Source organism: Artemia franciscana, chromosome 2 (assembly GCF_032884065.1).
Source record: "Artemia franciscana chromosome 2, ASM3288406v1, whole genome shotgun sequence".
NCBI lineage: Eukaryota > Metazoa > Arthropoda > Branchiopoda > Anostraca > Artemiidae > Artemia > Artemia franciscana.
Genome location: NC_088864.1, coordinates 32,370,082 through 32,442,170, shown reverse-complemented (window position 1 = coordinate 32,442,170; position 72,089 = coordinate 32,370,082). Strand labels below are relative to the sequence as shown.

The 72,089-nt window shown below is 35.9% G+C and overlaps 2 protein-coding genes across 4 annotated transcripts in view; both read left to right on the top strand.

Moving 5' to 3' along the window:
* The window catches only part of LOC136040253 (monocarboxylate transporter 2-like), a 375,363-nt gene extending 374,284 nt beyond the window's left edge, over positions 1-1,079 (top strand). For all 3 annotated transcript variants that reach the window (XM_065724486.1, XM_065724471.1, XM_065724480.1), the window contains one exon: positions 323-1,079. In XM_065724486.1, the coding sequence (XP_065580558.1) occupies positions 323-978 (656 nt within the window). In that variant the 3' untranslated portion in view covers positions 979-1,079. The remainder of the gene's footprint in view (positions 1-322) is intronic.
* A 20,038-nt stretch (positions 1,080-21,117) lies between these two features.
* Positions 21,118-59,359, top strand: LOC136040236 (phospholipid phosphatase 5-like). The gene is made up of 7 exons (XM_065724441.1): positions 21,118-21,288; positions 27,584-27,719; positions 30,486-30,591; positions 40,821-40,968; positions 51,637-51,765; positions 55,981-56,160; positions 58,700-59,359. Exons 2-7 carry the CDS (start codon positions 27,634-27,636, stop codon positions 58,840-58,842), a joined length of 792 nt encoding a protein of 263 aa, XP_065580513.1. The 5' UTR covers positions 21,118-21,288; positions 27,584-27,633; the 3' UTR covers positions 58,843-59,359.
* Positions 59,360-72,089: the final 12,730 nt, after the last annotated feature.

Below are 72,089 nucleotides of genomic sequence, written 5' to 3'. Positions count from 1 at the left end.
TTTAGCGTTTGTAAGCTGCACTCGGCAGCATAGGCTTTTGGCCCTAGCATGACTATTAGCTTGATGTCATCTAAATCATTTTGAAGGATAGATGGACTGATAAATAAAAAGAGACACATGTTAACACTCTCAAAATTTAGGCAATTCGTTAGGAGCTCAGCCCTCATGATCGAGTTGCGTCATATATAGCAAACGGATTGTGCTGCTTTCATTGGAATTTCGAGTTTTCTTAAATGACTGAGAGCTAAAGTTTCTCTGCATATGACATGTGTCTGACTTGAGTTTTTTTTTTCATTTTACTTATTCTTTTCCCTTTTTTCAGGTTATATCAGTCAGTCTAGTCAGAGATCTGGATACTATTTTAGTTCTATATTTAGCGCCATTGGTTCCCTTCTATTTTTTATGATTGGTACTGGAAAACGAGAACAGGAAGATGTGCCCGGTAATTTGCAGTTTACTTGTAGTCAACACCGAGCATCTCTACCTGGCTCTACTTCAGGGATTTATCACTGTGATTCTCCACAGCCTGAATGCACTTGTAAGGATCCAAAAGGTGTTTTTCATACTGATGAAATTAACGAGAACCATGCAATGTGTATAACTAAAGAACAAAATCTAAATAAATTTGACGTGTTCGAAGAACATTACTTGGATGAAAAGTTTTATTATAAGGAAAAACCATTGCGAAGAATTTTTTCACTTCCGAAAATTTCAAATGTTCCTCCCCCTCCCAGCCCACCAAAAGTTCGAAGGACAGAGATCATGACAGTTAGTGACCCAGATTTATTTACAACATTGAATCATGCTAACAGAAACTTAGTAGCAAGTGTTTCTTCAATAGAAGAAATTATAAAGAAAGACAAAGAACGTCCTATGTTGAGGCGACAACATACTTGGCATAATGATCTGTATTATCCAAATAGCAGAACTAGGGATTCTAGTGTCCAATTGATTGAACAAATAACTACTTCTGTTTGAAATATTGCATATTCAACAAACACGTTAATTTATTCTTATGAAAATTTAATGTCCGCTGTGTCATAGTTTTCCATGCCTTGTAAATAAAACGTTACAGACTTCTTCCAAATGAAACCTCACAAATTAAGGAAAAAGGAGGTAGGCTAGCCAGCGTAAACAATCAGCATACAAACTGAATGTTTTATCAAGTCTTTTGCCCCTATAAGGACAAGTAAACTTTTTGGGGCAGTGAGTACATCGTCTTTAGGTTTGGTTTTGTTTTTTACTGCTAGTGGTGAAAAGACATGGGTGTAAGTACTGACAAATATGCTCGTATCACCGTAAAAATTCAAGCGTGCCTTTGCATTTTAGTACCCTTGTTAAAAGTCAGAAGTGATCAAAGAGCAACCAGCCCCTCCCCTATGTTTTTTCCTAAATGCATCAGATTAAAATTTTAGATAGCCATTTTGTTCAAAAAAGTTCTAAGGTCAAATAATAATGCCTCCTGGGTTGACCCACCTCCACCCAGTGTCTGGGCAAGGGCCATATATAACGCAATCTGCCCATTGTTAACATATAAGGATTTTTGTTGGAAAAGGGGACATGTTGAATCTTAGGTCTCCAAAAAACAATAAGGTATTAAGACAAAGCTTTAAGAAAATGCCGAGCGTAATTCCAAACACAATCAAAGGGGTATGTTAAAGTAAGTCAAAAGATATTTTGTGAATCTGATTTATCAAAAGTGTAGCTGTAATATCTCAATAGCGGCTGAGTTTATTAATTTTAAATTTTCAGATCTTGTGGAGGGGGATGAAAGAAAGTTGTAGGAGGGTATAAAATGTGTGATTGAGAAAGGGGCAGACCTTCAGATACAGGTAACTTTCTCTTCGCCTTAAGTTTTGATGTTGCTCTTTACATTCGTTTTGAAAAATTGTTTTTTTTTTATTTAATTCCATTTAAAGTATCAACAGTGAAACATTTTAAGACTAGTAGTCATATATTTATTTTATTTTGTGCAGCAACAGCATATAGTGTTGCCAACTTGTAATAAGTCATTCCATTTGGCTTTGACCCAAAGTATATTTAGTGAGCAATACGGCAATATGTGAAATATCGAGATTTATGGCCGATTCATAGCACAACATGGAGCCAGACTGTCTCAACAGCAAAATCCGTAGCTTAAGCGTATCATTTTCCCTTTTATATGCAACACTACTTGAAGGCTTGTATGGTAAAGCTCTATTGTTTATAGTATAAAGTGTCTTTATATTCTGCTTTATACAAGATATATCTTTACAAGTCTTTGCAAACGCATCTACAAAATTCCAAAATTTGTAATTTCATCCCCAATATCTTTAGAACGACTGCTCTAGAAAAATGGTGATTGGAATGCAATGGGAAGTATTTTTCATAATCTATATATATAAAAATAAGTTGTCTGTCTGTCTGTCTGTCTGTCGAGTGACGTCATGTTTATCCGCATATGACATCTGAATTATTTCATCATATACTAATTCAAAAATGAAAGTATTCAAGCCGATGTAGCTGAGCTGGTAACGCGTTATGTTCAAGGTTCTAGATTCGAGAGGTTCCAGGTTCGAACCTTGACTTTAGTATTAATACAAAAGAAGAAAAAAACTAAAAATAAGGTAAAAACTACACAAAAAAACTAAAAAGAAAAAAACTAAAAAAACTAAAAAAGCTAAAAAAAAGGTAAAAAACTAAAAACTAAAAAAGAAAAAGAACTTAAAAAAACTAAAAAAAAGGTAAAAACTACAAAAAAAAACTAAAAAGAAAAGAAAAAACTAAAAACTAATAAAAAAAACTAAAAAAGGCTAAAAAACTAAAAACTAAAAAAAAAACTATAAAAGGAAAAAAATTGAAAAATAAAGGAGAAAAAGAAAACTAAAAAAAATAAAAATAAAAATAAAAAAACTAAAAAAAGGTAAAAACTACAAAAAAAAACTAAAAAGAAAAAAGAAAAAAAATTAAAAAAGCTAAAAAAAGGTAAAAACCAAAAAAAAATAAAAAGAAAAAAGGAAAAAAACATAAAATTTATTTCAAAACTAAAAAAGAAAAAAAAACTAAAAAAGGAAAAAAAATTGAAAAATAAAGGAGAAAAATAAAACTAAAAAAAATAAAAATAAAAACAAAAATACTAAAAAAAGGTAAAAACTACAAAAAAAAGAAAAAGAAAAAAGGAAAAAGAACTAAAACAGCTAAAAAAGTAAAAACCAAAAAAAAAATTAAAAAGAAAAAACGAAAAAAAAAACTAAAAAATTATTTCATCATATACCAATTCAAAAACAAATGTATATACAGACCGGGACACCGGGACGCAAATCACGACCGGGACACAGGGAATATAAATGACAACCGGGACACTCAAAGAGAAACTACAGACTGGGACACCGGGACACAAATAACGACCGGGACACAGGGAATATAAATGACCGGGACACAACACTACAACGGGGACGCCGAGGGGCACAGGGGGATATATAAATGACGACGGGGACACAGAGAATGTTCGATTAGCAATCACCATCAACAAAGCTCAAGGGCAATCATTAGAATCATGAGTTATAGATCTGAATACGGATTGTTTTTCCCATGGACAATTATATTTTGCATGTTCAAGAGTCGGTAAACCTGACAATCTATTTATATGCACAGACAATGGGACAGCGAAGAATGTTGTATATTCGCAAGTTTTACGTAGTTAACAACATAATGGGACACAGGGACACAACTACAATGGCGCGTAACGACTTACGCGCTCGGGGGGGCTTGGGGGGTGGTGGTGCGAAGCGCCCCCACCAACTAGGTGTTGGGGTTGCGCGTTAGTTAAAAACATATGTATATATACTAGCTGTTGGGGTGGCGCTTCGCGCCACCCCAACACCTAGTTGGAGGGGCGCTTCGCGCCCCCAAAGCCCCCCCGCGCGCGTAAGTCGTTACGCGCCATTGTAGTTGTGTCCCTGTGTCCCACCTGTGAATATAGATAGATTTATATATGTGTTTCAAAATGCGTAAAAATTGCGAATATACAACATTTTTGGCTTTCCCACTACTGGGAGCTTTCCGTTTCCAATTGCCAGCAATTGATCTGAAAATGTTTGACCAGAGTCATCGTTTTGCAATCGGACACGCATATTTGTAGTTAATTTTAATATTTTTACGTGTGCCCATAAATTAGAATTTTTCAGGCAAGCATTCATTTCGTCTGCAGGAGTTAAACTACGTAAAAATTGCGAATATACAACATTCTTGGCTTTCCCATTGTCTGTGCATATACAAAGCCGTATGTACTAATAATGACTCTATTAGGTTTTCCATTGTTTTTTTTACGGCAAGTCGCGTGCCATTGCAAAGCTTTGGTGGGTTGATATTTCTTAAAAGTATTATTGGTACGCCTATTTTTAGTTGTAGCACGTGTGGTGGAAACCCTGAAAGATCTATGGAATTTAAAAATTCAGATGGATAATTAACCGCTTCATTTGGTTCCAAAACTGTATCGACTAACTTGTAAAGGACTGCCTGGTCTCGAATCTTGGTCAAAACAATATTGTTGATTTCGTGGACGTCTATATTTTTGGGTGCGAGAATCGCTCTTTCACTTAGCCATTTATTATTTTTATAATTTTTTAGAATATTCGGAAATACTTTTTCAATCAATTCATTTTTGGACGTCTCTAAATTACAGAAATCAGCAGGTAGTTGTATACGTCCTGAAATTGAGTCTATCGTATCATAAATGTCTTTTTGTTCCGACGTTAACTTGGAAATGTTATTTTGTACATACGACAATAGATCACTCGTACTGTAACTTTGTTCACGATCCAATTCTACACATGTCGTAACAGCAGCGATACGGTTAGGTGAAGGCATTCCCAAATCCTGAAGAGGTTTGTTTGCCATACGTACGCACAAATCTTCTATAATAACTAGAGTGTAGTTATAAATTTCTAATGTAAAATCAAAAGTCATATCTGACGTCTCTAACTGTTTTCGATGGAGTATATCTTCGGACATTTTTGACTTATATTTTTCCCATAACTCTGTAGGAGCTGATGGAGAGCAAGTAGTTAAAATGATGCCAAACAATGCACGAATTTGACTTGGGGTTGACGTTTCGCACGCGTCATTGATGCAGTTGGTACCGTTGCCATTGTAGGTTCTTCAGTCATTTTACAATTAGAAATTTCTCTTTCAACGGTCTTCTTACAATTAAAAATTTGTCTTTGAACGATATTCTTAAATACCTGTGTCCTGGTCGTCATTTATATTCCCTGTGTCCCGGTCGTCATTTGTGTCCCGGTATCCCAGTCTGTAATTTCTCTTTGAGTGTCCCGGTCGTTATTTATATTCCCTCTGTCCCGGTCGTCATTTGTGTCCCGGTCTGTAATTTCTCTTTGAGTGTTTTTTCTTTTTAGTATTTTTTAGTTTTTTACATTTTTTCTTTTTTCAGTTTTCTTTTTCTTCTTTATTTTTCAGCTTCACTATGAAATACATATCGCCGAACCTTTGTTTTTTTAACTAAAATCTGGTAGGCATTGATGACCTTATCCAAGTCAAAATCCCAAACCCAATCATCATCGCTATCATTTTCAGTTTTGATATGTTTTGACTCTCGCTGTCCTGGTGGATCTTCATCTAACTGCGCGGTTTTGCGTTCTTTAGCCTCAAGCCTGTTTCCTTGCTGTTCTTTTGATTCCTCGGCACGCTTTCTTTTCTGACTTTCTCTATCAGCAGCAAGTTTTTTGGCATAGACTCTTTGAGCATCTTCATCGGCTTTTGCCATGGTAAATTCATCAGTCATTGTAAACTTAAACATTAATAGATTTCTACGTGAACATATGTCTTAAATATCTTGAATGACGTCACCGTCAAAGCAAAAATGACGACAACTAATTTCATGACGTCAGTCGATACAGAAACATGACGTCACCTGACACACAGACAGACAGACAACTTATTTTTATATAATTTCATGACGTCAGTCAACACAGAAACATGACGTCACCTGATCCACAGACAGACAGACAGACAACTTATTTATATATATATATATATATATATATATATATATATATATATATATATATATATATATATATATATATATATATATATATATATATATATATATATATATCTATATTCACAGGTGGGACACAGGGACACAACTACAATGGCGTGTAACTAATATGGCGCGTAACGACTTACGCGCGGGGGGGGGGGGGAGGCGCGAAGTGCCCCCACCAACTAGGTGTTGGGGTGGCGGGAAGCGCCACCCCAACAGCTAGTATTTCATAAATGGAAGAGCTTATTGATTTACATATGCTTTAGACATTACTCTTTTGAGTTAAATTAGTCAAAAGCTAGTCGGTTGGATATTTATTCCACTCATAAGTGCTTTAAGTACAGTACTATAAAAATGTTGGATACGAATTATGGGGCTGATTAACGGGCAGCCCCTCTCATATAGGAAATATTTTCTGTTTATTTTAAGCTTTGATATTGCTGCTTTACTTCCATTAAATAAAAATACTAGTTTTTTCAAAGGAAAGAAAAAACCGACATTAAAACTTGAAACGAAGTAAAATTATACCATACATGAAGGGAACTGCCCCCTTGTCAACCCCTGCTATTTAAACTAAAATTTTGTAATATCTTAAAACTAAGTGTAATTCCGAATAAACAGTCATTATGTTTGAGAAGTTTATTATAAAGGATTAGGGCAGAGAGTTAAACCCCTCCGTAAAGAGGAAGGGGCAGTCTGTCTCACATGCGGCATTATATCGGTTCATTACAAGTTCTAATGTTGCTCTTTATTTTTACTGCATCTTTTTTAATCTTATATCTGTTAGTTTTTAATAGCATATCCAAGGTCATCGTATAGAACCTCTCAAACCCGATTTTTAAATCAATATTTAACTTTTTAATAGAAATGTTTTGAGAATTCCAGTGCCCAGCTAGCTGAGGAAAAAAACGGAAAAAAGATGCATTCGATGCAGAATATCGTAGTTCAAGCCAGTTTTCTTGTTTTCAAGCCAAGATATTTTCTTTGCTGTTCAAGCCAAGAGACTATATGTTTCCTGCTTAAGAGTTTTGGACAATGCTGTTCAAATATGGTACTTTGTTTTCTTTAATGTAATTCAATCTTTACAATAATAATATAATTGTTTCGATCCGACTCTATTTTTCGGAGTTATAGGTTATTGTAGTTTTTACTAAAGGACATGATCGTCTCTTACTAGGTTGCTAGCTACCACTAAAACCTGGATTGCTGGTTACCACTTCAACCCGGATTTTACTGGATACTTGAAATTAATTGGAATAGTAAGAGATGACTTGGCTACAACATACGATTATGACGTAATTGATCAATCTTGTACCTACAAAATACAGTTTTTTTGTAAAAAATTTATTTTATTTTTACAATTACAGAACCTATTTAACCACATCAGTTTCCTTTAACTCTCTCTCTCTCTCTCTCTCTCTCTCTCTCTCTCTCTCTCTCTCTCTCTCTCTCTCTCTCTCTCACACATGAGCCATTAAAAACTCTACGATGTTTCAGTGCCAAGCTATCCGAGAAGGAAATCAAGAAAGAAAGAAAAAAATACCGTACATGCAGAATATCGTGGTTTCAGCCGCTTTTCTTGATTTTCAAGCTAATATATCTTCGTTGTTGCTCAAGCCAAGAGACGGTAAGCCTCTATAGGGGTTTCAGACAAGGCGACTCTAGTAGTGTACTTCTTGTTTTGATCTGACTCTATTTTAGGAAGTTTTTATGGATTATTTTAATATTGATTACAGTTTTTCTTAAAGGACGTGATCGTTTCTTACTAGGTTGATAGCTACCGCTGCAACCCGGAAAGAGCTCATCTAGTGCATTTCCTCTCCAAAACAAAATATAATATGCCAAGAAGCTATCGTTTCCTCAATATAACAGAAAGTTATATATATATGACCATTACTTACTTGACAAGCATTAACAAAAATTTTCTGTTTGGATAGTATCAATTCTGTTGGATTTGTTGATAGAGTTTATCTATGGACAAATAAATGTTGATGCACATGACCAATATACATCCATATAAGTGGAATTAATTTGGTTATGTTTATGGAAAGCAACGATTTTTTTCCTCCAGCTGTTTTAATACATCTTCACAAATTTCTGCTGATAACTTAGAAGTAATGCAGTTGCATCCATATAAAAGTTGTTGCATCTATATAATGACTGTTGAGTAGTGCGGATAATTCTTTTCCGAATTGAACATGATTATAGAGTTTTTATTTATTTGTTGCATGTGTTGAGATAGAAAGATTACCGCATAGTCCACAGTTATAAATTGTTTGCCAATTAACATCCATGAAGGAATTCAGGATTATATCAAAATTAATCGTGCTGTTTGTTTCATTGAAGAAGAAATCATCAAAGATGCGAAAGCCAAATTCTGGGAAATTCCCTCGCCAGGAAATTCTTTTCTAAGGCGTCAGCTATTCTCTCAAAATAATACAAAGCAGATTCTTCACGTTTTCCGTCCGTGTGATAAAGGCGATGTTGCAGTGCCAACTTTTGTAACCCTGTCTTCAACTCAGGTCATAGTTCGAGATAACTGAGGTAATCTGGTGATAGCATAGTCAAGGTTAGCCTGAAAATTATCTTCAATGAATCGATCTCTTAATGTGATCAAGGAGAAAATACTCACATTTAATCAGAACTTTTCTCCTCTCCCATATGGTCCAAAAGCAGCCGATAAGCGTAAGGCAACGTTTGCTATTGGTTGCTTACCCCCTGGGCTGAACAATTCCGAAAATGAAAAGAAGCCATTTATACGGTTAGTAACTACGAAGTGACATGCAATGTCAAGCCTGTCGGTGATAATGTGGTGGCTCGGATTGACCAAAGCTCAGCCAAAGACTCCGGTGACAAGATCTCCAATCTTTTGATTCTTATAGACCAACAACGAAGGGTTCTATAATTGATAAGCGTTTTTAAATTGTGTATAAAGGATCTTTTTGGATATTTTAATGTTGGCCTTAATCAAGAAGGCTTCAAAAAGGAGTGGGCTGTGACCATGCCCATACAATATTTGATGCAATAATTAATGAGTCAAGGTCTTTAGGCTCGCCACTTTATATACTTTAAAATTGATATAAAAGGATTTTGCTTTCAGCTCTGAATAGTGGTCGGATGTCCCTTTTTATAGTTACAGTTCTCAGATCCTTGTATTTGTGGCTTATAATAAAAATTGCTGCATCTACTTCAGATTACTTTTCTAATCCGATTTCTATTGGTCAGTGAATTAGACAATGTAGTTTTTTTATCTTCTTATAAATTTTAATTTATGGTTTGCAGAATAACCTTTATCGGTACTTATCAGTTATTGGAAACGCATTCAAGAATTACGATTAGGTTACATGTCAGAAAACCGGTTTCATCGCTACAAAAACAGTTGACAGATGATATAATGTATTGGACGTAGACAGAATACATTAAACTTGTATCATTTGGGCTATGTAGTTGCACATTAGGGGGGGGGGATATATACTAGCTGTTGGGGTGGCGCTTCACGCCCCCCCCCCAAGCCCCCCCGTGCGCGCAAGTCGTTACGCGCCATATTAGTTACGCGCCATTGCAGTTGTGTCCCTGTGTCCCACCTGTGAATATATATATATATATATCTATATATATAAAAATAAGTTGTCTGTGGATGGATGGATGTGTCAGGTGACGTCACCTGAAAAAACTGGATCAGGTGACGTCAAAACTGAAAAAACTAAAAAAAGGCAAAAACTACAAAAAAAACTAAAAACTAATAAAAAAAATAAAAAAGCTAAAAAACTAAAAAAACTAAAAAAAGGCAAAAACTACAAAAAAAACTAAAAACTAATAAAAAAGCTAAAAAACTAAAAAAACTAAAAAAAGGCAAAAACTACAAAAAAACTAAAAACTAATAAAAAAAAATAAAAAAGCTAAAAAACTAAAAAAACTAAAAAAACTAAAAAAAGGTAAAAAACTAAAAAAACTAAAAACTAAAAAAAACTAAAAAAAAAGGAAAAAACTGAAAAATAAGCTAAAATAAAGGTAAAAACCAATAAAAAACTAAAAAAAACTGAAAAAACTAAAAAAAGGCAAAAACTACAAAAAAAACTAAAAACTAATAAAAAAGTAAAAAAGCTAAAAAACTAAAAAAACTAAAAAAACTAAAAAAAGGTAAAAAACTAAAAACAATAAAAAATAAAAAAAAACTAAAAAAAAGGAAAAAACTGAAAAATAAGCTAAAATAAATGACGACACTCAAAGAGAGAGCGACCAGGACAAAAGGAATGTTCGATTAGCAATCAACAAAGCACTGGGACACAGGGAGTATAAATGACGACCAGGACATAAGTAAAAAAAAAAATTAACAAAACTAAAAAGAAGGTAAAAACTACAAAAAAACTAAAAAGAAAAAAAAACTAAAAACTAATAAAAAAAACTAAAAAATCTAAAAATCTAAATAAACTAAAAAAGAAAAAAAAAGGAAAAAAAAAGGAGAAAAACAAAACTAAAAAACGAATGTATATACAGACCGGTACACCGGGATACAAATGACGACCATGACGACCGGGACACAGGGAATATAAATGACGACCGGGACACAGGGACACAACTACAACGGGGACACCGGGGGAAACAGGGGGATATAAATGACAACCGGGACAAAAAACTAAAAAGAAAAAAAAACTAAAAACTAATAAAAAAACTAAAAAATCTAAGAATCTAAATAAGCTAAAAAAGAAAAAAAAGGAAAAAAATAAAGGAGAAAAACAAAACTAAAAAACGAATGTATATACAGACCGGGACACCGGGATACAAATGACGACCGGGACACAGGGAATATAAATGACGACCGGGACACAGGGACACAACTACAACGGGGACAACGGGGGAAACAGGGGGATGTAAATGACGACCGGGACACCGGGACAGGGAATGGTCGATTAGCAATCACCATCAACAAAGCTCAAGGGCAATCATTAGAATCATGAGGTATAGATCTGAATACAGATTGTTTTCCCATGGACCATTATATGTTGCATGTTCAAGAGTCGGTAAACCTGACAATCTATTTATATGCAAAGACAATGGGACAGCAAAGAATGTTGTATATTCGCAAGTTTTACGTAGTTAAAACCATATATATATATATATATATATATATATATATATATATATATATATATATATATATATATATATATATATATATATATATCTATATTCACAGGTGGGACATAGGGACACAACTACAATGGCGCGTAACTATTATGGCGCGTAACGACTTACGCGCGCGGGGGGGCTTGGGGGGGGCGCGAAGCGCCCCCACCAACTAGGTGTTGGGGTGGCGCGAAGCGCCACCCCAACAGCTAGTATATATATATATATATATATATATATATATATATATATATATATATATATATATATATATATATATATATATATATATATTTAACTACGTAAAACTTGCGAATGTACAACATTCTTGACTGTCCCATTGTCTGTGCATATAAATAGATTGTCAGGTTTACCGACTCTTGAACATGCAACATATAATTGTCCATGGGAAAAACAATCTGTATTCAGATCTATGCCTCATTATTCTAATAATTGCCATTGAGCTTTGTTGATGGTGATTGCTAATCGAACATTCCCTGTGTCCCTGTCGTCATTTATATATCCCCCTGTGCCCCCCGGCGTCCCTGTTGATGTTGTTTCCCTGTGTCCCGGTCGACATTTGTGTCCCGGTCGTCATTTGTATCCCGGTGTCCCAGTCTTTAATTTCTCTTTGAGTGTCGCGGTCGTCATTTATATTCCCTGTGTCCCGGTGTCCCGGTCGTCATTTTTGTCCCGGTCATCATTTGTGTTCCGGTGTCCCGGTCTGTAATTTTTCTTTGAGTGTCCTGGTCGTCATTTATATTCCCTTTGTCCCGGTCGTCATTTGTGTCCCGGTGCTTTGTTGATGGTGATTGCTAATCGAACATTCCTTGTGTCCCGGTCGCTTTGTTGATGGTGATTGCTAATCGAACATTCCCTGTGTCCCTGTCGTCATTTATATATCCCCCTGTGCCCCCCGGCGTCCCTGTTGATGTTGTTTCCTTGTGTCCCGGTCGACATTTGTGTCCCGGTCGTCATTTGTATCCCGGTGTCCCAGTCTTTAATTTCTCTTTGAGTGTCGCGGTCGTCATTTATATTCCCTGTGTCCCGGTGTCCCGGTCGTCATTTTTGTCCCGGTCGTCATTTGTGTTCCGGTGTCCCGGTCTGTAATTTTTCTTTGAGTGTCCTGGTCGTCATTTATATTCCCTGTGTCCCGGTCTTCATTTGTGTCCCGGTGCTTTGTTGATGGTGATTGCTAATCGAACATTCCTTGTGTCCCGGTCGCTTTCTCTTTGAGTGTCCCGGTCGTCATTTATATTCCCTACTAGCTGTTGGGGTGGCGCTTCGCGCCACCCCAACACCTAGTTGGTGGGGGCGCTTTGCGCTCCCCCCCAAGCCCCGCAGCGCGCGTAAGTCGTTACGCGCCATACTAGTTACGCGCCATTGTAGTTGTGTCCCTGTGTACCACCTATGAATATAGATAGATTTATATATGTGTTTTGAACTACGTAAAACTTGCGAATATACAATATTCTTGGCTTTCCCATTGTCTGTGCATATACAAAGCCTTATGTACTTATAATGGCGTCATATGCAAACGCTCTTTTTACAAACAAACAAACATGCATACGCACAACTCGTTTTTATATAGATAGATAGATAAATAGATACAATACAAATTAACTGCATAAAACCTGCGAATATACAACATTCTTCGCTGTCCAATTGTCGCTGCATATAAATAGATTGTCAGGTTTACCGACTCTCGAACATGCAACGTACAATTGTCCATGGGAAAAACAATCAGTATTAAGATCTATACCACATTTTTCTAATGATTGACCTTGAGCTTTATTGATGGTGATTGCAAATGCTAATCGAATTGGGAATTGAAATCTTTTAAATTGAAAAGGCATATCCGTTGGAATCATGGGAATGCGAGGAATAAGAACAGCCTCACCCTCAAAAGGCCCTGTCAATATTGTGGCCTCTATTACGTTTTCCATTGTTTTTTTACGGCAAGTCGCGTGCCATTGCAAAGCTTTGGTGGGTTATTTCTTAACAGTATTATTGGTACGCCTATTTTTAGTTGCAGCACGTGTGGTGGAAACCCTGAAAGATCCACGGAAATTAAAAATTCAGATGGATAATTAACCACCTCATTTGGTTCCAAAACTGTGTCGACTGACATGTAAAGGACTGCCTGGTCTCGAATCTTGGTCAAAACAATTTTGTTGATTTCGTGGACGTCTATATTTTTGGGTGCAAGAATCGCTCTTTCACTTAGCCATTTATTATTTTTTTAACTGTTTAGAATATTCGGAAATACTTTTTCAATCAATTCATTTTTGGACGTCACTAAATTACAGAATTCAGCAGGTAGTTGTATACGTCCTGAAATTGAGTCTACTGGGAGCTTTCCGTTTCCAATTGCCAGCAATTGATCTGAAAATGATTGACCAGAGTCATCGTTTTGCAATCGGACACGCATATTTGTAGTTAATTTTAATGTTTTTACGGGTGCCCATAAATTAGAATTTTTCAGGCAAGCATTCATTTCGTCTGCAGGGGTTGATCTAGGTGTTATAGGTAATGTTTGCCTGAAATCTCCCAAAAGCAATATTATTGTGCTGCCAAAGGGTTTCAAATTCCCTCGCCAATCTTTCAAACATTGATCCAGAGCCTCGAGCGATTTTTTGTGTGCCATCGTGCACTCGTCCCAAATAATAAGTTTGCATTGCTGCAATACTTTACCCATCCCAGATGATTTGGAAATATTGCACGTGGGAGTTTCTGTAGAATCCAAATTCAGAGGCAATTTCAAAGCGGAATGAGCAGTTCTTCCACCAGGCAGCAACGTTGCGGCTATTCCGGACGACGCAATTGCCAACGCTATATCATTTTTTGATCGAATTGATACCAGAATCAGTTTTACCACAAACGTTTTTCCAGTACCTCCTGGCGCATCCAAAAAGAAAATTTCTCCAACGTTGTTATCGACACAATACATCGTATCATAAATGTGTTTTTGTTCCGACGTTACCTTGGAAATGTTATTTTGTACATACGACAATAGATCAGTCGTACTGTAACTTTGTTCACGATCCAATTCTACACATGTCGAAACAGCAGCGGTACGATTAGATGAAGGCATTCCCATATCCTGAAGAGGTTTGCTTGCCATACATACGCACAAATCTTCTATAATAACTAAAGTGTAGTTATAAATTTCTTATGTAAAATCAAAAGTCATATCTGACGTCTCTAACCGTTTTCGATGGAGTATATCTTCGGACATTTTTGATTTATATTTTTCCCATAACTCTGTAGGAGCTGATGGAGAGCAAGTTGTTAGTATGATGCCAAACAATGCACGAATTTGACTTGGAGTTGATGTTTCCCACGCGTCATTGATGCAGTCATCCCAGTGTTGGTCATTCTCCAAGAAATTCAGAGCTTGGCATGCACTACAGTAAGTGTCATGTATAGTACCGTTTACAGTTCTCAAATGCTCAAAGGACGTCGGACCGGGTACATTCACCAAAAGCAGGTGTAGAAAGAAGCATTCATGTTGATTGGGGTGAACGTTGTAGAGTCTTCCTATCGTGGTATCTTTGAAGAGAGTAGGTTGGACGTCGACTGACTTACCCTGTTTTCGACGTTCAAATACTTTATTTTTAGTATTCCACGTGTAATACGAAGGCACTTCAGTATACAGCAGTTTTTCTGCAAAAGAATCATTTTTGCACAGCGAAAAGAAAGCAGTTAACTTTGTATCCGGTGGATTCAGGGCTCTTTGTTGCACGTTGGATTCCGAAAATTAAACACGTTGACCATTCTTTAAATGTACTGCTAAGTGAACAACAGCTGGACTACGTTCATGTATCGGAAATGAAAGAATTCGCCAAAGAGCTTCATTACTGCTTATGTATCTTCCAGCCTGATATTGTACGATTTCGTCGATATCTCTGATTTCGGACTGCAAGCCAAAAACTGCCATGTCACTGCCTTTGTTGATGTATTTACATATGTATTTGATTGCCTTTACGGAGTTACAGTATTCAACGTTTATGTGTGCATTAAATGTTTTTGATAATAATGGGGAATATGGAACAACCCACTGGTTATCTACTTCGATGGTGGTACTGTTACGCTTCTTTATTATTGCTGTATAATCGCCATCTTCAGTAGATCTTCTTCTATATTGTGGGTAACCATCATTGCCAGTAATTGTGTTGGATACTAAAAGTCGAGGATATTGCTTTGTGCACCTTCCTTTGGCCATACATGGTGAATTTTCGTTAAGTGCACCGCAAGGTCCATGTATCAAATTTTTTTCAGCAATATCATATAACCCCTTATCGACATTTTCATCAGGTATTTCAGCGGAAATCACATCATCTATTTCTTTAGAAGTAATTTTATAGTGTAGCCAGATTAGTATATGTGCGTGTGGCAAACCTCGTTTTTGCCATTCCACTGAGTACATCCAGCATCGCACTGACCCAAACACTTCAAGTTTTACTATGTAGTTTATCAGTGATTTCAACTTTTGCCGGAAGACACGGGCCGTAATGTCATATCTATGAACCGCCGATTGTCCTTGAAGTAAAAGCTGCTGTATCTCGTCCCAAGATTGATTACATGTAAATGTAATAAATAAATCTGGACGACCATAGAGACGAACATACGCAATAGCATCTTGAGCATATTCATGCATATGACGGGGACTGCCAGCATATGACGAAGGTAAAATCGTTAATCTTCCAAAGCTTGTGGTATTACCGTCATTTACAACTGCATCTCGCAAATGAATGTATTGTTCACAGCGGAGCTTGGTCTGATTCAGACGTATATATAGCAAACGTTCTGATTCAATTTTTCCATACATATCAACGATGTATTGGTGAAACAATTGACGGCATTTTAAAATATAACTGTCTTCATCCTGCCGAATCATTAGTCTATAGGAATAATAATGCATTGTTCTGCATTTCTTATTCATTTCTTTGTTAGTGGCTGGATTCATCAATTTAATATTAAAGTGATAGCCGTCGGCTCCATCCCAAAAAAAGATAGGATATTGTAGGGCATCGTAGCATCGATGAGTTTCAGCAATTCTTACCAACTGAGTGTTTCGCTTATGAAGAATAATATCTCGAGGTAAAAACTGATCACCTACCATAACGATTGCCATTTCGTCGACAGTTGGAACATTGTATCTACGCACATGTTGGCCAGGAGGCGTTTTGTCAGCGGAAATAACAATTTTATGAGTATCTGTAGGCATCATATCGATGGCTGTTTTGAACAGACGAACTAAATTATTATCTTCGCGGAAAAGATGTTGCAATTGGGAAACGATTGTCCTTTCAACGTTGGGAGAAATTTCGCAACGTGCATTCAATTCAGAATTTCTATCACTGATGAAGCACAATCGTAAAAATTTATGATTCTTGCCTGAAAATGGTAGAAGGGACCCTGCTCTATGATAAATATGCCCTTTTACTTTGAAAGTAGGCATAAATTGATCTGGATTTTCGATTTGGGCACCAAACGACGTCATTTGGAAACATGATTTATATTTTCTGATCTGTGATAAAAAAAACGCTTAGATTCTGACGTAGTTCCAGTAAGCAAAGTTTTCAATGGCTCTGGTGGTGCAGCCAATAGAGGAAGTTTAACTTTTCCTGAGGCGCAACACATTCCAATTATTTCACCATTGAATTTCAAGGCCTTGCAATAGGGACAAATTTTAGACATAGTCCCGATTTGAACACATCTACTCAAGCTATAATCTTCGACTGGGCTGTACCTGAATGCCAGGCGATAATTTTCAGGTTGCTCTTGTGATTCCTCGGCACGCTTTCTTTTTTTACTTTCTCTATCAGCCGCTAGCCTGTTTTCTTGCTGTTCTTGTGATTCCTCGGCACGCCTTCTTTTTTCACTTTCTCTTTTAGCAGCAAGTCTGGTTTCGCGTTGCTCTTGTGATTCCTCGGCACGCTTTCTGTTCTTACTTTCTCTATCAGCCGCAAGCCTGTTTTCTTTCTGTTTTTGTGATTCCTCGGCACGCCTTCTTTTTTCACTTTCTCTTTTAGCAGCAAGTCTGGTTTCGCGTTGCTCTTGTGATTCCTCGGCACGCTTTCTTTCTTACTTTCTCTATCAGCAGCAAGTTTTTTGGCATAGACTCTTTGAGCAGCTTCATCGGCTGTTGACATTTTAGTTTCTTCCGTCATTTTACAGTTAAACATTTTTCCGTGAACGAATGTCTTAAATACCTTTAATAACGTCATCGTCATAATGACAACATGACGACCTGATATATATATCTATGTATATAAAAATAAGTTGTCTGTGTGTGTGTGTCTGTCGTGTGACGTCATGTTTGTGTGTCCACTGACGTCATGTTTTCGACTGACAAAATTACAGACCGGGACATCGGGACACAAATGACGACCGGGACACGGCACATAGGGAATATAAATGACAACCGGGACACTCAAAGAGAAAGCGACTGGGACACAAGGAATGTTCGATAAGCAATCACCATCAACAAAGCTCCGGGACACAAATGACGACCGGGACACAGGGAGTATAAATGACGACCAGGACATAAGTAAAAAAACTTAAAAAATTTAAAAAAAAGGTAAAAACTACAAAAAAACTAAAAAGAAAAAAAACTAAAAACTAGTAAAAAAAATAAAAAAGCTAAAAAACTAAAAAAGAAAAAAAAGAAAAAAAGAAAAAAAATGAAAAATAAAGGAGAAAAACAAAACTAAAAGAAATAAAAATAAAAAAAAACTAAAAAGAAAAAAGAAAAAAACTATATACAGACCGGGACACCGGGATACAAATGACGACCGGGACACAGGGAATATAAATGAAGACCGGGACACAGGGACACAACTACAATGGGGACGCCGGGGGCACAGGGGGATATATAAATGACTACGGGGACGCAGGGAATGTTCGATTAGAAATCACCATCAACAAAGCTCAAGGGCAATCATTAGAATCATGAGGTATAACTAAAAAAACTAAAAAACAGGTAAAAAACTAAAAACTTTTAAAAAGACCAATTCAAAAACGAATGTATATACAGACCGGGACACCGGGACACAAATGACGGCCGGGACACCGGGACACAAGGAATATAAATGACGCCCGGGACACTCAACGAGAAATCATAGACTTGGACACCGGGACACAAATGACGACCGGAACACAGGGAATATAAATGACGACCGGGACACAGGGACACAACTACAACGGGGACGCCGGGGGTTACAGGGGAATATATAAATGACGACGGCGACACAGAGAATGGTCGATTAGCAATCACCATCAACAAAGCTCAAGGGCAATCATTAGAATCATGAGGTATAGATCTGAATACGGATTGTTTTCCCATGGACCATTATATGTTGCATGTTCAAGAGTCGGTAAACCTGACAATCTATTAGTTAAAAACATATATATATATATATATATATATATATATATATATATATATATATATATATATATATATATATATATATATATATATATATATATATATATATATATATATATATATATATATATATATATATATATATCACAGGTGGGACACAGTGACACAACTACAATGGTGCGTAACTAATATGGCGCATAACGACTTACGCGCGCGGGGGGCTTGGGGGAGGGGCGAAGTGCCATCACCAACATCTAGTATATATATAACGTGTTTCTTTAGGGTGGGGGTCGATATTTTACAGAGCAACGCGAAACCTGGCTTGCGGCTGAAACGGAAAGTAAAAAAAAAGAATGTGTGTCGAGGAATTACCAGAGTATATCAGAGGAATTACCAGTTGTATATCCCCAAGTTTTGCGCAGTTAAAAATTAGCACCTTGCACACGTGTTGCTGGGGCAAGTTCCGGAAAAAAAGGTAAAAATTAAAGAAGAAAAATAAAATAAAAGAAGAAGAAAAAACTAAAAAAAGGTAAACAACTAAAAAAACTAAAAAGAAAAAAATAATCAAATATCTTTGAAGAAATTGCAATAGAACATAAGGGACAATGTAAATCCATGTATAGAATGCCTTCCATATGCCTGTCGCTGTATTACAAAAGCAATGCGTGTATAATTATCCTACAATGTCACCAAAAAGCGAACACCAGGAGGAAATACCAGAGCAACGCAAAACCAGGCTTGCTCCTTAAAGAGAAAGGGCCAGATTATGTATGTTCAATTTATGTCATCAATTTGATCCAAAAATGACATAGCGTTGCCGGGACCCAGAACACAAGGTACAATGAGAATCCATATATAGAAGCCTGTCGCGTGTCATGCTGGGGCCCGGCGGTGAAGCCGCCGGGTCCCAGCACTGCCTGCTGCTGGAACACAAGGGACAATAAGAATCCATGTATAGAAGCCTGCCGCGTGCCATGCTGGGGCCTGGCGGTGAAGCCACCGAGACCCAGCACTGTATGCGGTTAGAACACAAGGGACAATGAAAATCCATATATAGAAATCTGCCGCGTGCCATGCTGAGGCCCGACGGTGAAGCCGCCGGGACCCAGGTAGTTACACTATAAAAGAACTTTTCACAAACCTTTGCTCCGCAGCTGGTAATTATTTATTTATTTCCCTTACGATCAAGGAGTATATACTATTCATTAATGGAATTACAAAAAAAAACATCAGCAAGTGAAGTAAAGCATTGATCTCAAATAGTCTTGATAATGCGTTACATTTCTTACCGCTTGTTTACTCTGAGGCTGGCAGTGGATTTTACTAAGAAGATTGTGGGTTTTTTGCTGTGCTCTTCACATATTGAGCCATGGATACTATTCTGGATACTTATTTGCTAAGAAAAAGCATTTTAAAGATTTCGAAATTTTGTGTATTGAATTTTTGTTTTTGGATATATGCCCAAAAAGGGCATATGTACATTTTTCCTAATTTTACAAACAATTAAAAAAATTTCCTCAAAAATAAGAATTTAAGAAACTTGAAACTTTGAAGACTGATTCCTAGATAAATTTTCGGTTGGAATTCACTAGAAATGTCGAAATCACTTAAATCTTTGTTATTTAGAACATAAGAGATGAGGAATTTACAATTTTTTTTTGTTAACGTCAATGTTTCTTCAAACAAAAATTTTCCTGAAGAATGCAGCAAAATAAAAAAATTCTTCGTTTTGCATCAGATGAGCATTCATATGTATCTTGCCTCTGGCAGTCCTGATGACATTTTTGAGTCAGCAGTTTGCTGGTTTTTTTGCTTCTCTTGGCTATTCTTTTATGGCCTAATTCTCTATTGTGGCCACTCCACGCATAGACTTAGTATGAGAGAAGAGTCTTGTTATATTTTTTGGGGGTTTGGCTATGTTTCAGACAAATAGTGCTCTGTAATGGTGATGGTCTGTATTGTTTGCACCAAAATTTAGTTATCTAACTATCTAAAAATACTCATCTTATTCTGTTTATTCAAACTGGCTTACTATCAACTAGATCCCCATTCATTTTCTATTAGAGTCTAGTTGCTCCTACTGGTTCAACTAGTCATCGTTCTGCGCTCGGTAAATTGGGCTGTGGTTCTTCATCCGAAAGATCCAAGTTAAAGTCAAGTCCGATTAAGACATATTTGTGAAGAGTATTTTTCATTGCATCGGAGTACGAAAAAAGACATTGAGCTAGACTTTGAAATCAAAAAATTTGTGAAATATTTATCTTAGAAATAGGTTTCAGCCTGATCTATTCTTAAAAGGCAAACGTTGAAATTGAAGTAAGTCATTGCAAATATGGCATTCCTTCTCTGCATGTGGTCTTCCGGTTTTAATGGATCTCTATTTATTTTTTGATCAGCACTAAAGTTTGATTCATATTTGTCAAGCTATTGTCACACAACATGTGGTTTGAGGAGGCGATCTTAACATTTTCGTCTCTCATACTTTCGGACTTGCCCTGAAAGTAGTTCTGAATGTGCCCGAAAACGCTACCTCAAATTATGAGCTGACACTGCTTTCGAGATAATCAGCAGTAAATTCAAATTCCCTGGTAATTATGCTCGATTAACAAGAGCGAGAGACGGGAGTACTGGCACTCGGCACTTGACACTGACAGGCTTCTATATATGAATTCTCTATATAAGATTAACAAGAGACCTAGCCGTGGTCACTATTAAAACTGAGGTAGGAAACTAATTAATGGACACTTTACCTATTTTATAAGTAACAAAATTGAAAAAATCTAGGAGTAACGTCTTTGTCTCACAAATTGAGTCAATTGTCCATTCTGAAATATTTGAAGTACTACATGTTTTTGTTTTCACATGTATACCTATTATAGACATAGTCTAAAGCATGTATAAAAATAGCTTAAACAAAGCAACCCATGAAGTTTTTCTATGTGCATAGAATGATAATTTGGTCAATGTTCCTATTACCTTAAAAATTGTTTAGGATCATGAAACTATTGCTAATAGATGCATTTTGACTTTTGGAATATCTTTTCTCTCTTGCAAAACTACTGCAAACTCACTGTTATGGAGTTATTCTGGCCCAAATATCCTGTATTTACATATATAGAATTGCAATCATTTCCATTTTTGTTGATAGGATATTTGAAATTGCAAATCTGTAATGGTTTAGAAACAAATTTGGGCTTTATATTTGCACATCAGGGGGTTAGGGGTAAAGCATAGCATCTATTAAATATGTAAACTGACCATTGCTGTATTTAATAGGCCTATATGCTGTGCTTTACCCCCCCCCCCTAATGTGCAAAATATAGGCTATAATAACTCCATAATGGTGAGTTTGCAGTAATTTTGCAAGAGAGAAAAGATGTTCCAAAAGTCCAAATGCATCTATTAACAATAGTTTCATGACCCTAAACAATTGTTCAGGTAATAGGAACATTGACCAATAATTTTTGATTATGTAGGCAAAGCTTACAGTGTAGGCTATGTGGGTAGTGCCTAAATCATAGAATAGGCTAACCTCAGTAATTACCATCATGTACCTAGCTTTTAAATGATCTATACTTTAGCAGAAACAATAGGATTTCTAGAGTTTAATTTATGAATTATCATTTCTTGATTTTAAAAAGCCTAGCCTTACAAATTAGGGTTCCATTTCCATGTTAAAAATTAGAATAATATCAGGCTATAATAGAGGCTAGTAACATTAACATTGATACTATGGTTGGTGAGATAAGGGTTTGTCATTTTTATTCTCTTCTAATAATTTTTGTTACAAAACCAAAATTTACTCTTTGTTTTTGCTTGATTTCTTTAGGAGAGCTTAAATTATATAGCCTATTGAAAATATCTAGATGGTGATTATGGTCAGACATTAAAATGGGCCTTATGAATCAGTCTTTTACTATACTGTAGACTAAATTAAAGCCTGCTACTACTAGCTTATTGAACTAATTCAAAATAATTCAAGTACACCCAAGTTGTTGAAATGGCACATCTGCAGTATCTCAGGAATGAAATAGGGTTTTAAGTTTAATCTTTCAGGTGATGTAAAACTAAATTAAAGTAAACTATACTGTCAGACAAGGTTATTTTGAACTAAAAATACCTTTTTTCTCTCTGTTGTTTTGCATTAACTTTTGTAAATGGTAACATAACACCCTAGAAAAATATTTCTATATGTATTTCTGACTGCTGACATGGATAGCATTGCAATTTTTTTCATCCTATCCCAAGTGGCTATGATTTTTGTTTTGAAAATTGTGTTGAAAGTTACCCATGCTGTGAAACTTTAGAATTGCGATATTTTATGTACTTTTCACCTAAGTTACTAATTTGTTCATAGTTGGCCATGCCTTGGGTAAGTTTGAACAACCATTTAATTATAGAGTTTTTTTTTGTAGATTCAACATAAAAAGGTTATATAAATCAAAAAACTAAGAAAAAAACCATATAGAATCAAACTAAGATCATGTTAATAAAAACCAGACTTGCTGAAAAATCCAGAAAAACTAGAGAGTAGAACTTGTATTCCTTGCAAAGTTTCTGTATAACTTTGTGACTTCAAGGTACCATGCAATTTGGAAGGGGCTGTGTCCTTTTTACATGAGTAGTCTAGTGAAAACTTATTTTTTTCAACAATGCTGACATTTTCTTTCTTGGTTGAAGTCAGTATTTCTCACACATTCCAAAAATTTGAACCTCATTATCCCCTCATCTGGAAAGTCTTCTGCTCACCCAATCAAGAAACATTTCTCACAAAAAAGTCAGACAGTTTGATTGGAGACCTGAGCCCTTCTTACATGTAGAATTATTTTCTGTTCTGGCATTTGTCTCAGCTAAGTTAACTAGAATTACCATACAGTTTTTCTGGCATGTTTCTTGATGCCTTGTCAGATAAGCAGTCTAGAGACAGGGATTTTTGTAACTTTTTTCCTGCTCTCTTTCCTTTATTTTGGCTTCATTTTAGCTTTGCTAGATTTCACTTCAGTTGTCCCTAAATGATCTTGATTCAGCTAGTGATTTTCTAGGTGCTTTGTGAAGCTGTGTTTGCTTATGTGATTAAGTACAAACATTGACAAACCACTTTTTTTCAAAGACAGTTAGGACAGAATCACCAACTGCCACACAGATTTTAACATTTGATCACCCATTGGGAATTTTTTTCTATGCAATGCATTCTTTCAAAGCTCTGAACCCATTTTGGGAGGTTAATTTTGTCATCCTTTATGATCTAGTCTCAAAGAAGCTTCAATAGCCTTGGAAACACCTACTCTCCAACTGAGTTTTCAGCAGGGTTTTGCATCATGTATTTTCAAGGACCCTTCCCCAGATTTATTTAGTCAGCCCAAAGAATGCTTCATTCTGCTTCGTTCCAAGAAATGGATGCAATTCACTGATAAACAAACAAAAGTAATATTTTACTTCTTCATTGCAGACCTTGATAATCTTGTCACTGAAGTGAGAGCTTAGCTGATCACCTATTACAACTTTCCTTCCAGGCAGAGCTTTTAGGTGCAGAAGAAACTGAGACATGATCCAATCTTTAGACACATAGCCTTCAAACCAACCTGACTTGCTAATGTTATATGAAGTACCTCAAGGTCCCCCACTTTTCCAATTGGAGTACAGACCTTTTGCTTTATAACAAACATAAGGAGGGGCTTCATAACAAATTTGCTTTATAACAAGCATAAGTGCCTCATAGAGAACCTATGAGGCATTGGATGGAAAGATGTCTTGTTAGTTTTGAGTAAAACATCTGTTTAAGGTAACAGCATCTATGTGGGGTAGGGATTTTAGTGCCTTTTATCTGGATGTTTAAAGTTACATCATTATTTGTTGACAGTACTATTATAGCCAACATGCCAGGGGAATAGATCATGTTATTATATAAGGCCCAATGATGTAGATAATCCAAATTCTTTTGAACAGTATATTTAAGTGTCTAGCTATCTCTAAATGTTTGTTGCAGTTACAAAGTCATCAGTATACCCATATACTTGATAATCTAAATTAGCATCAAAATCAATATCACCACAATGTGAAGTAAAAGGTTATTGATTCATGATAGTGCCCAAGAAACTCCCACTGAGGGTACATTCTGCAGTTCAGACTTTTTACCCCCAGACTAGCTAGAATTTGCCTACACTGTAAATAATTCCTACTGTGTAAGAATTTTCCCAGCTTTGAAAATGCCAATATAGACCAACCTTATCAAATGCTGGTTTCATGTCTAAGAAGGCAACTAGGGTATTTTTTCATGTTTTTGACCAACTTTTATTTGATGAACCAGTTAAGGCATCTGTAGTATTCCTTCCTGATGGATATCCATGCTGCTCAGATAACATCCAACTAATCAATTTTGGAAATATCCTGGATTTGAGCATTCTTTGTAATAGCTTGTATAGACATTATCTGAGATAGGTGGGTCTATATGACTTAACTAATTGGGGTACCAGGGTTTTTAATTATGACACTGTTGTAGTTGGTTCTCATAAACAGGGCACCACTGCAGTTGCAGAGATCTAGAAATGTGGTCAAGTAGCTTACTACTGACTTGTTTCAATATTAGACTGCAAATCTTATTTGTACAAGGTGCAGCTGATTTTAGTCTTGTTGCAAGTTTTAAAATCTCATAAGAGGCAATGGTTTTGAGCTGTAAGTGGGCTTTCATACTTTTCTACAGAGATATTTGCGTCTATTGCTGAGTGCAAAACTGCCTGGAAATGTATCAAACAGTTCATGGTAACGAACTGTAGTAAGGAGCGACCCGGCTCAATAGTAAACGAAACTCTAAAAAACGGAATTTTGATGCTAAAAGATATATCAAAAGAATCGGATTTTTATGCTGATTTTAAATATATAAGTTTCATCAAATTTAGTCTTTGTCATCAAAAGTTACGAGCCTGAGAAAATTTGCCTTATTTTGGAAAATAGGGGGTAACACCCCCTAAAAGTCATAGGATCTTAACGAAAATTACACCATCGCATTCAGCGTATCAGAGAACCCTACAGAAAAAATTTCAAGGTCCAATCTACAAAAATGTGGAATTTCGTATTTTTTTCAGAAGACAAATCACAGGTGAGTGTTTATTTGTTTGTTTTTTTTTTCCCAGGGGTCATCGTATCGACCAAGTGGTCCTAGAGTGTTGCAAAAGGGCTCATTCTAACGGAAATAAAAAGTTCTAGTGCCCTTTTTAAGTGACCAAAAAAATTGGAGGGCACCTAGGCCCCCTCCCACGCTTATATTTTCCCCAAAGTCAACGGATCAAAATTTTGAGATAGCCATTTTGTTCCGCATAGTCGAAAACCATAATAACTATGTCTTTGGGGATGACTTACCCCCCACAGTCCCTGGGGGAGGGGCTGCAAGTTACAAACTTTGACCAATGTTTACATACAGTAATGGTTACTGGGAAGTGTACCGACGTTATCAGGGGGATTTTTTTGGTTTGGGTGTGGGGTTCAGGGGAGGGGGCTATATGGGAGGATCTTTCCTTGGAGGGATATTTCATGGGGGAAGAGAAATTCAATGAAAAGGGCGCAGGACTTTCTAGCATTACTATAAAAAAAACAATGAAAATGTAAACATGAAAAAGTTTTTTCAATTGAAAGTAAGGAGAAGCATTAAAACTTAAAACGAACAGAGATTATTACGCATATGAGGGGTTCTAAAAATACTCTAGCATAAAGAGCGAGGTATTTAGGAGGAGATAAATACTTCGCTCTTTATGCTAAAATTTTTTGAAATAATTTCAACTATTTATTCTACGGCCTTTCTGATTCAGAGGTCATTCTTAAAGAATTGGGATAAAACAAGATTTAGTGTGAAGAGCGAGGTATTAACGAGGGGACCAACCCCCTCATATATATAATCAAAAATATAAGAATATAAAAGTTTGTTACGTAAGTTAATTCTTAAGTTACGTATTTTTTTTTACTAATAAAAACGTTCGTTAAAAATAAAAGATCTAGTTGCCTTTTTAAGTAACCGAAAAATTGGAGGACGACTAGACCTCCTTCCCAACCCCTTATTTCTCAAAATCGTCTGATCAAAACTAAGAGAAAGCCATTTAGCCAAAAAAAGAATTAATATGCAAATTTCATTTCTATAATTTATGTACGGAGAGCCAAAATCAGACATGCATTAATTCAAAAACTTTCAGAAATTAAATAAAAAAACAAGTTTTTTTAAATGAAAGTAAGGAGCGGCATTAAAACTTAAAACGAACAGAAATTACTCCGTATATGAAAGGGGCTTTTCCTCCTCGACACCCCGCTCCTTGCGCTAAAGTTTGATTCTTTCTCGCAACTCTACTTTTTAAAACAATAAAAAACTTTAGCGTAAGGAGCGGGGTGTCGAGGAGGAAAAGCCCCTTTCATATACGGAGTAATTTCTGTTCGTTTTAAGTTTTAATGCCGCTCCTTACTTTCATTTAAAAAAACTTGTTTTTTTATTTAATTTTAAAAAAGGTTGAGCTTACCTATTATATCAAATGTTGACCCAAGCTGCTTAGTTGCTAAAGTCTAGTTGAAAATTTATAAGAGAGGAATTACAAGTTTTTCTTTAAGACACAGCAACTAATACTATTAATTATCAACCATGTTTTGCATTTGGGTGTAGCTAAAAGAACTACCTTTGCCAAAAGGACACAGAAGTTGCAGTTGTGAACATTTTATTCTAGTTGCCTTTGTTTTGCAGATTAACCTGACCCTATCTATTCCTTAACCCCAACAAAATTTATATACAGATAATTAAGATTACTTTAAGGAAATATCTGGTTAGACTTAAAGTTAGACTTAACAATTTGGTTAAAATGATAATTAAGAAATAAAATAAAGCTTGTTTTGAGTTTTTCTGGTTTGGAGGATTCTGCTGCTCTATCAATGGCACTAGTAGTTCTCAATTTTTACTAAACCAATGTTTAAGCAATTTTGTACTCTTTTGACTTGTTGCTCTGTGATTGTACATATATTTGTTATTGTTTTTTTTTTATGTACAGGAAGTCTTGTAAGGAGCCTTCTTCAAATCACGCCGGCTAATCTTATAGCTATGAATTCAACTGCTTTGTATCCTTATGGTAAACTTCAGATGATTGCAGAATTCGCTTTAAGGATTGGTCTCTGGAGCTTTTTTCTGTGAGTTTTCATTTACTCTTCAGCCACAGAATAGCCACATTATATCCCACACATAGCCAAATAACCATGTAACTCTATGATTAAGCTTTTTTCCCCAGAATAGTGAAAAATTCCTGATTTTGACCTCTAAGATGGACTGAAAAATAAAAATGACTTATCCATAAGGTATGGTCCTGCTTTTGCTACTTAGTTAAATAATGCATTTAATTTATCAATAAAAGATTGGCAATAAGAAGAAAAAATTAGAAAACAATAACTTAGAATAAAATAAAAAATAAGAAAACAATGCAACAACGATAAAACTGCCGCAAAGAGGAGTTGAGGTAACACCCTCCAACTATTCTAAAGACCAGAAAATGATTTGCACTTTATTGGAAACCAAACACATCTTAAACATTTCATCTTTTTTAACAATGGTATGAGAAACAGAAACACATAGCTCAAAATAGGAATTGTTTTCTCTAAATTCCAAATTAGGTTGTGGTCTTTAAAAGGCCTGGTTGTTAGTCCTTCTCCTCTTTGTGGTAGTTTCTACTTGTTTTGAGTTTGACTTGGTTATTTATTATAATTCCTGTTCGTTTTTGGTTTGATTTATTTATTGATGGTGATTTATAGTAGTTCTGTCCTGAAAAATTCTTTAACTTTATTTTTCTCATCTTTGGTTCATTTTAGTCATTTACTTTTCTTTCAAAAACTTGTTTTGTGGAAATTTGAAAAAATTAACTCTGTTTTTAAAATTTAATTGAGAAGATCTTTTTCATTGGATAAGAAAAGAATATTTAAATCATCCCAGGTTTTCTTTATAAGAATATTTTGGCTAACTATTTATATGTTAGACCAAATTTTGCTGCAATTTTTGTGATGCTTTTACTATGATACTTTGGATTTGTGGGTATAGGGAAATTTTTTTCAAATATATTGGTTGAAAATCTGTATAATCTTCAGGATTCTATAGCGCTCACAGGATTCAATCCCCCTTCACATTACAGCCTTGAATATAGGTAAATACTTGTCAACTATCTTCCTCTGTACGCCCTTAAATCAGGGTCGTATCCAAGATTTTTGTTCAGGGGTGGGGGCCTTACCCAAAAAAGCTTTAAAAATGTATCAAAATTGGTTTATGTGTATTTTTGTTTATATGTGGTTTATATGTTCAACAATTTATTTTTGAACTAGTTCTACATCCTCCTCAGTATTCTCTGAAAGTTTCAGAGAATACTGTCTCTGTCTCGAAGGCTAGGAATAAGTGTAGATGAAAAGGTTCGTTAGGTAATAAAAAGAACAATCTAGTGGACAGCTTCACTTAGCTTGTCTGTATTATTAGTAAAGATCATGCAATGGATCCCTCTCCAGCCCCTTTAAAGATTTAGATATCACGACCTGAAAAGTCGCTTTTGGCAAGTGGGACTACCCCCTAAAACGTATTTTGAGGATTTACCTTTTTCAAGAGGCAATTTCCATTTTTGAAGCATTGGTATGCAAAAGTTAATCTTCAGCGTAAAGACAGGAGGGTTGAGAAGATTATGACTCCCCGTATTTAGTAAACTATATGCGAAATCTTGTATAAATTAAAAACTGGGTGAAAAAGCCACCAAAACGGGATTTTTATGATAATTTCACTATGAACAGCCAAAAATCATAGTTCAAGGACAAAAATTAGAGTGGGAGTTTGTAGCTTATATCTACATAATTGTTGTATAAGGATTGGTCCTTAGAAGGATGGTCATGGATAAGTGTTTGTTTTTGTTGTTTTTTTCCAGGGATTGTCAAATCGGTTGCGGAATAACAGAAATTGGCTTATAAAAGATGTCACACCACAGTGAAGTGTCGATTTATGCTATTTTCTGCTGTACAATAAAAACTTGTGCTGTAAAAATTTAGCAAACAACCTGTAAATTGGAACTATAAACAAACAAACAACCTGTAAAATATGTAACAAAAAACCTGTAAATCGGAACTATAAACAAACAAACAACCTGTAAATCGGAGCTGTAAACAAACAAACAACCTATAAAAATGTAACAAATAACCTGTATCGGATCTGTAAACAAACAAACGACTTGTAAAAAATGTAATAAACAACCTGTAAATCTGATCTTTAAATAAACAAATAACCTGTAAAATATGTAACAAACAACCTGTAAATCGGAACTTCAAACAAACAAACAACCTGTAAATCGGAACTATAAACAAACGAACAACCTATAAAAATGTAACAAACAACCTGTATCAGATCTGCAAACAAACAAACAACCTGCAAAAATGTAACGAACAACCTGTAAATCTGATCTGTAAACAAACAAATAACCTGTAAAATATATAACAAACAACCTGTAAATCGGAACTTTAAACGAACAAACAACCTATAAAAATGTAACATACAACCTATATCGAATCTTTAAACAAACAGCCTGTAAAAAATGTAACAAACAACCTGTAAATCTGATCTGTAAACAAACAAATAACCTGTAAAATATAACAAACTACGTGTAAATTGGAACTGTGAACAAACAAAATACCTATAAAAAAAATATAACAAACAACTTGTAAATCGGAACTGTAAATAAACAAACAAACAAAGATATAAGTACAATTCTAACGATTATGCGTTTTATTGTCACACCTCGCTTCTGTAAACTTAGTGCATTCTTTTCTTGGGTACTTGGCAGGATTTTAGTCTATATGAAATAAAACCTATCACCTAGTATAGTTTATTTTCTGTTGTTTAAAAATACTGTGCACTTATTCTTAATAATATTTTCACAGCCATATGGAAGAATGGCCTGCTTTTGAAAGGAAAATCCACCAAGAAGAGCTCTGGCTGTATAAGAATCCTCGAACACCAAGCTATGTTCCATCAGAAATGTTGTGGGTAAGCATTTACTTTTCTAAATATATTTTGTATGATTTCAGTCTAACTTAAGGTCGATTTCCTGTATGATTTCAGGTCAATTTTTTATGATTCAAGTATTTTTTTTTTCGAACAGCCTGTTACGTTAAATTTATTATTTTGCTGTGCCTAAAATCTTCGGGAGAAATAGGGGAAAACATTTTTTAAGGAAAAAGTTAAATTATGTGAGGTCTTTGCGTAAAAATTGTTACTTATATTTGTAATAAGGAGAGGAATTTATCAAAAACTGAAAAGGTTGTATTTTTGAGCTGAAGAATATGGCTTCATTTTGATTTTAAAAAAAAGCATTTTCAATTAGGAGTAAAGAGCGATAATACAACTTAAAACAACAGGAGTTATTCTGTAAACGATGGGACTACTGAGAACTCTTAGAAAGGACCCTAGAATTTTTGATTTCCATTCAAATGAACCCCCTCCGAAGTTTCTACGGCCACTTATTGAATAAGAAGTAGCGAGGGAAGAAAAAACAACAAATAAACAAATCAAACAGTTCGTGGTAACGAACTGTAGTAAGGAGCGACCCGGCTCAATAGTAACCAAAACTCTAAAAAATTGAATTTTGATATCAATAGCTACATCAAAAGAATCGCATTTTAATGCTGATTTTAAATATATAAGTTTCATCAAGTTTAGTCTTACCCATCAAAAGTTACGAGCCTGAGAAAATTTGCCTTATTTAGGAAAATAGGGGGAAACACCTCCTAAAAGTCATAGGATCTTAACGAAAATGACACCATCAGATTCAGCGTATCAGAGAATCCTACTGTAGAAGCTCCTATCTACAAAATTTCAACCTCCTATCTACAAAAATGTGGAATTTTGTATTTTTTGCCAGAAGACAAATCACGGGTGCGTGTTTGTTTGTTTGTTTGTTTTTTTGTTTTTTGTTTTGTTTTTTCAGGGGTCATCGTATCGACCAAGTGGTCCTAGAATGTCTCAAGAGGGCTCATTCTAACGGAAATGATAATTTCTAGTACCCTTTTTAAGTGACCAAAAAAATTGGAGGGCATCTAGGCCCCCTCCCACGCTCATTTTTTTCCCAAAGTCAACGGATCAAAATTTTGAGATAGCCATTTTGTTCAGCATAGTCGAAAACCATAATAACTATGTCTTTGGGGATGACTTACTCCCCCACAATCCCCGGGGGGAGGGGCTGCAAGTTACAAACTTTAACCAGTGTTTACATATAGTAATGGTTATTGGGAAGTGTACAGACGTTTTCAGGGAGATTTTATTTTGTTTGGGGGTGGGGCTGAGGAGAGGAGGCTATATTGAGGATCTTTCTTTGGAGGAATCTGTCATGGGGGAAGAAAAATTCAATGAAAAGGGCGCAGGATTCTCTAGCATTACTATAAGAAAACAATGAAAAATAAACATGAAAAGTTTTTTCAAATGAAAGAAAGAAGTAGCATTGAAACTTAAAACAAACTGAGATTATTCCGCATATGAGGGGTTCTAAAAATACTTTAGCATAAAGAGCGAGGTACTTAGGAGGAGATAAATACCTTGCTCTTTATGCTAAAGTATTTTTAGTAATTTCAACTATTTATTCTATGGCCTTTCTGATTCAGGGGTCATTCTTAAAGAATTGGGACAAAACTTACGATTTAGTGTAAGGAGCGAGGTATTAACGAGGGTACAAACCCCCTCGTATACATAATAAAAATATAAGGTTATGAAAGTTTGTTACGTAAGTTAATTCTCAAGTTACGCATATTTTTTACTAATAAAAACGTTCGTTAAAAATTAAAAGTTCTAGTTGCCTTTTTAAGTAACCGAAAAATTGGAGGGCAACTAGGCCTCCTTCTCCACCCCTTATTTCTCAAAATCGTCTGATCAAAACTAAGAGAAAGCCATTTAGCCAAAAAAAGAATTAATATACAAATTTCATTTTAATAATTTATGCGCGGAGAGCCAAAACCAAACATGCATTAATTCAAAAACGTTCAGAAATTAAATAAAAAAAAACTAATTTTTTTAGCTGAAAGTAAGGAGTGACATTAAAACTTAAAACGAACAGAAATTACTCCGTATATGAAATGGGTTGTCCCCTCCGCAATCCCTCGCTCTTTGCGCTAAAGTTTGACTCTTTGCCACAATTCTTCTTTTTAAAACAATTAAAAGCTTTAGCGTAAAGAGCGAGGGATTGCGGAGGGGACAACCCATTTCATATACGGAGTAATTTCTGTTCGTTTTAAGTTTTAATGTCGCTTCTTACTTTCAGCTAAAAAAATTTGTTTTTTTTTATTTAATAATACATAGAAACCATATCACTCTTCTCTTTTTATCAATATATTGTATGTATATGTGTCTTGAAGAACTAGTTAGCTTGCCTGTAAAAATACACTTGTTGAGTCCTCAAAAAAGTTCGTTCCATTCCCCACCTGCATGAGGTTCCACCTGCCCTCTTCCATAAAAGCTGATACACTATACATCATTTTAGTAAACCTCAAATAAATCAGTTGAGATACATGAAACTTTAAAATAAAAGTATACTAATCGTCTTTCTCGTTTAAACTGCGTGTATTTTTAGGAATGATTATGCTACAACCATACATTAGTGCTTCTTAAACTGGAAAGCTCAATGGCTTTTGATAATTTTAAATTGATTGGCTTCCTCAGATTTTTATGGCACTTGGTATTAACCAAGTGACATATAGCAGTCGCCAATTCTGTCGGTCTGTCTGTCTGTCGGTCTGTCTGTCGGTCTGTCTGTCGGTCCCGGTTTTGCTACTTTAGGCACTTCCAGGTAAGCTAGGACGATGAAATTTGGCAAGCGTATCAGGGGCCGGACCAGATTAAATTAGAAATAGTCGTTTTCCCGATTTGACCATCTGGGGGGGAGTGGGGGCCCGGTTAATTCGCAAAAAATAGAAAAAATGAAGTATTTTTAACTTATCAGCGGGTATTTGGATCTTAATGAAATTTGATGTCTGGAATGATATTGTGTCTTAGAGCTCTTATTTTTAATCCCGACCGGATCTGATGACATTGGGGGGAGTTGGAGGGGGAAAACCTAAAGTCCCGGTTTTGCTACTTTAGGCACTTCCAGGTAAGCTAGGACGATGAAATTTGGCAAGCGTATCAGGGACCGGACCAGATTAAATTAGAAATAGTTGTTTTCCCGATTTGACCATCTGGGGGGGGGGGGAGAAGGGGCCGGTTAATTCGGAAAAATAGAAAAAATGAAGTATTTTTAACTTATGAGCGGGTGATTGGATCTTAATGAAATTTGATGTTTGGAATGATATTGTGTCTCAGAGCTCTTATTTTAAATCCCGACTGGGTCTGATGACATTGGGGGGAGTTGGAGGGGGGAAACCTAAAATCTTGGAAAACACTTAGAGTAGAGGGATCGGGATGAAACTTGATGGGAAAAATAAGCGCAAGTCCCAGATACATGATTGACATAATCGGAACTTATTTGCTCTCTTTGGGGTAGTTGGGAGGGGGAGAGTAAGTCTTAAAAATTAGAAAAATGAGGTATTTTCAACTTACGAACGGGTGATCGGATCTCAATGAAATTTGATGTTTAGAAGGATATCGTGTCTTAGAGCTCTTATTTTAAATCCCGACCGGATCTGGTGATGGGGGCGGGGAGTTGGGAGGGGGAAACCTAAAACTTGGAAAACACTTAGAGTGGAGGGATCGGGATGAAACATGGTGGGAAAAATAAACACAAGTCCTAGATAGATGATTGACATAAACGGAACGGATCCGCTCTCTTTTGGGTAGTTGGGGGGGGTTAATTCTGAAAAATTAGAAAAAATGAGGTATTTTTAACTTACGAATGGGTGATTGGATCTCCATGAAATTTGATTTTTAGAAGGATATCGTGGCTCAAAGCTCTTATTTTAAATCCTGACCGGATCTGGTGACATTGGGGGAAGTTTGGGGTGGGGAGACCTAAAATGATGGGAAACCCTTAGATTGGAAGGATTGGGATGAAACTTGGTTGGAAAAATAAGCAAAAGTCTTGCATACGTAATTTACATAATTGGAACGGATCCGCTCAATTGCGGGGGGGGGGGGGGGGTAATTCTGAAAAATAAGAAAAATAACGTATTTTTAACTTACGAAGGAGTGATCGGATCTTCATGAAACTTCATATTTAGAAGGACCTCGTAACTCTGATATCTTATTTTAAATCTCAACCGGATCAAACGTAATTGGGGGGGGGGCAGTTGGGGGGACCGGAAATCTTAGAAAATACTTAAAGCGGTGAGATCAGGATGAAACTGGATGGGAAGAATAGAAACCTGTCTAAGATACGTGACTGACATAACTGGACCGGATCTGCTCTCTTTGGTGGAATTGGGAGGGGGGAGGTAATTTTGAAAATTGAGGTATTTGTAACTTACGAAAGGGTGACCAGATCTTAATGAAATTTGATATTTAGAAGGATCTTGTGCTATAAAGTTTAACTTTAGGTTCTGACCTTCTCACAAGTGCCAAATGAGCTCTTGGCTCTTGGCTCTTCCGACCTCGTCCAAATGAGCTCTTGGCTCTTCCGACCTCGTACCATATGAGCTCTCGGCTCTTCCGACCTCGTCACAAGTGCCATATGAGCTCTTAGCTCTTGTTTGTTGGGTAGCTTTTCCGCCCTCTTTGAACCAAATTAGTTGTTTTTGCCACAAGATGGCAGAAGATTTCACTTTGCTCCATCATAATCCGTTTTGCTACTCAAAAAGGGCCCTATAGCTATTAGTTTCCATTCAAATGATCTTTCTCCCTATATTTTACGACCATTGATTCGATACGATTAGTCCTAAGAAAGAAGGCTAATTTTTTTGACCGTTCTTTGCTGAAAGTCTAAGAATTCGTGTTTTTGAGATTTCACATGAGATTTTGCATTTGATGATGTAATGGTCAGGAAGGACACTCGCTCTTTTGCGGATATTTTCCCCCTTTTTCCGCAACTAGTCAATTTTTCCGACTGAGGGGTTTTTGATTGGTAACTCTAAACTTAATGAATGTTGCATATTTAGAATTGTCACAAAAAGTTAATTTTTTATGCATATATTATTATCTAAACTCCTTGTTTAGGAGTTTCGGTTGTTTGTAGTTCTGGTTGCTCTTAACTCACAGGCTACCACGAACTGTTTGTTGCACGGTAAACATGTTACTTTTGGCGGTCCTTTGAACTTGTTATGACTTGTTTGTTCATGACCCCAGTGACGTTTGTGTTTGCCTAGCGTACATTTTATAAACATTTCTTTCATGGTTGCAGCGATAACTGCAGCCTAGTAAAGAGCGAACCACTGTCCATAGTAAATAAGCGTTCAAAAAGTTGCCTGGTGATAATTCATTGCGAGTTGCAGCTGATTTGGGAATGGAAACTATTATTTCGATTAGTCTTGACACTAAAATATTATTTTGAAAACAAATGTAGGCTATATGATTTTTGAAAAAGAGCCTGAAACCCCATGAAAATGTTGTCAGATTTAAACGAAACTTTATCATCGGACTTATCATTTTCGAAAACCCCACACAGAAAACTTACAACCCCCATCACAAGCAACAAGGAAAATGACCTTTCTTTGCATGGGTAGTACTGATGTATCCTGTTTTTTGATGTTTTTTTTGAAAAAATTATTATTTATTTGTCTTCACTACTAGCTTTGCACAGGAAAGTCATAGAAGACTTTTTAAGAGTTCATGTAAAAGCTTCTTTGTTCTAATCGTTTTCTATAAATTTGAATTGGTAACGCCTTCTAAAAGTGCCACGTGGCACACAAAAAGTGCACTTTGGGTGCAATTTCTTGAATAAAGAGGCTGGGAAGTATAAAAAGGGTACCATAAGAGTATCCTTGGTTGAAAATTTTAAGCCTGAGGTTCATTATCCTCCCTCTTGTACATTCCCCCTCTCTACCCCAATAGCATCTTTCATAAATTGTATGCAGAACTAGCAGGCTATTGGAGCATCATAGAGAGCGGTTTAGGATATCATTTAACATCTAATTTCTATATATACTTACTTTTTATAAATTCGTCTTGATAACACCATCATAAACACCCAAAATAACAATTTTATTGTGCCATATTTAGAGGAGAAAGGCTAGGAACCATGGAAAGGGTGCTGTCATAATATGTCCATGGCCGGGAACCTTTAGCTGAGTTTTATACTCATCCCTCTTGTATACTCTCCCTCCCACCCCCCTAGTAAGTCTCATAAATTGTGGCCTGACTTGCAGAAGTCGTAGGCTATTGCCACATCGTAGAGACATGTTTAAAGGCTTGTCTTAAAGCTTTTGATCATATCTACGTACTCTTTGTAAATGTGTCTTGATAACTCTATCATAAAGTTCTATATTGCTCCAAAATGGTATTTTTAGTACAACTTCTGAAGTAAAAAAATGTTGGAAAGCCTGAAAAAAAAAAACCCAACAAGTCTGCGTGATCGTAAACCAATAACCAGAGGTTGACAGTCCCAGATTTTTGGTGCTATTCTCTCAGCCCCTTTACTACCCTAGTGAAGAGCAAGCCACAGCCCATGCTAGCTGAAGGTTTAGAAAACCGCGTTTAAAAGAAAATTAATGTTCTTCGGCTTTCTAAAATTCCTATAAAAATTTCACGGGATTGTATAGAACAAAACACTACATTTATATATAATATAATTTTGAGAATTTAGATAAGAGCCTGAAACCCTAAGTCTGACAAAGTAAACCCTTTATAAAAGGCTGCTCTTGTTGGCTGCACTAAAATCCCTAAGCAGAAGAGCAAGCGGTCCGTAATCAGTCGTAAAATTAATCTGTAATCTCGATTAATTTGTGTTGCGGATAGGCTATAGCAAATAGGTATGCCTAAGCAATACCTAGTTTTAGTTTTATTGGTCGTGTGTTGCTGCAAGTCTTTCTTCTTTTATATATTTATATTTTGCCGAAGACGGCCTTTGGACATAGGGCCAAAATATTCATTCAAATTAGAATTCCACTGTCTTACGAAAAGAATTCCCTTATTGTTCTTCTTGTTTTTGATGGAATGGCAGTGTGGTTTTCGTCGCTATTTTCTGTATTTATTTTATCATTCTTCCACCTGGCATGGTTTTTGACAATACCCTCTCCTCACCTATTTATGTAGCCGTAATCATATATTTTTCCTTTAGTTGATCTTGCGATAAGTCATAGGTTCTTTGTTCAAGCTGAATCTTTAAATTTTTGCTTGATGAAATTTAGTTTTGCCTGAGAAAATCGTAAATATAAATACCATTTGGAATTATTTTAAAACTTGATAACAATGGAGGGAAGCATGATAATATAATTTTTAGAAATATGCTTTAATTTCTAAAGTAGGAATTTTATTGTTAAGTTTCATTTCTTTTGTTTGCTATCACTGGACAATGTCTGGGACCATCAGGTTGAGGGTATAGTATCAGAAGAGGGACCATGATATTATAATTAGTATTAAATAGGGAATCTGATGGTATTACTTTTATTTGTATAGTATGTTTACTTCAGAAGAGGCCAACCACTGAGTATTTACTGTTCTTTTTCCCTTTAAAGCTTGTGTAAGGTTTATCGTATGTATTTTTAAAACCTAAAACGGACAAAAATTAGTTAAAAATTATTTTTTTGGGTGTAAGTAAAGAGCAAAAATGAAATTTAATATACCTGTAATATTGGTTCAAACAAAGTACCTTGTAATATTTTCCTAAATTTGCTGAATTTCGAAAAACTATTGCTTTGATGAAATCGCAAGATTGACGCGACAGAACATGATTACGAGCTAGAAAGTCCGTAAGTACCCTGTTGAAAATAAAAAGCTAATTTATTTGGTTCTCAATAATCAATCACTGTCCGTGAAATCAGCAAACTTTAGTGTATGATTTGTCTCAAACTTCAAGTAAGATCGATTTTCAGTAAAGCGCTAGCTTTCTAAGATTCTACAAAGTTGAGGGAAATATTACGAGTCAGTATATTTGAATCAATATGAGAAGTATGTATTACGTTTACTCCGAAGCAACAATTTTGTTTGTTTTTCAAGTTTCATCTTCGCTCATTACATACATCAGAAAATTTTGTGTCTTTAAATTAATAGAGGAAATGTTAGTTTTTGATACCATCCAAGGTGAGATGTTAAATAACTTTTTTTTTTAATTGAAGATGGTCAACAGAGTGGGCACATGTTTTGTATGTAAACTTTTATGGCTATTATTATTATCATTACGGGCGGACAGGAAAATTGAGACGAGGCTCCAACCATGAGGGACCATTGCCATAATAGCCAAATATATATATATATATATAATAACCGCTGGGCTATTGTTGCCCCCTTGGGCGTGGTAGTTTTAGATGAGGCTTGCCTAACTCTTTCTTCCCCTTTGCAAAAAAACCCTTCCTTGGTAGTTTCAATGTACCTACCATTGTTTTTTTTTCAATTATGAGAACCTCAACCGCCTCCTTCAGACCAACCTGGGCAGGCAAGACCCGTCCCTAAAAAGAAAGGGGAGAGTCAGCCACCACTCGCCTGCAATCAGTGACAAGCGTTGCCTGATCTTCAGAACCGGTACTAGCAAGATAATTTCTATATCCCATCCCAGGCTGCTCCTCAAGGGATCCTTATTGCGTCACGGCCGGCGCTTCAAATTTCCAGGGGTATAGACCCTCTGGTTGGATTTAGACGGCCATTACTGGCTTCAATCCCAACTTCGGCAGTGTATCCCACAAAGGTTATTGCTGTCAGGGGTACTGTAAGTAGGTTATCACCAATAGCCCCAACACTTTTTATGTTGAAAAAGGTAATTTTTCAGGAAAAGAGTAAAGAACTTATTTTCGGTAAGTTTGTATTTGGCATAGGGTTTCGATAATGCACGAGAAAGAACCCAGTAAATATTTATTAATGCATCAAAGTTAGTGTTGAAATAAATAATTGCACGAATCGAATTAGATTTAAACCGACACGCACAAATCTATGGCAAATCTTGGGGATTGATTTGGTTCAACCATTTGATGCGACTTTGAAGTAGTTTGATCCGACATTTTTTACTAAGGAAAGCTACAAGTCCTTCGGCTCATTTACCTCACTCGAGGTGTGCGCACTGAGATCGCGATATAGCCTTGAGGGCTCCGTTCTTCACTCAAGCAGATGGATTCGTCTTGAAGAATCTTCATGTGTCCAATTATTTATAAGATAAGGATAAACAATAAGAATAATCAGTATTTTAATTGAATTCCTGGTATTATCGAGCATTAATCTGTTTCAACTTGAAAAACAGATAAATTAAACGTTAATATCAATATTACAGAATTTTTTATATTCTTATTGTTGTCATGTTACAAGAAAGACTAGCCAGCATGGTAGAGATCATTCCCATATAATATACGGAAAATACTTATTAGATCCAGGTTTAACTCAAATCATAAAAAAATTAGTTATTAGATAACCCTTGATGTTATGATCGATTGATTACGCTATCTTTTTTTTATAACAATCAATAGATGGCGTTCTTCTTCTCTTTCTTCGTCACTTTATGCTCCTGACTTAAAAAAACAACAACATGTAGACACTGTGTTTTGAATCAAGGCAGCAGAGTAAGCATATTACCATATAATGATACATGACTGCAAATATTTATTCGATCCTGGTTCAACCCAAAGAATCTTAATAAAAACCAAATATTTGTTATCTATTATTATCTCTAGTTTTGTGTTTTTTCCATCTCATTGATTCAATAGATGCTGTTGTCGGTGCTGTAACGATATGTTTGAATTCCATCTCCTCCTTCGTCTCTCTATACTCCCGACTTAGAAAAGCTACATACCAAATACCACATTACCATCCAACGGTGCGTAATAGAAAATACTTATTTGATCTTGGATTAATTCATAGTGTCCTAGTAAGGATTATTGTTAAATAACCATTTTCACTATTATTTCTTTTTTACGCTTTTTTCGTCTTATACCCACAGTAGGTGGCCTCGTCGATGCTATAACGAAATATTTGAATTCCATATCTTTCTCCGTCGCTTTATGCTACTGACTTAAAAAAACAAAAAAACATATAAATACTGTGTTTTGAATCAAGGCAGCAGTAAGCATCGTTGAGTTCAATCATTTTTCGTTCAGGGTGACAGATATCGTGGTATAAATTTGCTGGCAAAAAATTGTATATTTTTCAACAATTGTGAGCTATGCTAGCTACGTATGAGCTGCCAGTTCTACAATTATTTGTTTGTAGTTTTGCTTTTTCAGTTTCTGGTAGTGTTCGTTCCTTTGGTAGTATTTTCTATCTGTTTCCTCGTGACCAAGGATTTCAGTGACCTTATTAATGCATTATTGGGATACACTTTATCAATGGGCATTAACGGAGTTATCACAGATGCAATAAAATTAACAGTTGGTAAGCTCTTAAACTTTTTTTTTCGTTGGTTAAGTTTCTTTTTGCCCTCTGATATTAACAAAAAGGAACCCGAGTGTTTCTTTTTGCTCATAGACAAAGGGTCATGCAGTGGCGGTTTTGGCCTCTCTTGCGCCCAGGGCAAAATCTTGGCTAGTCCCCCTCCCCTGCCTCCCACAAAATTTTTAGGCCAAAATTTCATTTATTAGCAAATTTATTTTCAGTTTATTAATTAATTAATAATAAATTTTTATTAATTTTCACGCTAGAATTTAAATGAAGTTTTGTTTTTTACTTTATATCATTTATTAATTAATGATTTTTTTTTCTATTTTGATTTATTAAGTGCGCCCTCTGCTTTATTTTAGTAAAAACAGAATTCCAAAAAATTATAAAATGGTTATAATGGTTAGATCATTTATTTGAAATTTTGCGCCCCTAAAATTTCTATGCCTGGGGCAAGTGCTCACCCCCACCCCCCTTATAACCTCTTCTGATGTCATGGATGTAAGGTAAAGTATGCCATAGCAATTTGTTATTTGTAGGTGTGGAAATTTGGTCTGACGAGCACGCTAGGAAATGTATGGAGAAAATCGCACGCCTTGTGAGGTTTCAGTGAGAGGTTCTAAAGGTAACAATCAATCAATCAATTTATTGATACTAAAAGAAAAAACTATTACAAAAGAAAAACTATTACAAAAGTAAAGCGGTTACTAGGCCCAAGAAGCTTTGCTTGTAATGGACCACAGAGAACAAGAATAAAACACTTTTATAATAAAAAAACAAGAAAAAAACAAAAAAACAAAACAAAAAAAAAAACAAAAAAAAAAAAAACACCGGAACAAGACAAGGACATTGAACAAAAAGGATATTTGACAGATGGAAGATTAAAAAGGAGATATAACATATAGCTGAAAATGATTTTTAAAAGAAGAGAAGTGACATACAAATTAGGATAGAATTAATAAAGAGAGAGAAAAATTATTGAACTGGAAAGACCCGACGAAATAATGCCTTTGCAGAACGAAAAAGAGGGACATCCGAAGGGACGGAGTTCCATAATAGAATTGATTGATATACAGGAGATCTCTGGGCTGCTGTAGAAGATCGTTTTGGTAAAATAAAACGTCGAGAAGAATTACTTAAAGAAGAAAAGTACCTACCTGAGCCTGTCCGTGGTAAGGATAAATAAAGGTAAGGATAAATAAAAGCATAATAAAGAGAAACCATAATATCAGGTGGAAGAAATGACTTAATCCGGTGCAACATTGAAGACTGGCGGAGGATTAAGGAACGGGTGTGAGTTATATGCGGTTTAAAAGAAAGAAAACAAGATACACACCAAAAATTTCACCATAGTAGCTTGTGGTACAATATCGTTCCCAAAAGTCAGGGTGATTGGATCCTGTACGTTTCTCATACGGTAAGGGGTCCTGAAGTTGACAATGGCACTCTTTCGGCTGTTAAGAGCCATACCATTTGACCAGCACCAATCCTTTACTTTATCAAGAATACCTTGAGCTATAGAAGCGGCAGATGGCAGGTCCACTGCAGCAGTGGAAAAGTTACTGTCATCAGCAAAAAGAACAGGGTGAACATGGGGATGAAGACCATCGACAAGATCATTAATTTTAAATTAGAAACAAAAGTGGTCCAAGCACAGAGCCTTGTGGGACACCTTTCAATACAGGCAAAGTAGAGGAACAGATACGGTTAACTGAAACATACTGAGATCTTTCTGAGAGACAGGACCTAAACCATTCTAGTGGGACTCCATGCACTCCAAATAAAGATAGTTCAGACATAAGAACATTGTGGTCAACCATATCAAAGGCCTTTGAAAAGTCAAGAAATAGACTCAAAACACACAAGCCCTTGTCCAGATTAACACGCACAAACTCTGTTGCATCAGAAAGTGCATGCAAGGTAGAGAATGAGGGACGAAAACCATACTGATGGTTAGTGATGAGAGAGTTTCCAGCAGTCGAATTAGTACTAAATACAAATGAAGAGTCGACGATACACTACTTTTTCAACAACCTTTGAGATGACGGGAAGAAGAGAAATATGTCTGTAATTTGAAATTAGAGATGAATCACCTTTTTTATGCAAAGGTACAACAGTAGTAAGTTTAAATAAATGAGGGGAAATACCAGAAGAAAGAGAGAGGTTAGTTATGTGTGAGATGGGATGAGAAACAAACTGACTGATTTTTTTAAGAACATTATTACTCAAACCAAAACTATCAACTGAACAACTGCTTGGAAGTTGAGAAATAATACTAGAAATCTCAGTAGTACTACATGGGGAAAGGAAAAAAGTCTTCTCTGTCAAGGGAAAACAACTTACTCTACTTGGGGGTGGAATGAGAACTGAAGGAAGTGTGGTGAAATACGAGTTGAAGGCACTCGCTAAGGATTTTTTGTCCACAACAGATCCATCAGCATTCCTATAAAGACATGGGGAAGATTGTTCGAGTTTCTTGCGGGAGAGAGCTTCATTAATTACAGTCCAAACCTTGCGCAAATTCCCCTTACACTCATTAATTCGACGCGAAAAATACAGCTTTTTTGCTAAATGAACTGAAGAAGTGAGCACATTTTTGTAATGTTTATACTTCAGAAGATCTTCCTGTGTCCTACTTTTACATGCAGCCTTGAACAAAGACGCCTTCATATGGGGTGCATTGATCAGACCTCTAGACATCCATGGGCATTTGGGTGTAAAACTCCTTGGCCTCTTTTATTATCCATACCACATATTGCGTAATAGAGAATGAAACGTCACTTCACTAATAATACTACTTTCGTTTTCGACATTACCAAAATAATTAATTTCCGGTATATTTTATTAGCCAGTCTCCAGGTGCTGCAGTCGGGAGGTAGGGCTTTCGGTACCAAAAATTATCACAAAATTAAAAAAAAAAATTCGCAAAATAATGTGTATTTAGTTTTTACAAGTAATTTAAAAACCACAATTTGGCTTTACTTTGGTAAAAATAAGACCCCAGTTATTCGTCAAATACGTATGTATCACATACCATGTGACTGCGGCAATTATTATGGGGGCAGAACCCAAAAAATTTGGAAAAGCTCCTGCAAAAGCATGAGGATAATATAGCCAAGACTTTAATTTCTAATAGTGTTCCTATTTCTTTTGATTCTGCTGTAAGCAGTGATATTTTTGAAAACCCTAGCCGTTTAATACTTTTTGAAATCACCCTCCTCATTAGTAATGATTTTGGTATGAAACAAGTTTTTCAAGAGGCAATAGAAATTAAACTAGTGTTAAATAATAATGCTTCTTTAAATAGAAATTTGAGAGAATATTCACTCAAGGCATTGTAGGCAAATTTAACTAAAAATAATTTAACGGATCACATTGCGAAGCCAAATGAACGTGTATCAAAAAGACCTTTTAGGTTTTGCTGCCAAAAAAGAAAGAATCGCATTGAAAACATTATCGAGGTTTTTTTTTTTATTTGAATGAATTGCCTTGTCTTTTTGTTTTTTAGTCCATGTTGAACTTTCTTTAAGTTATTATGCCTGGACTGGTTCATTTTTTGCTATTTTTAATGGTCCAGTATATTATTGTAAGTCTTATTTTGTATTTATATCTGACTTGCTGATGATGACTGTTAGAAATAGAACAGAAATATTCGTTTAATACTACTGCTAACAACTCAATGCAGCACCAAGCCGCCTGGGGCCAACACAGCTACGCAAGATCCTCCTCCATCTCAATATGTTCAATGCCTTCCTCTATACACCCTCCCAGGAAGTACTCATTGCCCATAAATCTTCCATTATGACATCCTCCCGCTCTTAGCAGCCGTGAACTGCATTTCGTTTGGCCCTAGATAGTTGGCCAGAAACGACAATCTTTGGCAATCTGTCATCCTTCATTTAGATTCTGTCCTAGCCATCTAAAATTTTCCCTCATTATAGCCCTAGAAAGTGGGGTTGAACTACACTTTTCGCACAGCCTACTATTGTAGATATGGTCAGTCATTGTGGTACCTGAAACAATCCGTAGGCAATTTTTCTAGAAAACATCTGGCAAATCTTCCTGTTTTGCAGATCGCCCAGGCTTCAGGATCATATTTGACCACTGTCATTGCAGAAGCTTCCGATATTCTAATTTTGGTTTGCAGACTTATCTTTCTATTCTTCCAAAATTTTTCAACTGTGAAAAAATACCCTGGACCTTGGCCGTTCTACTTTTAACATCATCACTGCACCCCCCCGTCTTTACTAATAATACTAACTATGCAAGGGAAGTTGTATGCTGGATCGATCTTCTCGTTAGCCAACATCACCTTTACATCTTTGCTTACTCCTAGCCTTAACGACTTAGTCATCTTAACATTAATTTTCAAACCTATTCTCGCACCTTGAAGTCGCATAACCTCTAAAAATTCATTCATTTTGCTAACACCTTCATTTAGGGTGCTTAAATGATCAGCATAATCTAAATCGAGAAGATTTCTACTTCCCCATTTGATTCCGTGTTTTCCAATTGCCTATGCTTTGTTCCTTAAGACGAACTCCATCAAAATGATCCGTACAAATGGAAATAGAACGCAACCCTGCTTAACTCCTGATTTAATAAGAAATCAGTTACTAACCTCATTTCCTACCTTAACCGCAGCAATGTTATTCTCATACATAGCGCTAATCACTTTAATGTATTTGTCTGGTATACCATACTAGGATAAGTTCTTTGCTAAAGCTCTTCAGTCAGCTGAATCAAACACTTGCTCATAATCTATAAAATTTGAGGACTAAGGCGTTTGGTAACTCAGGCACTTCTCAATTATTAATCTAAGAGTGAAAGTTTGGTTATCACATCCTCTTCCCTTCCTAAAACCATACTTCTAAAACTGCAATGCTCTTCTCTTAAAACTTTATCTACACCATATTTAAGTCTAAAAGGTATGATCATACTAAGTAATTTGCTACCTATAGAAACCAGGTTGATGCCTCTATAATTACCAAACTTACTCTTACCTCCTTTCTTATACAGGGGTTTAATCAGAGTTTTCCCAAAATTGCAGGATACTTCCCTCTTTTCATTGATTCAATCTTCATTAACTATTTCTAACCCCATCTTAGGCAAGCGCTGTCCTCAAACAATGCCTCATCGTTTTACTTTTTGTCAAACAGTTCGTGGTAACGAACTGTAGTAAGGAGCGACCCGGCTCAATAGTAACCAAAACTCTAAAAAATGGAATTTTGATACCAATAGCTACATCAAAAGAATCGCATTTTAATGCTGGTTTTAAATATATAAGTTTCATCAAGTTTAGTCTTACCCAACAAAAGTTACGAGCCTGAGAAAATTTGCGTTATTTTAGAAAATAGGGGGAAACGCCCCCTAAAAGTCATAGAATCTTAACGAAAATCACACCATCAGATTCAGCGTATCAGAGAACCCTACTGTAGAAGTTTCGAGCTCCTATCTACAAAAATGTGGAATTTTGCATTTTTTGCCAGAAGGCAGATCACGGATGCGTGTTTATTTGTTTTTTTTTGTTTTTTTTGTTTTTTTTTTTGTTTTTTTTGTTTTTTTTTCCCAGGGGTGATCGTATCGACCCAGTTGTCCTAGAATGTTGCAAGAGGGCTCATTCTAACGGAAATGAAAAGTTCTAGTGCCCTTTTTAAGTGACAAAAAAAATTGGAGGGCACCTAGGCCCCCTCCCACGCTAATTATTTTCCCAAAGTCAACGGATCAAAATTCTGAGAAAGCCATTTTATTCAGCATAGTCGAAAAACCTTATAACTATGTCTTTGGGGACGATTTACTCCCCCACAGTCCCCGTGGGAGGGGCAACAAGTTACAAACTTTGACCTGTGCTTACATATAGTAATGGTTATTGGGAAGTATACAGGCGTTTTCAGGAGGATTTTTTTGGTTTGGGGGAGGGGTTGAGAAGAGGGGGATATGCTGGGGGAACTTTCCTTCGAGAATTTGTAATGGGAGAAGAAAATTTCCATGAAGGGAGTGCAGGATTTATTAGCATTATTTAAAAAAAAAAACAATTAAAAAATAAAAGTGAAAAAGCTTTTTCAGCTGGAAGTAAGGAACAGCAGTAAAACTTAAAACAAACAGAAATTATTACCCATATGAGGGGCTCACCTCCTTCTAATACCTCGCTCTTTACGCTAAAGTATTTTCGGTAATTTCAACTACTTATTCTACGGCTTTTGTGATTCAGGGGGTCATTCTTAATGAATTGGGATAAAATTTAAGCTTTAGTGTAAAGAGCGAGGTACTGACGATGGGGCGAATCCCCTCATATATGTAATAAAAACATGAGAATACAAAAGTTCTTTACGTAAGCTAATTTATAAGTTACGTAAATCTTTTACCAATAAAAAGATTCGTAAAAAATTAAAAGTTCTAGTTGCCTTTATTATTAACCAAAAAATCGGGGGGCAACTAGGCTTCGTCCCCCGCTCTTTTTTTCTCAAAATTATGAGAAAGCCATTGAGCCAAAAAAAAAAAAAATATGCAAATTTCGTTTTGATTATTCCTCTGCGGAGAGCCAAAATCAAAACATGCATTGATTCAAAAACGTTCAGAAATTAAATAAAAAAAAACAAGTTTTTTCAACTGAAAGTAAGGAGTGACATCAAAACTTAAAACGCACAGAAATTACTTCGTATATGAAAGAGGCTGCTTCCTGATCAACGCCCCGCTCTTTACGCTAAAGTTTTTTACTGTTTTAGAAAGAAGAATTGAGAGAAAGAGTCAAACTTTAACGTAAAGAGCGGGGCGTCGATGAGGAAGCAGCCTCTTTCATATACGAAGTAATTTCTGTGCGTTTTAAGTTTTGATGTCACTCCTTACTTTCAGTTGAAAAAACTTGTTTTTTTTATTTAATTATTTGTAGGGCCTACATCGCTCGCATGATGTAATTATTCCGCCATTTTAAATCCAATTTTTTGTTTTTTTCTAGTTTATATTTTTTGGGGCTTTATTAGAGGATTTTTTCATCGTAGGCTTAGAATTTTTTATAATCGCACACATTTTCAATAGTTATTCACTTTATGCTGGACACACAAACAGACAAAGTTGTGCACACAAACAAGCAAAGTTGTCTTGGCTTCGCCGTGTTTTTCTCTATTAAGAAAGCCACTTCGTAGGCTTTTTGTCACCCGCACCTGCTCACTACCGCAGGGCCGTCGGGTCCTTGCCAAGCTTTTAAACTTTTAATCACAACTTCACATTTCCATTTTTTCCATCCTATTATATATAGAGCCGTCCTGGCCAAGTGGGTTGGTGCGCTGGATTCAGGATCCTTTGCCTGAGAGGACGCGTGTTCGAATCCCAGTGTACCCAATTGTTCAGTTTGGGATGGGGGTCAGTGGCGTGACTTTGTAAGCTTAGCCAGAGTCGAACCAGCTCTAATTGGGTACCTGGAGAAATCTGGGGAAGGTAAACAGGAAGGGTGTGCGAAAGCACAGGATGGCTGCCCCCCCCCCCCAATGCACTTCCTGGCTGAAGGGCCAAGGAACGGAGATTAGCACCGCCGGTAGGGACTGCAAAGTCTAATGCCGTATCCTTTACCTTTTTTATTATGTATGGTATGATCAATGTATATATACATCGATGGTTGATGTATATGGCTATATTATTTCTTGAAAACGGCTCAATTGTTTAAGAAATGGTTCCAAAACAACGTGGCAAAACTGTTGTCAGTTTGAAAAATATCGGCCATCGTATGGGGATATAATCTAGGCATGCCAGTTCAAACACCTTATGCAAGTCATCCGCATCTAAAACGACTTGAATTAGTGCAACATTGTAGAAAACGTGGTTTAACTAACTAGATAAACCAAATTCTTAACTGTAAAAGTTAGGGAATCTACTGCGTCATTTGCGCTTTACTGAAAGCGAATTGTATTACAAATGTTTGCTTTTGTGTTTATTAAAACACGGAAAATAAAATGAAACTCATAGTGAAATAGAATCTTAAACTGATGAGCTTTCAGCAATTAAAATCATTATATAACAAATGTTCTGTTTAATTTTATTAGTTCTTACCAAGACCGTTCAAAACACATATAGTTTCTACTAAAAACAAGAGTTTGGCTACTGCCCGCTTTCCTAACTGTAAGAGTCTAAAGCCTACTGCGTAGTTGGTGCTTTACTGAAAACGAATTGTATTACAAATATTTTTTTTTGTTCTTGTTACAACATTAAAAATCAAATAAAATTGCACTAAAATACAATCCTGAACTGATGGGCTTTCAGCAATTACTATTATATATACCAAATTTTCATTTTAATTTGTTAGTTCTTTCCAGGACTGTTCAACAAGCATATAGTTTTCAGTAAAGGGCCAATGGCGGAGTACGCTTTATACTTTTACAGTTAGAGAAGCAGACAGTAGCCATACTCTTGTGTGTAGTAACTTTCGTCCATTTTAAACTTTATTTGCATACTCAATTTAAATTTTATTTGTTTTAAGCTTTATTTATTCACTTATGTTTGTACCTGTGGCATGCTAATTGGCTATGATTGTTTATTTAATTTCTGTTCGTTTTGGGTTTCAATTATTTTTTAATAGTAATTTCTGTCGCTTTGAGTTTGAATTTTTTTTAAATAAATAATAATAAAACATTGAAGCCTTATGGCCTTTACTATAGGCAACGCTATAGATTTTCTTTTTTCTGATTTTTCTTTTACACTAAAAACAAGTAGAACTAATAAAGCTAGAAACGCATAAATCTGTGCAGGATAATTTTGGAACCATGAGAATGGGAATGGACATAGACAGTGTAATAACAGAAACAAAAATAAAACCACGAAACCAAAATTTTGCAGTCAGGGTAACAAACTTGCGACTGAATGAGCGAGATGACGACTATTGCGAGGGAAGTGAGTGGAAAGAGGTGACCTCAGGCTATACTTGTGAGGACAAAAAAAAACCGAGCTTGTTCGCAAGGGACGGATCCCAGAGCTGTCAACCGAGACGAGAAGAGAAAGACGATAAAAGTCCTGCCAAGCGGGTTATTTGATAGCCCTTTTGTCTGTATATACATCTATCTGTGGATTCTTTTTATTTATAAAATCAAGAGTGTGTGTGCGTGTGTCTTTCGTTTGTGTGTTTTATTTTTTATGTCTGTGTCTTCGTTTGATGTATATTTGTTTCTTGTTCTTGTATTTCCGTGATTTTCTTCTTGTTTTTTCTTGTGAATAACTTCGTTTGTTTGGTTGTTGCTGCTTCAAAATGTGGCATTCAGCCCTAAACATCCATGCAATGCAAACAACCTGAACGCTTAGTATATACCTTAGTTTAGAACGCTTAGTGTGTTACCTAAAAAAAGTGAAATCTAAATATTCGAAATATGTCCGATTTTCAACAAAGTAGAAAAGGCGCGACAACCTTTAACATTAAGAGGAAGGAACAGTTTTTGAATTGAAGTTTCGATTTCCATCATTTTCTTTCAATTAATTGGAGTATGGTAGATAGGATTACCAGGATCTCATTACAGTCAGGAGGTCAAATTTTCTATACAAACACTTAAGGGATCATCATGGCTTATTGCTAATTTTGTACTTCGGATATTTTGTTAAATCTAGATTAAGATATAAAAACAACTAGAAAGTTAATGCTGGACGTGGGTGAATCTTGACGAAGAGAAATTAATAATTATTTATATTGTGTCAGGTTGTTATTCACAATCATTTTCCATAAGGTTCATTATTAAATAGGAATCAAGTCTTTAAAAATTGCTTTCTAGATGTAAGATCACTGAAATCAAGTGAATGAAATTGAGTTAGTTTCCCATTTATGGTGTTTCAGTGACTGTTGATTCTGGTACTGGTTAAAGTGGAAGAGAATCAGTTGTTTATATAACACTCCAGCAGCTGTCAAACTTACTGCCTGTAAGTTTGAGTGTGTTGCAGCATCGTTATTTTGAAAAGTTAGTAAAATTGATCTGTTCCACTTTAACAAACCTTATATCCTAACAGAAGGGATCCTTTGGATTTGTGATACCCTCTCTCCTCTCCATAAGTCTCGAGGTTTTTACTATTCATCTGTAGTTTTTTTCTCCGTATAATTTGACTATTTTTGTGTGTTTTATCACCAACTTCAGTTTGGATCATCTTCAAGAAGTAGAAAGAATATCCAATCGATATTCACTGAAGCCTCGTGTTTTTTACAAATCCCTCTGTATCTTCCCTCTTTGATACTTTTTTTTTTACTTTTTCGATTGTCATTGGGAATTATTCTTCACTGCTTATTATGAAAGCATGATGTAAACATGAAATGCCGTCATAAGCCACCCAATGGCCTACATGAACCTTCCTTATTAATTAGAGACTTGTGAAATAATAGAAAAAAATCAAGCCAAATAGCAACTGAAAATTTTTTTTTTCAGTTTTTCCTGGAATTTTTGATCCAAAGCAGAAACATTATTTTAATTGATGACGCAAAGAAAAATCAGAGGTTTAAGTATTATTTTTTTGGGGGGGGGGGAAGTAACCCCAGGATGCTATCACCAAAATAAGTTTAGAAACCCTTTTTAGTTTTTTCGAGAAAATTTCTTATGCTTATTCATTACTGTGAAAAATCACCGCGAGCTTGAGATACAAAGAATAAATGTTTCTCTACTTATTAGTATTTTGTTATATATTGGGCTTTATTCTTTTATCTAGGGAGACCACGACCGGACTTCTTTTATCGATGTTTTCCTGACGGTATACAATATCCAAATATGAAATGCACTGGTGATCTGGAAATCATTAACGAAGGACGCAAAAGCTTTCCTAGTGGACATTCCTCTTGTAAGGTTTTTTCTTATTTAAAAGCCATATTATCTTATTGGCAGTGTAAAAACACAGTGATCAAAAGGACATACATATTAAAAAAGAAACTTGTATCTTTAAGTCCTTTGCCTGAGGACCCAACGAACAAAAAAAAATATTGGCTCCCCCAAAAATGGGTGATAAGTTTCTTCCAAATTGCTTGAAACTTCACCCGTAAGCTGCTGCATCAAGGGAATCCTATTTACACTTTTTTTTAGATTCAGGTGGAGGGGGAGACAGTGGTTTGCCTGAAAATTAGGTTCAAAAAAGAGCCAACAAACTTTTGTTTAGTAAAACTTTTATATTAATATAGCTATATTTGTAATATATGTGAAAATTCTCTTTTCTGCAGAATAGTGATTTTCTTTTGTTGTTTTTGATGTTTCAACAAATAAAAACCACTTTGTTGGAAATACACTTGGTTTTAAATCAAGTGCAAATGATGCTCTGGGCTTTAGAGGGCTTAGGAGAAGGGTAGCTCTACTCTTATTTGTTCAAATATCTACTCGTTTTAAGCTCGACCTATTTATTGATTCTAATGTCTGCTCTTTTCATAATTCATTCATAGTAATATCTGTTATCTTTATGTTTAAAGCGACTATTTAGTCATAGTTATTTTCCTATGTTTACATCGTCAGGTATAAAAAGGTATTTGATATGCTGCTATTTAATTATCTCATTTTGAAACCTCGAGGTTTTAAATATCTGTTGAACCTTCTTTTGAAATGGTTAACAGAGGGATTTGCAGGAATAACATCCCCAGGAAGATCGTTCAAAATGAAAGTGCAACGCTGGATGAAGCTCTTCCTCAAGTACTCAATTCTTGGCGTGTCCTTCTTTAGATATTTAGACCGAGCTGTCTGCCTTCGCGTCTGCCTTGTCGGTTGGACAAAGGGGGAACAATGCAAGAGAGCTCGTTAGATGGAGGCGAATTCATGTACTTGTAGAAAACAGCCATGGACGCTACATCAAAGCTTTCATTTAGAGGATGAAGAGAGTCACGTGTAGAGACGCAGCCCACCTTGTTTGCCCTATTCTGGATCTTTGAAGTGGTGCTTACAGGGTTTCCAGGGCACCAGCATATAGTGGGCATCCATATTCAGCCGGCGCATAGGCCATATTTTCCCTATGCGCCATTCTTGGCTCTGTAGGATCTAAGGTCATATTCAGCTGTGGCTCTGATATAGGACTAGTAAAGCGGGATAATTGAGCTGGATGGAAGAAGGTTTTGCAGCGAAGAATAACTCCGAGCTTTCTTGCGCAGGAGGTTCACACCCAATTAAGGTGGCTATTCTAAGTGAGATCGGTGGAGAAAGGAATCCCCAGTAGACGAAAATCGTCGACTCTCTTTACAATTGCATTTTTGAAAATGAAACTCGGGTGTTCACGTGTCATCTTTGATCGGGTAATGACAAGCTCATTTCTTTTTGATGCATTAAAATTGATCATCCATTTATCAGACCACTTTTCTATTTTATAAAGATCCATCTATAGGGAAAGGGAGTCTTGTGTTGGTCTTTGTGTTTTGGGGTGGCTGAGTGTGTTATCGTTTCGTCGGCAAAGTGATGCAGAAGGCTTGCAAGGTTGTCTCCCATGTCATTTATGTAGATAAGAAAGAATGTAGGTCCCAGGACACTGCCCTGGGAACCCCTGCTTTCACTGAATATTCGCGGAAATAATTTCTTTTGGTTTTTGGTTTCATTTATGTATTCACACTAATTTCTGTTAGTTTTGCGTTTGAATTATTATATGACTTCATTTCTATTTGATTTAGGTTTTAATATAGCTTTTTGCTCTACTAAAAAATAATTTTTCTTGCAAGACTTTTTTATGAATTACTTACTTTCCTCATGCTGGGGTAGTGTTGAGAGCGTCGTCAGCCTTCTCCACGAGGGGCGGTCAGCAAGGGCCTCTGCATCAGACCACAAAATTCCAGTCTGATCCAAGAACTTCCCGAGGCTGTCACTCCACCGGAACTTGGGCCTTCCTCTTGGACGTTTCTAGCCACTACTGATTGGTTCGAAGTTGTAAAGACTTCGAGCCGTAGTATCGACAGGCAGTCATAAAGGATGTTCGAACTAGCAAAGTGTTCGCTGGGCAACCTGGTGTGACAAGGGCGAATAGGAAGTCATACTTTGTTGGTGACCATTGCCGAAAAAGTCTGTCCATCAGATTCCCTCAATTATCCGAAGCCACTTAGATTGAAGAGTGTCGAGACAGCACTGGACAGCTACAGTTTCAGGCATAGTTTCAGCTCCGTCCAGCAAGATTTAATGGACTGACGCTCCGAGAATCTTCGTTTTGGTGGCTCGATTGATCATCGCCTTCTTTCAAACATAGCTTTGTCTACCGAAGACGGCAGAGGTCATGGCTGCGTGGCCATCAACTTCATGATCGATGCACCTGTCCAATGATATCAAAGAACCAAAATAAGTGAACAATTAGCTACCGATCCCACAAAAAAGTTTGTTCAGAAAGTCCAAAAAGAGCTTTCTTATCTATAAGGAAACAGTGAGATCACAAATCAATTGTACAAAAGATTTTATCAACGTGGCTGTACATCTCCATGTCTGTATGGCCTCCCTAAAATTCATAAGCCCGGTAATCCATTTTGACTAATTGTTTCCTCATTTAATTTACCTACAGCAAAAATAGGGAGATTCTTACCAGTTACTTTTCCCGCCACTAATTCAGGTTCAAAAATTCTACGTTAAAAATTCCGCTGATCTTGTTCTGGAAATAAAGCAAGTTTCGTAAAACCAAATACAAGAATTGGCAGTTTGAAGCGGACTCAATGTATATCAGTTATGATCCCCTAAAGGCTAAACTCATTTTGGGAGCATAAACTTAATTCTAACCCATCTATATCAGAAAATTCTACTCTTTCGAATCTGATACCTCTTTCATTCACAACCCTTTGCAGTAGAACTTCCTTTTATTTCCATTATAGAAACATTTTTATAGACAGAAATGTGGGCTTCCAATTGGCGCCCCCTTTCACCAGTAGAAGCTGGTATCTTCATGGAAAGTCTTGAAAAAAGGGCTATTTTGTAAAGTCTTCATAAACCTGAATTTTGAGTTCGTTCTAAAGAAGATATTTTTTATCCATGGGATCACGGTGGTCTCTGGGGTCTTTCTTTCACTTGCTTAACTCCTTGGATCCAGAACTTAAATTTACTCAAGAACAGTTGCAGATAGGCGGCTTTGTTTCTTGGATGATCTGATGCACCATAATGACACATGTTTTGAGTTTGGGGTCTATAGAATACCTACACAAAGTGACTGTTACTTAAATTTTCTTCTAATCATTTTCCTGCAGTGAAAAGAGGAGTGGTCACTTCTCTAGTTGATAGAGCATTGCAAGTTTGTTCACCACGTTCCTTGTATTCAGAGCTCACCATCTTAGAGATGTCTTATTTGGGAATGGTTATCCAGTTAGGTTTATAAATTCTGGGATTGGAAAACGTATGCAAAAATTTTCAAATAGTGACACAGATAACACAAATCAAAAGGAAAATACAGTTTTTCTTGGTCTCCCTTACGTAAAAAGAGTTTCAGAACACATTTCCAAAAGATCCAAGGAAGAATAATATTTGTACTTATTATTGACCCGGTAAAACTATCAGTTCTAAAGTTTATCTGGGTAAAAATCTCGAAAGGGGAATACTCCTGTGTTTACAGCCCATGCTCTTGTGGTCTTTGGTACATAGGGGGGACGGATTAACGGCTTACAGATAAAATGACTCAGCACTCTAATTCAATTTATAATACTCTCAAAAAGTGGAAAAATTAGAAAATTTTGACTCTACCTTTGCAGAACACATTTATGACCAGTTGGACCATACTATTTTAGTAACCAAGCTTGTTTAATTTCACATGACGAAGTTATTGTCTATAGTTTTAGGGAGGCCATGATTTAGGTCTAGCTTTTAACAGAGATTCTGAGTATTTAAAAATATTTCGGTTTTCTCAAAAGAGAACAATTCTTCAATCATCATTGAAACAAAAGTTGAATCTCCTTCGCATTCAAATAGCGAAACGCACCATTAACCAATCAGCTCTCAATGGGTTTGTACAAGGAATGTAATTATTATTTATGCAAAATCTACGCTCTAAATTTGTAAAAAATGAAGTCGCTTGTTTGAATAAAATGATTTAGTTTTCATGCCTTCCTATGTATGCATTTCCATTTAGTTTCATTCTGCTCAATGTGGTTTGTTGCCCTTCATCTCTCTGCAAAACTAAGGACATTTTCAAATGGGTCTCATCAACAGCGTTGTGGTGGCATTCGTCTAGTTGCCACCCTCATTCCACCAATTGTTGCTCTTCTAATAGCTGTCAGTAGAACCTGTGACTACCATCATCATTGGCAAGGTAAGCTTTCTAATATGTAACTTAAATTTCAGGGATTTAATTTTATGAGTTAGAAATAGCTGTATTGCATTTACGCTGGTTGTTGATCTTGAAGTTTTCTTAGATTATAGTTTATATTTGCACTTTTTGCGTCACTTAAGTCAAGACAGAAAATCTACATTTTCCATCTGTGAATCTGTAGAAATTCTGATTTTAGAGTTGCGTGTAATACATTTCGAACGACAGGCTTATAGAGGGGCGCATCCAACTATTGTTATTTTATTTTTTTTTTTTTTTTTAGCACTGATGCTGCAAAAGCTTAGAGTGGTTGAGAAAAAAAAACACTGATTCTCTTTTAAGAAAGGTTGCTTTTTGTCTACCCATGCAGGCTCTCATATCGTCTGAAGAACAAACTACTTCTTCTTGTTATTGAATTAGACAAGAAGTTTTTTTTCCAGCCTCGCCAAGAAGGTAGTTATTTTAAGCTATTAAGACTTCAGACTTTTTTAGGCCTGAATGTTCTTAGTAACCTATTTTGCTACATGAAGTAATAGGTGTTTCTATCATCCTCACCACAAAAAATAATCACGTTTCTATTCCTCCTGGATATGCCTGATATTTGATTTCTCTGAAGTCTTTAAAATTGACACTCTCCTGTTCAACAAACTGTGTGGCTGAGTGTGATATATGCAGATTCCACACTTAATCTCAGCAAGTTTCTACTATCACCTATATTCAGCCGATTTCAAGACTTTGCATTATTCTATTTTAGTTATCAAATTATATTGTTTATTTCTGTGGTGAAACCAGACGATGGCACTGTAATTTTCTATTTTAATTATAAACATGTTAGTCAGTCAAATTATTCAGAAGGATATTCTGATTGACTGGTCTTCTCTAAGGTCAGGTCAATTGAGTATTGGTTTTGACTTAACATCTGTTCTGACGGACTAGATTCAGCTAATGCTAAGAACTACCACTCTGTGAATATTGGTATCATTAAAATAACAATATCACTAGATTTCCAGCGACATTTACTGATTCCGAAAATCTTCACAACAATTCATTAGTACGACAGTGTTTAATATTCACAACTTATGTGCAAAACGTTGATCAACTATCGGGCTATTTTGATATCTTTATGGAAGGTAATGACAACAATATCAGGAGGACAATCACAAACCAAAGGATTGAAACTTGTAACTGTGTCCTCCTCTATAACTGCGCTATAATTTCTCTAATTGTAAAGAAATTTTGTCGGTATGATCGCGAGAACTATTTTATAGCAGAGATAAAAAAAAACAAAGGTAAAGTTTTTTCTTCGTTTTATTTGCCACTTTGTAGGGAAAGGATCTTCACATCACATAAACTTGGGAGGAGACTCACTTGATAGTAAATATAAAGTTTTGGTGCCCTTTTTAAGGACCAAAAGTGATCATATAAGGATATTCAGTCTCATTGTGAAAATGAGCGAACCCCAGGCCACAGACTGACTTGGCCAAAAAGATCTTAATGCTAATTTGGTACAAAATTGGGCCAGATCTTGACTTACTGTTAAACATGCTCTGGAATTTTGTTGAAGCTCTGCAAAGTCGAGCCAAGTCTCAAATCTGCCCCGGAAAGAGTTAAGTCCACGCTACCGACATTTCTTTTCATAGCTCAAACAAGCTAAGTCCTAGCTGCGGACTGTCTGGATGCAAACACGAAGCTAGTCTAAGCTGTTAAATTTTGGTGATCTGGTGAAAAGACAACTTGGTTAAAAGCAAGCTAATTGGTGACTCAGTACAGCAACGAGCGAAGCCCTGGTTCAGCGCAGCAATAAGCCAAGTCCTGAATCTAGTAAAAGCGGGTTAAGTCTAGGGTGTGGACTGATTTGGGGCAAAAAATGAGCTTAGTTTTTATTCCGTGCAAAAACAAACTGAATTCAAACGATACAAAAAGTGCTAAGTACTGAGTCGGTGTAAAAATATTCAAGTCCAATCTCTAAAATTTTGGTGACACGGTGAGAAAAAAACTGAAGACATGAATAAGCGTAAAAATAAGTCCGAGTTGCGGACCGACTCAGTTCGTAATGGAAATATGGACATGTTGCACCTTGCTTGAACCATTCTCACATAAATAATTTGAATTTACGTTATTTGGAAACCAAAGTGGATCAATTGCTCCTCTACTCCTTCCCACTCTCTATATCCCAAACACCTTTCACAGCACCGCCCACTTTTTTGCAGAAAGTTGACATTCTGCACCTTGTATGAACTAAAATCATGCAAGTATTTGCAATTGATATAAGAGAAAGATTGAAGTAAGCCCGCGGCCCGTTCGGTTCCTTCCTCACTTCCAAATTTCTAACAGTAGTGTATATATTATTTGAACGAGAATTATGCAAATTTTCTCCATCGATATGATTAAAAAGTTCAGTATTAAAACATTTTTGTATTTATTCGTGTTAATAGATTCATAAGATCTTAACATCTAACTTCTTGGTTTCGTAAATTTGGTTGTAAATAACTTATGTTAGATACTATTAGATACTTTTATATTCACCATTTCTTTTAATTAGATATTTCCGTCGGCTCTTCAATCGGGATAATCGTCTCTTGGTTAAGCTATCGACTTTATTTTCCTTCTGTGACTTCAACCTCCGAGGCCGCAGTTTCCAAAAGGATACCAGAGAAGGTTGAATGGCGGTATAGAGATGTGTGACAATGTATTTTACTCTTAAGTTACAACGACGCGACTGTGGTAACTCAAAAAGCAGTATGCTCAACAATATTTGTTACAGAATAATGGAAAAATTGTTAAATGGGTTTCTAAGTTGTTTTTTTTTTCTAGCTAGTAACGAAAACTGTTTGTGCTAGAAAGATTATTTTAGACCTCCAAGATGTGGCAAAAAAAATTATGTCGAAAGCTACATTTCTCAGCCATTTGTGGGAGTGCGAATAAACCATGTTTTGGAAAAAAAACTTAAAAATATGTTAGGAGTCAAATAAGATTTAGAGTATAAACATAAGACAGCGTAAACACGCTGGACCAGTTGATAGAAGTTGCTTACTTTGAGGGGATGGGTTGTAAGTCTAAGTTTGAGAAAGCATGTCTCATAACGCTCTTTGAGTTAACGCAGTGGAGTGGGCCAAACCTTACATCTTTGAAGCTTTGTTTTTTTCCATTTGAGTTCTTGTTTTAATTGTCAAGGGGTTTTAATAAATTTATATTTCCTAAAGTGCCTCCTGAATTTTATTAGTGCTTACTTTTTCTCAATTCAGATTCTTTTTTTTTCGTTGAGCAATAAATAAGGAAACTAAGAATCAAGAGGTACAGATGCTATATTTTCTCGTCGCTTATTTATCTTTAAAATTTTGTGTATGCAGTGCTAGGTTAACGACCTAAGAGTTGCGCAAAGGATTAGTTTTTTTTTATGGAATACTCGGATCATGGGTGTTGATGGGAAACTGACAGTAGTGGTATCCTACGGACCTACCAATGATGCCCTTGACGAATCAAAAGACGGATTCTACAGAGCACTCAACTCCGTTGCCAAAGACATGACCTGGCACGACAAAGCATGTTTTCTATGACACTTCAATGCAAAAATCAGGAATGACCGATGGTTCTCTCTGCAAGTCCTCGAGCATGGCCTTGGCCAGTAATACGAAAACTGGGGCTTTCGAGTTTTAACGTCGATCTATAGTTTCATATGATATAATTATTGTTATCATTAGTACTAGTATAAATTGCATCTTATTAATAATTAAATAAAAAAAAAACAAGTTTTTTAACTGCAAGTAAGGAGCAACATTAAAACTTAAAACGAACAGAAATTGTTCCGTATATGACAGGGGTTGTCCCCTCTTTAACGCCTCGCTCTTTACGATTAAGTTTGACTTTTTGTCACAACTCTATTTTTTCAAACAATAAAATTTTTCAAACTCGTTATCAAGAACTGTTTGAAAGAAGCAGACTTAAAAAATCTTTAAGGTTAGTACGGGTTTCTGTTCTTATTAATGGCTGAACGTAAATTAAATATAAAAAAAAAGTACCGAAAGGGCGTTTAACCTTAACACAAATAATGATAACATTTGCTTTGTGGAGAAATTGCATTTGGTAGTAGATTAGGTCTGATGGTTCCCAGGCTATATCTATAATGCTGAACTGTGTTACAAATGTAACACGCTCGTGTTACATATGCTGAACGTGTTACAAATGTAACACGCTCGTAAGATAAATTTACTTTAAACATAATGTTTGTAATGGTCCTGAAAATTATTCCTTATTCGCTTTTTATATGGGCCGCTTTTTATGGTTCGCTTTTTATATATCTAAACACTAAATACAGGTCTTACAGTTTTATAAGTCTGAACTCTTTTTTTTTTTTTTAAAGAAAGGCTTGGAACTCACTTTCATAAGTGTCCCTGGGCCAAGAAAACCCTAAAGCAATAAGACGAAGTTATTTTGGGAACACTGACATTAGAAATGGGCCCAAGTTTTTCTTTTCGAATTGCTGGGAATTTATATCTATAAAATTCTGTAAAAAAGCTAAAATCTTGCAAAGAAAGAGGTCAGAAAAAAAGCAAAATTAGTTTCTACCGAATGGCTTGGATACGAATTCTGCAATTCTGCAAGGGAATCCCACTTGGAAACAAATTTTAGATGGAATATACGCCCCCCCCCAAAAAAAAATGGTCACAGTTATAGCTGAAAAAGGTGACATTTGGGAATGGTATGTGTTTTTTCTCGATGTAATCGCCACAACTGTAATACAGAAGTAAAAGATTTGAATGGTATTACTGTTTCTTGAGAAGCCAATATAAACACTAAGGTGTTCTGGAGTATTGACTACTTATATTCTGTCTCTGTATCTTTTGCCAGATTAGGAAAGGTAGATAGTAACACTATTTTTGAAAGATCGGAAGTGCTCTGTTCCAAGCTCCCGTTTCTTAGCGAATGGAATGCACTACTGGCACTTTAGTCGTGAATCACTTGGATTTTATTCATAAGTGTTACTATAATTTTAACCATGACAGAACAACAAATAACTGCTGTATTCGAGATTGGTTATGCCTTTGGTTAATATTAATTGGTTGTTCACGTGACCTCATTAAAAGGTTCCGTACTTTTTATAGCCCGTACGTCAGCAACTATATAAGAAAATGGGAAGGAGGGCAATGCAAAATTCAAAATTTTTCTGTGAAAAGTAATTGGTTTAACGTATTTTGTCTTTCGTTGTTGTTACTGTCCCTACGAGCTATTTTCGATCATTTACAGTGGCATACAACAGTAAATTGATTTAATATATATATATATATATATATATATATATATATATATATATATATATATATATATATATATATATATATATATACTCTCCTTTTTGTATAATATTAATTTTAGTGCCTTGGAAACACACCGCAAGGAGAATATTAGTAATTTTTGTAGTCAAACGATGCATATACAAAAAAAAAGATGTATTAAGCTGTCTTTTAGATAAGTTCTAAGGAGATTTTTTTTTCTCAAGTACCCTCGCTCTTAATGCTGAAGTTTTCATTTTCTGTATATATTGGTAAAACTATCAATAGCTCATAATTTAAGTTTTAGAGTAAGAGAGCATGAAGTATAGGGTGAAAATGGGGTAGTCCCCCTAATTTCAGTATAGTCCAAGTTTGTTTTAAGTTTTAAAGTTGTTCTTCACTATCAGTTGAAAGATGAAAGCTTCAGTTAGTCCTAAAAAAGATTGTCATAGACAGCGTTCCTATTTGTTGTTTTTCCCCGCGGGTTGATTTCGTCGAACCTGTTGTCGTAGGATATCAAGAGAGGCTGATGTAAACCAAAATTTGATTCTAGTACCATATTTTTTAATTTGCAAAAGAAATAGCGCCCCGGCAAAGTGTCCGCCATTTTGTCCCACAAAACAACAATTTTGGTCCAAATAAGGTCAAACTGCTATTGAGCGAAAGTTCCAAGATAGCCAAAGGCTAAATCTATGGAAGAAATATCGTCTCAGTGTCAGAAGTCATAATGCCGCATGGTGGTATATTTGTTCCGTATACATGTGTGCAGGCCATACAAAAGGAACAATTATTGCATACGGTCAATATATTATCTTTAACAGTTTAGTATAGCTGAGCACGAGCTATTAGGGAGGGGGTCCCCTTGTCTTGTTGTTAATAGCATCAAAAGTGCATATTTAGGCCCAAGCTTTCGAACTTGCCATTATAAATTCTTTAGTTCAATGTGGAGGGATGATTCACCCTCCAGTCTTCCTTCATTTCTGAGTTCCGAGTTCTGAGTTCTTTATTTAACATTAAAATCCATAAACAAAAAAATTACTTCAAGACAATCTCCCCCATAAGGCTCCATGGCCGGGAAAGAACAGGGGAGAAAAAAATACCAACAACAAAAAAAATATAAACAAAAACCAAAAATTGAGTCGCCCACCTTAATAATCTCCAAAAAATGACAAGCTAGGCAGGGGGTAGCACATGATTTCACCAACTCAATTAAATATCCAACTCAATCCAGAGACATCAACTCCAAGGGAAACCGGAATAAAAAATAAAGACAAAAAAAAACAACAAACAAACAAAATTATTTACTAGCTAGAAAATCTCTAACATAATTTTTGAACATACCAAACGAGTGGCAGCTTCGTATGAACTCAGGGAGCGTGTTCCAGATCCTGTTGCAAGCTGTCAGAGGGTTGAAGTCAGACCTCACTGACGGTGTGTGAAGAACCATTAAATTGTTGGAAGTGCGGAGATGATAAGTCGATTGATCAGAAACAAAAGATATATTATTACATAGGACAGTAGGAAGATGGCCGTGCAACTGTAAAAAAACGAAAGAAGAACAAGAAAGAAAATAGAGAGATTTCAAATCAAGCAAGGGTTTAAGTGAAAAACGGTTAGTTTCCTGAATAAGAGTCCTTGCTTTATCATAAAGTTTTGAAAGTGGCTTCAGAGACGAGGGAAAAGTTAACATCCAAATAACAGAACAATATGAAACATAAGACTTAACTAGGCTGCAGAACAAGAGTCTAAGAATCGACCCTGGAAATATATATTTGAGCTTTCTAAGGATTCCAAGACTCCTGGAGACTTTCATTTTAATCAGGTCAATATGATACTTGAACGAAAGATTTTCGTCAAGCAAGATGCCTAGGAATCGAACGTAACGATCCTTAGGTCTACTTAGAGAACCTCTTGATACATTTATTTCATTTAAATCAGGGCAAGCCTTTGAGACTCTGGAGAAAATGAGAAAACATGACTTTTCGACATTTAAGGCAAGATAATTTACATCGAACCACTGGATAACTCTTTCAAAAAGGGCTATCATCCTTGAACGAAGATCAGACTCAGTTCTACCAGTTGTGCCAAGAGTACTGTCATCAGCAAAAGCAATAAGTGTATCCGGTAAGGACAAACTCTTGTCACAGCTAGTAACGGATACTGGTTGACAAAGACGACAGCAAATGGTAGGTTTTAAATTTTTAACCACATTAATAAGGTCATTGACGTAGATTAAAAAGAGTATCGGCCCAATGACAGATCCTTGTGGAACACGAAACTCTATTCCAGAAGGATTAGAAAAGTCCGGATGAACCGAGATGACTCGACCAGATAAATATGATAGAAACCATGAATAAGCATTCCCTCTTATTCCAATATGGGACATTTTCAGAAGAAGAATCTTGTGTGTTAATGAGTCAAACGCTTTTCGAACATCAAGAAAAAGAGCAGCAGGTATCAAACCAGAGTCAAGAGCTGAATTTAAATAATTCAAGAGAGTTGCACATGCATGCTCAGTTGAATATTTGGCCCTAAAACCAAACTGAAAATCATGAAAAAAGAGTTTAGAATTAAGAAAATCAAGAAGTCGAGAAAGCATAGCTTTTTCAAAAATTTTACTAAACACTGATAAAAGAGATATGGGACGATAATTTGCAGGATCATTCCTTGATCCACCTTTAAAAAGGATGATAACACGAGCACGCTTTAGAGCACTTGGGAAGACACCATTTTCAAAAGAAAGATTGACAAGTCTCGTGAGGGCACACACAATGACCGGAAGAATGAACTTGACAACCTTAGTCGGAATACGGTCTGGGCCAGAGGATGCAGAACCCCTCAAACAATTGACAATTCTGGCTATTTCAGCTTCAGAGACAGGTTCCAATGCCATTGATTTAGGACAAGGTGGTCCTAGATAAGACCTAAAATCAGGTAGAGAAGAAGAAGGACTTACAGAAGAGGCTGTAGTTTTGCCGATATTAGCAAAATAGGAAGTAAACGCATCTTGAACTTTTAGCTCACCCTCTACATTTTTCCCGTCAATCACAACACTTGAAGGGACAGAAGGAGGCAGGAAAGATGGCCTGATAACAGAATTGATTACTTGCCATGTCTTCCTAATGTCTTTACCGCACGCAGAGAATTTTCTATGATAAAATAACGATTTAGCCCTTCGGCAAAGCAAATTGTAAACTCTTCTATAAGCTTTGAAAAGTTGAAGCCGAGAATCACGCGAAAATGGCTTAGAGCACCTGTAAGCCCTCCAAAGATAATTTTTCTTCCTCCAACTTTTAAGAAGTCCAGGGGTCATCCAAGGATTCAAAGAAGTTGTTCTTTTCGATGCTGGATTCGACTGGGGTGCATTACATGTATCAAAGATAACTTCTTTCAAAGAATCATAAAACGAATTAAACAAAGAATCTATGTCAGATCCATTTTTAGAAATACTCCACGAACGACCTGCCAACCGTGACCTAAGAATATGCAAGCCCTGATCATTAAATTTTAAAGAGGAAAAACCAGCTTCTTGGCTCCTCCTTGGCAACGAATCGGAAAAATCATACATGGAAAAAACAGGAAAATGGTCTGAGATATCACTCATCAATATAGAATTTCGCACCAACGTCAAAGATGAAAAAATATTATCAAGCAAAGAAGCGGTAGTGTTAGTTATGCGAGTTGGAATACATGCAGAAGGTAGTGTTCCACAAGCGAGCATTATCGAAAGAAAATCCAAGGACGAGGATGACCTCCGGTCACACAAATTAAGGTTGAAGTCGCCCATAATTACAAGTTCACATGAATGAAGTTGGTTTATTTCCAAGACCTCATCAAGAATCTGAAGGAAAGAGGGAACAGACCCACTAGGAGACCGGTATATATTACCAACAATCAAAGCTTTAGCTTGGGTTTTAATCTCAATAAATATGGATTCAAAAATTCCTTCTTCATTTCTTGACAGGTCATGTCTAACAGAGTACGGAAGACATTCGGAAACATAAACAGCAAGGCCACCTTTAGCCATCCTACTTCGATTCAAATATTCCATCTTGTACCCAGGGAGATGCAATAGGGATTCGTTTTTTGAATCAAGGAAAGTCTCACAAAGACCAATGAAGTCAGGGTGGCCACTACGCACTATTTTTTTTTTCAACTCATCAAACGAAGAGCAAAGACCCTGAACATTAAGCTGAAGTGCAGAGAATCTACCATGTCGTTTGGATACTCGATCTAAATCAGATACGTATTTACTACTAACTGAAAAATGGGGATTTGATGGTGATTTGTTAGACTGACCTACTGAATTATTTATCAAACTAAGAACATCAATTGGGTTATTTTGAAGATGAGATAGTCGCTCACCCAAGGAGGAGATGTCACCCAAACTAGAGTCAGACAAATAAAAAAAAAAAAAATACAAACTATGATCCATCATGCGCCACCCACCACCCAGCTTGGCATCTTCATAACAATGACATCTGGACAGCAACTAGGCAAACAGAACGATGAACTTATTTTTTGTGAAAAAAGAAACTGAAACAGAAAAAATAAAGGCCAAAAACAGAAAACTTGAATAAGAAAAAAACTTGTATACAAAATGAAAAACAACAAAAACATAACTAAATCTCCCAATCCAGGAGAAAAATTTATATATCATAACTTACGAAAAAAAGACAAAAAAAAAAAACAAACGTGTAATACAGGTTTGACTGAGCAACAGCTCCCTTTTTGTTGCAGAAATTACAACTTTTGATTGAAAATAATAGTAATGTCAAAGCATTGTGATTAAAAGTTGAACTTTAATGTAAAGAGCTGGGGGTGGTAGTCTCCCTCATATTTAAAAAAAAATCCTATATTATTGCGTAAAATAGATACATCAAATTGATTCGTTTTTTGACGAATTAATATACAAACTTCAAGTTTTAGCGTCAAGAGGAGGGGGTGGCAGTATCACTCATATTCAGGATGACTCTGAGTGTGATGATGAAAACGGGAAGCAATTAATCATTAAATTTTTCTTATAAAAAAAGTTAAAAATGACGCCAAAACTCAAAATGAGCAGAAATCATCTTAATTGGATAACTAAGCTTGGATGGTTTTTTTTTGCGAAGTTGAGCCTTTAAGAAGATAACCTGGCTAGGTCCGTTTTTTTCTTTATACTTATTTTTAGTTCTAAGTTTCAAAGCACTTAATTGACGAACTGAGGAATGTCTTTTTTTCAAGTCAGCGTCTATTTTTGTTGAATCTTTCAAGTTTGAAAAATAAGGAAAGGGTAGAGATAGCTTAAATAGCCAGACTCTAATATCCTTCTACAATTACGACAAAGAATTCTTAAAGGTTTTCATGTATTCCTGAAAGTTTTATTGACACACAGTCACATTTTCCTATCTAGGGAAAAGGAGCAATTCGTCCGTTTTACCCCAAAACAAAATAGTACCTTTTTTGCTCAAGCACAATAGCAATCATAAAAAAAATCTGAAAGTATTTTCTATTGAATGACTGTTGATGATTACAATCAAAGGTAGAAATGGATATTCTTTTTATTTTGTCTGCTGTTTTTTTTTTATGGGCTTGGTTAAATTGGCTTCAACTAATATTTAATTTATGTAAAATGTTTACTTGCTAAATGCGGGCAAAAAAACGATAAAAATTCTTCCGTCATATCCAATGCTTCAAAACGATCCTTTTGCATGTTAATAAAAATAAGTTTAGGTGGTAGGGAGAATCCCTCGATTAATGGTTTGCTCTCGTAACTACTACTTACTGTGTCTTTTCTTGATCGTTTTGAGCTACAAAGGGAACCATTTTTTTGCTCGTAGTGTAATCTGTGTCTGAAATTTCTACTACCGAGTTAAAATTGGGCTATTTGACATCGCCAATAATTGTGATTATCGTTCAACCAATCTCTTCAGCAATCAAACTTGACAAAATATTAGGTTTTTGCTGTGAAAAAGTGGCTTATGAAAGGTAGCTCAGATATTATACTAGCCTTGCGTGTTTAACTCTGGTATATCACGTAAATTTAACGAAGAATGTGGACAGACAAAGCAATAAATACAAGTGGCTATTTTGCCCTCTATGGTATTTTTTATTTTTGGACCCACCAGCTTAATTCAGAACTTTCAATATTATTTATGGTGGATATTTAAATATCAATTTAAAAAGGGATAACTGTATGTGTTTTTCACCTATAGCTGAAGACTCTTGTACTTTTAAAGTATTTTATTCGTTTTTTTTTTCATAACAATCAGAATCCGTGTTATCACATAACTCTACTTTCAAATTATGTTGATGTTTTGAATTTTTTTTAATGGCTGCACGTGGGCTTAATAGGCTATTATTTAATGTAGTGATTTTTTAGGCAGTTGATTAAATACTTTTTCCTAATGAGAACATAATATTTCTGCCATTTTATTTTCTGGACTTGCTCATTAGACAAAATTTGAAATAAGGAGAATGTACCTTTACTATTTTTTTTTCTTTTCGTCCTTATCAATTTAAGGGAAAATATAATCACAAAAACCCTGGTTTTTTCAGTCTGAAATCGTGTCTTCGATGAAAAAAAAACTGAATATTCAAACGAAATATAAACTAACTAATCTAAAGAGCCTCTCGAACAACAACCATTCAAAATGAAGAATAAAACAGTATAAACTGTTTTCTCAGGGCATGAGAAAAATGGGTTGCCCTAGTACCATCAAGCAAAATTCCAAGTCCACTTGTCCTCCCCCCCTTAAAAAATTTCTGGAATTTTCAACGTAATCCACCACCCAAAGAAAAAGAAAGAAAAACTTCCTGAAGTTTCAGCCCGAGTCCTAGGATAAAACAGGGCTGACCTACCAACAACCTCTTATAAAAATCATCACAATTTTAATGAAACTTGCAGACAGTATAATAAGAAATGGTCACTAACTTCAGGCTAATGGAACCCGTTGTATAACGCCGCGTTAGTGTTTCCAGAACTGAAGGTTAATTATTTCTTGGGAGTTAAGGATACTTGCCATTTATATTGGTAGATTAAATTTAGAGCACCGTCAGATTGCGACTACGATGATATTAAATAAAAACGACATGTTTTCTTATTGGGGGGGGGGGGGGGGGTTCCAAGGTGAAAGTTTTCCTTGGGGAGGCAACTTTCCGGAGGTCAGCTTTCCAGGGAAATTTTACACTGGGAGAATTTCTAGAATTCCTATACGAAATTCTTTTTATTTATTTTACTTTGTCTTTACCGGCAGAGTCTTATGTCTGGCTGTGCTCCGGGGAAATTTTCAGCGTGGTTGGAATTGTTTGGAGGATTTTTTCCATGGGGAAGAATTTTCCAAGGATAACTTATCCTTAGGATAATTCAGTGGGATAAATTCTACATGGGAGAATATTGTTGGAGTAGCTTTCCCCCGGAGGTTGGTGACTCCGAGGAAAATTTCTATGGAGGGGTATTTCCGACATTATTTGAAAAACGATCAGAAATTAAAGTCCTCATAAAAAGAAAGTATGACAAAGAGAATTTTTCAGGTGGAATCATCCGCAAGAAATTTTCTGGGGTGAATTGTCAGTGAAAATGGAATGTTCCAGGCGGGGGGAGGGTTTATGCAAGGTGAAGTTTCTTTAAAGGTAAGGAATTTTCCGTGGAAGGGAGCCGGATATCCTGGTGTTATTTAAAAAATGATTAGAAATTAAATAAAAAGAAAGCTGATTCAGCTGAAAGTAAGGAGCAGTATCAAAACTTAGAAACGAAAAGAAATTATTCCCTAAATGAGGGGAATTGCCCCCTTTTCAATACCTTGCTGTTTACTCTAAGTTTTACTTTTCATCACAATTCTTTAAGAACGGCTCCGAAAACAAGAGGGCCGTTTAATTACAATGTGAAGCTTTTTCAAAAGTTATAAAAATTTTAACGTAAAGAGTGAGGTATTGAGGAGGAGGAAACCCCCTCATATACGGAATAATTTCTGTTTGTTATAACTTTCAATGCTACTCCTTACTTTCAGTTGAAAAAACGTGTTTTTTCCAATGAAAACAAGGAGCTGCGTCAAACATAAAACAAACAGAAATTATTCCTTACATGGGGAGGCTGCTCCTTCCTTAGTCCGGCTCTTTACGCTAAAGTTTTGTAGCGCTATACTGGAAATATTTATGAGTAGAATAAATGATCTTGATGTACAATTGGAAATGTTTTGTTTGCAGATTGCCTTTTAAAGCAAATGTAGATGAATAAGCTCTTTAATTTTTGAGACATTATGAAAAATACTTTTTATCCAATTCCAATTGCCCTTCTGTTGAAGTAGTCAAGTAGTCGCTCTTGAAGCATTTGAAAAAAAACTTAACTCTAATGTAAAGAGCGTAGGGCTTAAAGTGAGAGCAACTCCCTATACACGGGTCACTTGTGATCATTCATTTTAATATCACGGTCTTCACTTTCATTTGAAAATATTTTTTTACAGAATTTCTGCTCAGTTCTAATACCGCATCCATCGTTACCCTGAAAACGAGGAGGACTACCGATTCCTCACATCAAACTCTTTAAATCAAAGTAATTTTTAGAGAACAATGGCTCAATCAATGTATTTGCTTTTTAAAATCAAGTCATCTAAAGCATTCTATCGGTTCATGCGAGATACCTCTCATAGATAGCACGGAAGTGAAACACCTCTCATAGAAATCACACAAACATGAGCTTAAATGCTTTATCTGTCGTTAAAACATTTCAATTTGAATTAAAATGAAATTGGTGGACTGTGATGAAAATGTTAAGAGCCAAGAGAAAAATCCAAGACAGATAGTCTGAGTGAGAGGCAAAGCTGGTATAAGCATTTTTCTGAAATATATAAAAGCATGTCATTTCACTTTTTGACAGATATTTTATCATCCATCCATCCTAGGGCCAAACTAAGGTAGATAGTCATAGAATATGGGTAATTTAAGTAGTCTACGAGTTTCTATGAGCCATTTGAAGACAACTGGAGATCCCACATAAAAGGTTTTCAAAGATTTATGACTGACGTCCACAAGACGTCTAAGACAATTGGGAAACTGAGATTATTCTTATTTTTTAGGGCTAGTGTGCCCTCATTCCTCCCCGTAAGACTATTATTAGTTTGTTGGTCAATGCCCTAATGAATGGTATGCAATCATGCAATACTTTATAGTCATGAATTTATTGAACAAACGGTCTATAATATCGATTCATTTTTTATGGAGATTAAATAAAAAAAACAAGTTTTTTTTAACGGAAAGTAAGGAGCGACATTAAAACTTAAAACGAACAGAAATTACTTCGTATATGAAAGGGGCTGCTTCCTCATCAACGCCCCGCTCTTTACGCTAAAATTTGACTCTTTCTTTTAACTCTACTTTTTAAAACAGTAAAAAACTTGTTTTTTTTTATTTAATTTCTGAACGTTTTTGAATCCTTGCATGTTTTGATTTTGGCTCTCCACAGATGAATAGTTAAAACGAAATTTGCATATTTATTTTTTTGGCTAAATGGCTTTCTCATAGTTTTGATTGAATGATTTTGAGAAAAAAAGGAGCAGGGAGGAGGCCTAGTTGTCTTCCGATTTTTTGGTTATTTAAAAAGGCAACTAGAACGTTTAATTTTTTACAAATGTTTTTATTAGTAAAAGATATACGTAACTTACAAATTAGCTTACGTAACGAATTCAGTATTCTAATGTTTTTATTACGTATATGAGGAGGTTCACCCCCTCGTCAGTACCTCGCTCTTTACACTAAAGCTTAAATTTTGTCCCAATATCTTAAGAATGACCCCTGAATCACAAAAGCCGTAGAATAAATAGTTGAAATTACTAAAAATACTTTAGCGTAAAGTGCGAGGTATCAGGAGGAGGTAAGCCCGTCATATGCGTAATAATTTTTGCTCGTTTTAAGCTTTAATGCTGCTCCTTACTTTCAGTTGAAAAAACTTTTTCATATTTATTTTTTCATTGTTTTTTTTTAAATAATGCTAGAAAATCCTGCGCTCCCTTCATGGAAATTTTTTTCCCCCTTGACAAATTCATCCAAGGAAAGTTCCCCCAACATATCTCCCTCTTCTCAACCCCCCTCCAACCAAAAAATTCCCCTGAAAACGTCTGTACACTTCCGAATAACCATTACTATATGTAAGCACTGGTCAAAGTTTTTAACTTGTAGCCCCTCCCACGGGGACTGTAGGGGGTAAGTCGTCCCCAAAGACATACTTATAAGGTTTTTCGACTACGCTGAATAAAATGGTTGTCTCAGAATTTTGATCCGGTGACTTGGGAAAATAATTTGCGTGGGAGGGGGTCTAGGTGCCCTCCAATTTTTTTGGTCACTTAAAAAGGGCACTAGAACTTTTAATTTCCGGTTAGAATGAGCCCTCACACGACATTGTAGGACCACTGGGTCGATACTATCACCCGTGGGAAAAAAAACAAATAAACACGCATCCGTGATCTGTCTTGTGGCAAAAACTGTTTGTAGATTTTTCACATTTTTGAAGATAGGAGCTTGAAACTTCTACTGTAGGGTTCTTTGATACACTAAATCTGATGGTGTGATTTTCGTTAAGATTCCATGACTTTTAAGGGGTATTTCCTATTTTCATATTTTCTCTTTTTTCTAAAATAAGGCAAATTTTCTTCGTAACTTTTGATGGGTAAATCTAAACTTAATAAA

Excerpts from the sequence above, each read along its gene's own strand:
- LOC136040236 (XM_065724441.1), top strand. The coding sequence starts at position 27,634 with ATGAATTCAACTGCTTTGTATCCTTATGGTAAACTTCAGATGATTGCA. Across the intron at positions 30,592-40,820 it reads TTCCATCAGAAATGTTGTGG|TTTCTGGTAGTGTTCGTTCC; the intron begins GTAAGCATTTAC and ends TTGCTTTTTCAG. Across the intron at positions 51,766-55,980 it reads TCCTAGTGGACATTCCTCTT|TTTCATTCTGCTCAATGTGG; the intron begins GTAAGGTTTTTT and ends ATTTCCATTTAG.